We start from the raw sequence: 72,089 nt of genomic DNA on the forward strand, positions 1-72,089 counted from the left end.
GGACAAAACAAAACGACGCCATTTTAATTTTATTAAGTTTGCTTTTTTTTTTTTCCCCCAATCCTCCCTCCATCAGTTTCAACCCCTCTTCTGTGTTTCTCCTTCCTCTATACCTCTCTGTGTTTCTTCGACTCCTTTCCCCTTTTCTCTCCCCACTTGCCCCTTCAATCCGTTCTCACGGCATTGAAAGACATCTTCATGTACAGGTTAGCCACTTTCCTTGTGCACTTTGCTCTACTTTGTTGAGAATAACCAGAATCTCTCCTCTTCCATGAAGGCATTGAGGAAAAAGCAGTAGAGAGAATCCACCTCCCCTAGCAAAATCCAGAATTACCCTTTCTGAATAGGCACTATAGCTGCCACTTAAATATATTTATATATATATATATATATATACACACACACATAAAAGAAATGAATAGAAAAACTATGTCTAAATGCTTTACAGGGAGAAAAAAGGGGAGAGATGAAGAAGAAGCATTTGAGGAATTTTGTTTATGTTGATATTGTGAATGTTAGTGAGATGTCTCTTTGGGAGTTGCTATTTTTTTCTTTTTACGTGGTATGAAGAATTGAGAATTGATTAATAAAAGGTAGAAGATGATGTTTTTCTGTTTGTTTATCTCATTCGGTGCTTTTATGGAAAACTCAATTCTTATGGTGAAAGAGTGAGAAGGGACAGTTTCTTGGTAGGTTAGAAAAAGAGGGCTTGGGGAATTTGGGGAAGGACTTTAAGGAAACACTAGTGAAAAAGAAAAGATAAAGATAAACGAAGCATTCGAAAGAAGTAGAGGAAAGTAAGTTTGGACAAATTCATCTCTATTTTCGTATTATTTTTGTTTTGTTTTCTTTTTTTTTTTTGTTAAATATCAGCTGATGTGGCATCATGCCACATAGTTAAGTCCAATAATATATATATATATATATATATATATATATAGATCAATTTCATGACGTCATTCCGTACATAGTTGAGTCCAATAATCCATCTAACTAAATTACATTTTACTTTATGTGCAATAAAAAATATATCAAAATACTTGTATCCTAAATGCACCCTAAGATTCAAGCTGAGAAAATCATTGTCTCCTCTTTGGTAAGACTCTCATCGACTCTAGAGGTGTTGTAGAAAACATGTTTCTTCTGTGAAGCCTAGTTGAATTCCACAGTGAGGTGGGGTGAGTGAGTGATGATGGAGGGTATTGAGGATATGTGGAGGCACCTCCGTTTGACGGAGGAGGAGGATTTTACTATAGATTTTCCTGTTGGGAATGGGGAGGAGTTTCAAAAAAAGGGTGAGAGGAGTCTAATTGGAAAGGTCTGTTTAGAGCGTTTTGTTGGAAATGCCATTATTGCTAACATAATGGTGAGGATATGGAGAATAAGCAAGCGTGTCGTTTTCAAGAAGTGGAGAAGAATGTGTTCATGATAACTTGCACAACACATGCTGACAAGAAAAAGATTCTTGAAGGAAAACCTTGGCTGTTTGAAAATGTTTTATTCCTGATCTCACCATACGACGAAGTTTTGCAACTGGGGAAGATTAAGTTTGAATATGAAGTTTTTTAGCTTCAAATTCATAATCTACCTTTGGGACAAATGACGAAAGAGTGTGGTTGGCAGGTAGAAAGTTGGATGTGGAGGATGATGGGATGGGATGGGATGGGGGAACTTTTTGAGAGTGAAGGTGGAGATGCCTTTGCAGAAGGCCATTGCAACGAGCAAATTCATTAACTTGCAGGGATTGAGGGTGTGGGTACATTTCAAATACGAAAAGCTACCTAAAATCTGCTTTAACTATGGATGGATAGTGATACTGGGGGGAGGCGAGGCGGAGGGATCCGTCGGTAGTACGGCTCAAAGGTGGTTGGTGAAGAATTTTGATTAGGGGCAAAAAGGGAATAATGGTTGTGATTCAAATGAAGGAAAGATCGAGAATCAAGGGATAATTTCAAAGCTTTTGAGAGTGGGATGAGAGTTGCAGAGTTAGAGGGCAAAACAAGTGGTTTCATTTCAAATGGGGATAGAGAGGAGATCATGGAAAGGATTTCAAAAGGTTCAAAAGCTAACTTCTCAAATAATGACTTTTCAAAGGAAACGTTAGAGGATAGTGGGTGGGAAGGTAGAGATGACATAATGCGTCATGATGGGCCAGGGGAAGGGGATGGGTCCATTGAGGGCTAGGTGCTTGTTAATGGGCCTGTTGTTTTTCTCAGCCAATCGAAAGCTGAACCAATGATTAATCTGAAGGAAGTGGAAGCAAGGCTAGACAGTTTACAATTGGCATCACCTCAGATTTTGAAGCAATAGAAAGGAGGTGGCAGGTGGAAGCGACGAGCTCGTGAAAAAGATGTGTCCCCTTGTGATCAATCTTTGAGTTTATCTGATAAAAAGAGGTGCTTGGAGGATAATGTGTAGGTGTTTTCATCTACAAAGAGAATTAAAAAGACTCGTAGTGAGGAAGTGCAAAGACATGATGATTTGTCTATGGATCTGGTAGTGGCTACTAGTCAACCCCACCAAGCATTATGAAAATATTAAGTTGGAACTATTAGGGGATTTGGAAACCCTCGAATAGTTCAAAGCCTTCGCTGTTTAATGAAGGAAAAAGTGCCTGATGCGATTCTCTTAATGGAGACTAAGCTGTCAATGTTCGTGCACAAGCAATTGCAAGAAGACTTAGGTTTGGAGGGTATATTGTGGTGGAATTAGTGGGGAGAAATGGGGGTTTGATGTTGTTGTGGAAACAACAAGATCAAGTTGAGTTGGTTAACTACTCATAGAGACACATTAATGTGATGGTTAAGGATGAGGAATGCAGTTCTAACTGGCTGTTAACATGTTTTTATGGCCAACTTGAGGCTAATCTGAGAAGAGAGGCATGCAGTTTGTTGGGTTCTTTTAGGCCAGAAGAGAGGGGATGGTGTGTGATTGGAGACTTCAATGAAGTCTTGACGAGTGATGAGAAAATGGGTGGAAGGCCAAGAAGTGAGAAGCTGATGGGTATGTTTAGAAGAGTTTTGGAAGATGGAAATTTATTTGATTTGGGATGGAGAGGGGATAAATTCACCTGGTGCAATCGTCATGAGGATGTCTCGTTTACTAAAGAGAGGTTAGATAGAGCTGTGGTAGACTCTTTATGGAGAACTATCTATGCTAAGTATACTGTGGAAACATTGACTATATTATGCTCAGATCATAGACCTATTGTGTTGGATTGTTTGCATGAGAGAATAACTATTAGAAGAAGTTAGTTTCATTTTAAATATGAGGCCAATTGGATTAAGGAAGAAGGTTGCAGTGCTATTGTCGAAATTGAGTAGCAGAAAAGGGCTGTTAGACATAATTGGCTGGAAAGGGTGCAAGGAAAGTTAGAAGGATGTATAGGGGGCCTTTAGAAATGGAGTAGAAATTTTGTACAAGAGAGAACAACTGCAATTAGAGAGAAGAAAAAGTTGTTGAGTCAACTGCAAAGGAATGAGGGCCTAGAAAATATGGCATAATAGAAAAGGCAGCAAAATGAGCTTGGTTTTTTGGTGGATCAAGAAAATACTAGATGGAAGCAAAGAGCCAAAAGGCATTGGTTAGAAGGAGGGGATATGAATATGGAATTTTATCATACTTTTGTTAACCAAAGAAGGAAGAAGAACACAATAAAAAGGGTAGTAGATGTTGATGGGAAGGTTTTGACAAAGAATGGTAATCAAACCAGATTCGCACAGTGGGTAATCAAACCAGGACCGTGCGCCCAACCCACACATTCTCAAGTTCGCCCTTACCCTTGAGATAGACACATGATAGGCTTCCTTCTTCTCATGTTAATTTTTTTTAGAGCATAGCTTGGTAGTATTGCAATGTACTTCTCTTTATTCTGATCAGGTGGTAAGTAAATAAAAACAACTATGAGATGTAAGGTAAAAGAATAGCTATCTCGTATAATGCTTTGCCCTTCATCCCATGAGAATTAATTCTGGAGTCATTCTCAACATACTTCCAAAACTAGTAATCAGAGAAATTCTATCACCATCGATGATTCATCAGTGTCAAAATTGAATTCTTATGAAGGAAAGGTTGTCTATCATGCATTGATAAAGTTCAATAACAATCACTATCAAACTATGAATAAACAATTTACTCAGTCATCCTAATCACATTAAGGCTCTAAGTATGACAACGCATGATTGAAAAATGCAATTCCCTCCCCCTAATTGAACAATGCAGTGTCCTCAATGCTAATAGAGAAGAAAAGCAATGTAAAGAGAAACAAAAAATGCAAGGAATTAAATAAAGAGAATAAAAAATAATTAAAAAAATAATAAAGAGAAGCAATAAAAGAAACAGCACTCAAAAGTCACAAGGTGTCTAGACAAAAAGAGTTTCGTCACCTGGATCATAAATGGAAATAAAAGGCTTAAGGCGCTGACCATTAACAGTGAAAGAGGTACCACTTTTAGGATTATGAATTTCCACCGCCCCATGAGAATGAATTTTAGTTCCATTGAGATTTCAATTTACCAGTAAATATATGTAAGTGAGAGTTGTAAGGAAGAACTTCTGGCCAAGTGTGAAATGCTTGAGATGAAATTTTTTATCATATAAGATTTTCATGCTTTCCTTCACCAGCTAAGTGTTTTCATAAGCATCTTGACGAGTTTTATCCAATTCATTGATTTGGATTTTCTCAATCCTGAAGTTTCATCAAGTGACATGTTAACATGTTTTATAGCCTAAAGAACTCGATGCTGAATATCAATAGGTAAATGATAAACTTTAACATAAACTAATTGATAAGGGGACATCCCTATATTAGTTTTAAAAGCTGTCCTATAAACCCATAGAGTATCAAGAAGCTTAATTGACCAGTCTTTCCAAGAAGGATTGACAATTTTCTCTAAAATGGTTTTGATTTCTCTATTTGCCAATTCAGCTTGCCCATTTGTTTGGGGGTGATAGAGGGTGGAAACCCAGCGTGTGATACCATATTTCTTCATGAGTGTAGAAAATGGTTTGTTAAAAAAATGAGAACCCCATCAATAATGATAACTTTGGGCATGCTAAAGCAAGCAAACAGAAATTGTAAAAATTTTAGGACAACACGATGGTCATTTGTTTTGCAAGTGATAGCCTCAACCCATTTTGAGTTTCCAAAGAAAATAAAAAAATATCTCATGAAATCTATTCCCCAAGAATCAAAGATTTCTGAAGTAAGAATAGTGGAAAGAGACATCATGTTTTTTTTACTAATAGATCACAATTTTTGAGAAGAGTCACAAGCCTTACAAAAATTGTAAGTATCTTTAAACATGGAAGACCGGTAAAAGCCACTTTGCAAAATTTTAGTAACTGTTTTCTTTGCTGAAAAATGACCATCACATGCACACATATGACAAAATCTCAACACAAAAGAAAACTCATCATCATGAATGCATCTTCGAATCAATTGGTCTGAACAATATTTGAAAATGTACATATCATCAAAGTAGAAGTGTCATACCTCAGAGAGAAATCAGCGCTTATCCTAGATAGACCATTTAGAGGGCATTTGCTCAACCGCCAAATAGTTGACTATGTCAGGAAATCAGGGAGCTTTTTGAATCGCAAATAGCTACTCATTCGAGAAACTATCATTAAGAGGAAGGATGGCGTTTAAAGAGGAGGATGGTGGCAATCTGGAGAGATGGTCAGCGACCACATTTTCGACTCATTTCTTGTCTTTAATGATCATGTTGAACTCTTGAAGTAGTAAAATCCATCAGATCAAGCGTAGTTTTGCATCTTTTTTAGCCAACAAATACTTGAGTATAGAGTGATCAATGAAAATAGTAACAGGGAAATCAAGAATGTAAGCTCGAAATTTATCAAGTACAAAAACCACTGTAAGCAATTCCTTTTCAGTACTAGTATAATTTTTTTTGGGCATCATTTAAGGTCCTACTGGCATAGTAAATCACAGAAGGCATGTTATTCACACGCTGACCCAAAACAGCCCCTAAGGCATAGTCGCTTGCATTTGTCATGATTTCGAAGGGAAGATCTCACTGTAGGGGTTGCATAATGGGGGTAGTGGTAAGCAATTCCTTATGAGTATCAAATACTTTTTAGCGCTCATCAGACCAAACAAATTCAACATTATTTTGTAAAAGAATGCACAAAGGTTTTGCAATAAAACTGAACCTCTGAATAAACCGCTTATAAAAGCCAGCATGACTATGAAAAGAACGAATATCTTTAATTATCATAGGGATAGAAAGTTTAGATATTAATTCAATTTTTGCATTGTCGACTTTTATACCTTCAGAAGAAACGATTTGACCTAAAACAATGCCATGAATAACTATAAATTGGCATTTTTCTCAATTAAACAAAATATTTTTTTCTTTGCATCTCTAAAGAACACAAGCTAGATTATGCAAACAACTAAAAACAGAGAAATCATCCCTGAATACTTCACAAATATCCTCAAACATGTCAGAAAATACTCATCATGCATTTCTGAAAAGTAGTTGGAGCATTACACAAACTAAAAGGCACTCTGATAAAAGCGAAGTGCCAAAAGGACTGGTGAGGGTGGTCTTCTCCTGGTCTTCAGGTGCTACAGTAATTTGGGAATAACCAGAAAATCTATCCAAGAAACAGTAAAATCCATTACCAGCCACACGTTCTAAAATTTTATCCAAAAATGGTAAAGGAAAATGGTTTTTCCTACTAGTTGAATTAAGTTTTCTATAATCAATACGCATCTTCCAGCCAGTGACCATTCTAGTTGGAATCAATTCATTTTTCTCATTTTTGACAACAGTTAAACCAGATTTTTTTGGAACCACTTAAGTTGGACTTACCCATTTATTATCTGAGATGTGGTAAATTATACCCATTGAGAGCAACTTGAACACTTTCTTTTTGACAACTTCCTTCATAGTAGGGTTGAGCCTACATTGAGCATCTTGAACTGGTCTAGCATCGTCCTCAAGGTGGATTTTGTAGGTACAAACAGCAGAATCAATACATTTGATGTCGGCTATTTTCCAACCAATTGTGCCTCGATGTTTTCTTAAGACTTCAAACAACTGGGCTTCATCTTTCTGATTTAACTTCGAAGAAATCACCACAAGGAAAGACATACTTTAAATCTTTAGGAAGTGGTTTCAGTTCCAGTTGGGGAATTTCTTCCTCCGAAGATTTAAGTATGTTTGGTGGTAGTAGAGTTTCAAACTGGGGTTGCCATTTTGTACTTGCAAATTGTACTTCAAGTGGTAGAGAAGAATCAACAAAACAATCCAAAACTTCAAGGATATTTTCATCAACATGGTCAGTTTTTTCATTAAATAAAAATTCAGATGTTTGAACAATAGACTCATCATTAGAAAAAGGAAAAGTTGAGCAAATAAATTCCTTTGTTTTCAAACCCTCTACAACATTCAAATCATTTATGTCATCCAAATGATTCGGCATTTGCAAGCATTGAAAACGTTCAACTCAAGTGCCATGTTCCAAGAGCTTGAGAGTTCTTGACATTCGCTTGCTACATATCCAGGATTACAAAGTCAACTAGATATTAAAATCTGTCAACTTGCACAAGCACGTCTTTCACAACTCCCATCGGTTTCTTGATTGACCTATTGGCTAACTACATCATGAGTGCAGTTGCCTTTAACTCTCCCTGCCCTAGTTGCTCATAAAGTGAGTATGGCAACAAATTCACACTGCTGCCCAAATCCAGCAAGGCTCTGGCAATTCGGGATTCACCAATCTTGATGGAAATTGTAGGAGAGCCCTCTATACTTTGGAGGAGTCTCACACTGAATGATCGCATTGACTTGTTCTGTTATGAAGCCTTTCTTCTTCACATTCAATTGTCTTTTCACTGTACACAAGTCTTTCAAAAGCTTGGCATAGGAGGAAATTTACTGGATGGCCTCCGAGAGTAGAATATTAATTTTCACTTGCTTAAACACCTCCAAAATCTCTCTTTGCTGCTTGCTCTAGTAGCTGACAACAATCTTTAAGGGTGAGCATTGACATTAGTTTCATCAAAATTATTTCTAAAATTTGATGAAAAGTACATGATTTCTATAAATGCAAAACCTCTCTAGCCACAACCCTACATTGAATTAGCCATTGAATTCATCAAAATAATAATATAATTTTATTTTTTAATAAAAATATTTTTATTTTTTTCATATTTTACAATTACACTAATCATATGTTAATTAATAATTTAATTTGATTCTTACATTATTATTACAAGAAGGTTGGAGATTAAACGTGAATAAAAAAATATTTAGAGATTAAAAGTGAATAAAAAATAGATTTGATGAGTGAATAGTAGCCTTTCAAACTTGAAGAAACCCATTCATTTATTGTAGCTCAAAGCTTCACACTTATCTCTTTGGCTAATCCAATGCAGTCCTATTTTGATGAAATTCATCAAATTTTACATTTGGCTAGTGAAAATATACAAAAGTGACTGTATGCAACAGAATTCTAAAATAAAACCTCTTGACACTAATATTAAACACTACTAATTATGAGGATGGAGGTTTTATACTGCTTATAATTTGTTATAATGTAATATGATCTTTAGGCCTGATTTATTTTCACAAAATTTTGAAACTATCTCATCACATCTTATATTGTCTCTTCTCATCTTAATATTCAAACACCATTTAAATACAAATATTTTTTAATTTCAAATTTTTAAATTTTTAAATTTTTCATCTAATCATTACCTAATTCATTATAACTTTCTCAAACTTTCAAACAAAATATAAAAGATAATTCAACTTTTTCAAATCCCAAAACAAAAGTAATATTAAAAAACTATATTCTAACCCTATTTTAATATTATATTTTTTTATTCATGTTTTTCTTTATTCTTTATCAAAATCCCAAAAAAATCTGAACTCAAACAAATTTTAGCACTATTCACAAATTATCTTTCTACTATTCACAGATTTTTCTTCTCATTTGTATAACCAAACGAGGCCTTAATTTTAATTGGGTTCTTTTATTTATTGAGATCAATCTTATTAGATTGTAATTTATGTAAATTAGATAAGTGTTTATAAGTTGGATGTGTTTAATTATTAGCTATGGTACGTTCTTTTTTTATTTTTTGTTTTGTTTATAACAAGATATAATTTATTCAACCAAGCATGATTACATCATACAATTTTTGAAACACTATCTGGAACAGAATTTCACCAAACTGTTAAGCTTTCTACACTCCATGCGTATTTTGCCATCTTGTAAGGAGCTTCATTGGCCATACACCCAATATGCTGTATAGTGGCTCTCAGGTTCTTCTCCATAAAATCCTTAACTTCCTTGATCAAATTCCCTAGCAAAGACATTGACTCCCTAGCAGCAAGAATTGCATTTACATTTAGTAGAGAGTCAGTTTCCACTATAAGATCCAGTATTCCCCAAGGATAGCATAATTGTAGCCCCCTCAGAATTGCTAATAGCTCGATCTCCATTGGGTCAATCACCTCATATTCTTTTTTGCTAGCAGCCATTAGGACTCTTCCTTTCTCATCTCTATGAATAATCCCTACTCCTGCTCTGCATTGATCAGTGAAGATAGCTCCATCGACGTTCAATTTCAAGGTTCCAACAGAGGGAGGTAGCTAGCCACATCCTGAGCTATGGTACGTTCTGATGATTTTGCAGAAGAAAAAGGTTGGAATATTGTGGTTTTTAGCCACATAGGTGGAAGTCATATTGTTCATTATTATTTTGGTTCTTACGATCCACTTTAATATCTATTATTGTTTGATTTTGACAATTCAGGCTGGCATTAAGGAATTGCAAAGGTAAAAAAAAGAACAATATTATTATTAAATGCTCAAACATCAAGAGTAAGTCATCTCCGACAGTTATATAATGCTGACGAACTACTTAGAAGCGAAGAAAAAGGTTATAATAACTTTTACTCTCCTAACTTCATTATCTTAAAGTGTAGTCTTGAAGGAGAAAAAGAAATAACCAATGGTTTCGTGCCGTGAATATTATTATTTCAAATTACAAATTAGAGAATGGAACAAGTCATTTTTGTTATTATCTGGTCGTTTATTGCAACAGTTTGTAGTTGATATGTACGTTAAAATTGAGACATCAAGATTAGATTATTTTCGTTCGAAACAACAGGAAATTAGATCAGATGTGTATCATGATATTCTCGATAGTATTTCAATTGGAGAAACTAATGCCTCAAAAATTGAAAAATGTATTATTTTACCTTCATCTTTTGTTGGAGGTATGAGAGATATGCGCAAATGATATATGGAAGTGATGGCATTAATTCAATGTTTTGACAAGCCTAATATTTTCTTAACTATGTCATGTAATTCAAGTTGGAAAGAAATATTAGATTAATTGAATCCGGGCGAAGAAGTTCAAAATCTCCTGATCTAATTATGCACATATTTAGAGCAAAATTAGAGAATTTAAAAAATGACTTACTCAAACAAAAAATCTTTGGTCAGATTGTAGCATATGTTTATACAATTTAACATCAAAAAAGGGGTTTGTTACATGTTCATTTCTTAATTATACTACAAAAAGATTGGATAATTTATGCTCCTTAATCTTTCGATAAAATTGTTTCAGCGGAAATATCAAATAAAACGAAAAATTTACATTTATATAAAACTATTGTTAAACATATGATGTATGGTCCTTGTAAAATACTGAATTCAACTAATATATGTATGAAGAAATAATTGCCAACAATTTAGATGCATCAAGAGGATCCACTTCAAGCAATACCCTCCAAACATTAACAAAGATTTCTGATATTACTGAAATTCTGAAATCCACACAACCACAGTATAATTTTATTCCTTAAAAGTAAATTATTGTTTTATATTTAAATTTCTTTTATTCCTACATTCAAATAATGATGAATTTCATAAGTATCTATTCTTAAGTACCGTATTATACATTTATGTGTTCTTTTTTCATGTAGCGACCAAGATTTTGGGTTAGAGGAATATTTTCCATACTTTATTTACATCAAATCTTTTACGACGTGTCCTGTGCAAACTGGAATAAAGGAACTGAATATGAATATAAAGAGAAATTCATGTGCTATAATTGCAAGAACATGAGTATTTTACACCTACGGTAAATATCTTACTTCATAATTGTAATTATCTTACGTCATAGTTCAAATATACTAACCGTTAATATTAACCAATAATAATTATTTTATTAATTGTAATTGTCGAGCCTATCTGGAAGTAGATGATAATGGTGGATCTAAAGCAGTTGTCACTTTTGGATCAATAGCTAGCAGAAGAAATATTGGATTGTACAACCGTTGATTTCCTGGAACACACAAGTGAGATAAAATGTACATTCATAAATCTATTTAGAAAAAACAATACATAACTTCTTTATATCTTTTCGTTAATACAGGAGCATCTACGATATTTACAAAATATTTCAAATAAAATTTTAGAGAAAGAATGGATCATCTATCTATGCGCAGAAATAAATCAACTCAGACAATTGCATCAGAAGAAGCTCAATATCGTCTCCATCAGTCCTATAACTGAAGCAACAACATAAACGTTCGGAATCTCTTGTTGTCAAACATTCTGCTGTTGTAACTATATACTTAAATAGAACATTAAGGGTTCGTTTGTTTTTAGAGATGAGATGAGATTAAAGTTAAAAATTTGAATAAAATATTGGTAGAATATATTTTTTAATATTATTTTTATTTTGGAATTTGAAAAAGTTGAATTATTTATTTTATTTTGTGTGGAGATTTGAAAAAGTTGTAATGATGAAGTGAGATAAGATGAGATGTTTCCTAAAAACAAACGAGGCTTAACTTGTATATTATAAAGTCAATGTTTCTCGTTAACTTTTTATTATGTTATTTTTTAACTTTTGTAAATTTATAACCTTCTTTAAATCTGTTTAAAATTTTTTTTATTTACCTTCTCATTTCTCATCTACTACCATTTTTTTTGTCTCAACTGGTGCCCTTACTAGTATATATAAACACACACACGGACGTTAAAGATGAAAAAACCTTAATCACAAAATTACTATCCATTCTTTTTTGGCCACGTGCTCTCTATTGTACGTACGTCGTGCGATGAAACAGTACTGATCACGTACGTAGAACATACAATTCTAGACTATAGGTACGTAACACGTACGTACCTACGTACAGTATTAATTAGTAAGTATCCTAGCTGCAGATAAATTCTTAAAGTACTAGTAGTACTGCATGCGTGATACAATTACTGTGGATAAAACATAATTTTAGTACAATTAATGCGGTTATATATACACAAACAAGTGCCATGTACGTACTTATAATTTGGAACCCATTGATTGCGTACGTTTGGCACAACCAAATTCATGGGTGGCTGGTAGGTGACATGATCATCATGAACGTACGTACGTACGTAATACGTTTATCATGACTTGATCATTAAAACTTATAGTTAATTAATAAAATTACGTCTCGATCGTACATTTCTCTGACCAATTATATTATATATATATATATAGCACTGGCACTGCATCATGCATGTGTTAATTATTAATGATGATCAACTTCATGAACTACTACTACGATTATTGCGACATTTGTAATTAAGATGCATGTATATATATATATATATATATATATATATATATATATATATATATGCGTATTATAATAATTTTTTAACAGACCTTGAAATTTATAAGCTAGGACGTCATGACCCAAAAGAAACTAAATCTCGTTTGCATAAAATATTATTGGTACTGTCTCATGAGCAGCAGAAACTTCGCTGAACTTCCACTGCTAGTTCCTCCACACTCAGCTGACATTCAAGCCCTATCTGCAATAGTATAATCAAAAGTCCAAAGATTATTGCGATTTATGCGTACATGCATGTAGCTTCTGCATCAGTACTAATTCATATATAATTTATGGACAGAAAATTATACAAATACGTACGTATTTAATTATGAACAAGAAAATGTAATTAATTACGTGCTTACTATTCAAGTACAGAATTAAGCTAGCTGTATATATATATATATGCAGCATGCCTTCATCACATAATTAATTCATACTACTCCAAAGTCCGAACACGAAAATGTTCGGCATACATATACATATATATATATATATATGTATCCAATTATCCACTAAAGTTCATTAATTAAATCAAACTTATGATCGATATTACTCATGATGCTGATCGATCGAGTTTGTATTAACACTAGGCAGCACATAACATGATCACCTATATATATATATATATATATATATATAGCTAGTCCAAATTAAGCGCGTACGCCAGCTTTTAGTGACATTTTAGAATAAGTAACATTAATTATAATATTCCATCGATTTGGTGATTTAGTTGCATGTCTCAACACGATTTTGCGTGTCTAACCAAGCATAAATTAAGTGTCTTATGTGTTCCATTTGAGGCATGTTTCCAGCATATATACGTTCTCAGGTAGCTTAATTAGCTAGCTAGGCAATTAATTAATTATAAAATCCATTAATTGTTCCATGAAGGTATGCCAACTGCATGAAGCCAGAAGCTCAAGAAAGCAAAAGGCATTCTCCCATAGATTTTGATAATTTCTGCCTGCAATTGAAATATTAATAGGAACCTAGCTAAGAATGCTAAGTGAAATCTCCTTAAAAAGTTCTCACCAGATTCTGGACAACATAATTTGACGTATAAATTATCTAGTGAGTTCTGTACGTTGCACCGATCATCTTAATATTGTTGACTTAATTTGTGCCCTAGATGGCGAATAAGATCAATTATTAAGATCAGTGGTTAATGTGAATACAAATAAGTTTAAAGATAAGAGAGTAGATTTATTATATACCTTAATGACAAAGGAGTATAGAACAGTATCCTCCATGCTACTGATATTCAGATGAAGAACCTCGAACGAAAGCCTTTCCAACACAGTGACTATCCTTACGATTTGTCCAGGAATTCTACGTGAGACAATTTTCAAGACCACGTTCGATCCTGAAATCTTTGCTTCGATATCTGCAACTGGAGAGTTGCAGCATGCTCCTAGTTCCTTAACATTTTCAAACCCAAAGGTACTGCTATCAAACTGAGGGGTACTTGGCTGCAGTAGTAGTACTGGTCTTGGGCTAGGAGCAGGGCCAGGGCTTAGACTCTTCCTTCTTTTCTTGGACTCCAAAGATTGTAGAACTTGGTGCAACTCCTTGATAAACTCTATAACGCCACCTATTATAGATGCTTGATCTCCCTAAACATCATTGAGCATTAAAACCCTAAGTATCGAGAGAGAGAGAGAGAGAGAGAGAGAGAGAGAGAGAGAGAGAGAGAGAGAGAGAGACGTTACCCTTTTGATATAAAAGCATGGGGTTAAAGAGCGTAAAACTTTGAGATGCTCATTCATCTGTCTTCTCCTGTTTCTCTCCACAGCTATGTGAGACATGTTTCTGGTGCAGGCTGCAACCGACCTTTGTTTCCCTTTAAGCCACGGCCACTTTTCCTCCTCACGAAGGCGATGTCTCCCCAATTTATAAGACACGATATATATAAGCTAGAGGTAGAAAACTTGGACTTGGTTCATATTAAATGATATATGTTGCAGTCTCGTGAGGTCTTTTTAACCCTCCAGCTTCCTCTCTCTCTCTGTCTCATATTACGCGTCTCACGCTTATTATCTTGGGTCAATTACGTGGCCCGTGTGTGTTCGAAATAGGGATTTTTTTGTTTTCTCTCATTTTTTTCCATGCATGCACATTTATCTGCTCCTTTAATTTCCTAGCTCTAGCATGCATGCCATCATCATCACCTCTTCAATGTCACTCATCAAGCCAGTGGTTTATTGTATCATAATCACTCAGGGTTTCAAAATTCGTGTTTCAACTTCGTAATTCGCTGGATTTGTTTGCCATATCGCATGCATGCAATCCGGAAAAGTAGTAACTAATGGCTTAGTAGTGTAAACAATGGCTTAATGAATGACACGGACGACACAACAACTTTTTTTTTAAATTATTATTTTGTATAATTTTTAAAACGAGCTAATTAAAACTAGCATGGTGATCCATCTTGACATTGTTAAGAATATGATATAAATATTAAAGTCTACATGACTATCATCTTAAATTTTTGAGACAATTGATGATTTTATATAGTATTAGAGCAGACATCCTGAGTTCAAATACTGACTCTATATTTTTCTCCATATATATAATTAAATATTTCAAAGATTGGGATCACTTATTGAGAGAGATTCTAATCTATACACGAAGGAGAATGTTAAGAAAATAATATAAATAATTAAATATATCTTTTCTAATCAATTTAATCTTTTAAAATAAGTGATAATTTTTCATGCAAGCAATATATAAGACCTGCGAGCCTAGTTAAAATAATACAAATGAAGTACTGCTTTTATTTCAGAACGAAAAAAAAGAGAAATTAAGAGATTGAAAAATGCCTCTTACTTTTATTTAGGCATGTAGAATATGCATGTCACAACTCACCAAACTTGTAACATTAATATAACAGTTGTCAGAGACTTTATTAATTAACAGCTAGCTAGCTAGCGTGTTCTTACTTTAATTGCTTTAAAAATGCTATTCATGCCATATTTCAAGGGTACTATAATGCAACCTGATCTTTTTTTTTTCTTTTTTTCTGTTTCCCTTTTATTTTTATTTTTTGAAACAAAATAAAAGAAACATGTAGCTTGCATGCATGAGAGTTTGTGGCCTTAATTTATTGTGTAAAAGTACATCCTCTGATCTTTATATTTTGCAGATAAGATTAGCATATTGCGTGCAGGCTCTTGGGAAAGGATGACACGCACTCATGTACTAATCGATAAATATTCCATCTCTATAATGAACCACATCAATAACATATATATATATATATGTATATATATGCATATATATGAGTCATATATAAATACATGACTCGTATATATATGTATATATATATGATCAGCCAAACTTACTTGCCTCGCGGTAATTACGTGAAACAAAGTTATGATGAGCAGCATGGGCAAACTGGTAAATATTCATGCATGCCCTGTACTGATCATGTGTGACCTGATCTCGGGTTCATGATGCATATGAGTCATGTATTTACTCCCTATGGTCCCCAAATGATTAGGATCGATGCGAAGCCCCACGCCAGATCCAGAGTGGCGGTGGCCGCCGGCTTGCGTCTTGATCATCTTCTTCACTCTTCAGGCCCGTCATTTTTCTGCACGAAGTCAACGTAATTTTAATCCCACGTACAGAAACATTTGGAGCAGTAAATATTATTGGTGCTTTCAGATTGCAGCTTGGTCCTCTTGGTAACAGAACTATATATATATCCCGGCTGGCCAGTTCCCAAAAGGAGCATATATATATAAGGGTCAGCTCCTTGGTTATGCTCCCCAAAAATATTTATATTAATGAATGTTTCTAAAATTACCCCCCACAAGTAGTTTATGATTATAGATTGCCTTTGGGAGTGACTCTTTCTTCTCTCCCTCTCTCTCTCTCACTGCTGTTTTTTTCCTCCTTCAGTCATGATTCTTTTCTCTTCTTGTATATTTCTTTTTTATCCTCTGGTTTTATTATTATTATTATTATTATTATTAATAATATAATACAAATAATTAAATCTACATATTTTCATCAATTAAAATTTTAAGATAAATGATGATTTTACATAATATCATAATAAAAGTCTCGAGTTCAAATCTTAATTCTACACTATACATAGTTTAATTAAATATTTTGTGTTAAATCTATTCTTTGAGAGGGAATGTTAATAATATAATACAAATAATTAAGTTATCTTTTTTATCTACTTAAATTTTTTAGATAAGTAATGATTTCACAATTCATTAAGCCTGGGCATCTCCAGCACTAAAACCACTGAAAAAGCTATTGTAGCTAGGGATCATGCATGCTATTGCTGCATATATAAGAATCGAAATTTGTAATGTTAAAAATGTAAACAAACAGGATCTTTTACACGTACTTCTCTGCTGGCTATGCATACCAATATTGATCAGCTCATTATACTGTCTGGAAATTCTAGGAGGGGGTTTGAATTCAGAAAGTGTTTCGTATCATCTCATCATTATAACTTTTTAAAAAATTTACAATAATTTCTACACAAAATATAATAAACAATTCAATTTTTTCAAATCTCAAAATAATAATAATATTAAAAAATAATATTCTAATAATATTTTTTTTTCAACTTTTATATTTCATTTAAAACCATCTTATCTCATCTCTGAATCAAAACCAGCAGCACAAAATTAGCAATATCCCTCGGAAACCAGTACCTGCAACTTTCAACAATAATTGTCTAACTTCAGAATCTTCAAAATTAACCACCTGCCTGCTTTGCAAACGAGATTCACATTTATCCCCATTAACCGAAATTGATAAACATGAAACTCTATTTCTCTGACTTTAGTGCATAAATATATTAAGCGTCAAAGAAATATTCCCCGTCATCTTGTTTTTTGGATGCAATTTTACATGATCATCATGTTCAAATCATGATTGGTACTGTATTTGAGTTTGTAGCCTACCACTTGATGTGCATTCCTGTTGAAGCTTGCAAATAAGATGTGCATGTTAACTGTGTGTGATATAAGGAAAAAGACGTGATTCCGTTAACATTCCTCTTCCTTCATTGATTTCATTACACAGTTTGTGCGCCTTTTTATAGACACAATCTAGCCAATACAAAATATAACTTCTAATGAAAATGCGACACCTATACAAAGACGGTTACAGAAATATTCTAGAATTTCTACAGAATCTTTCTTTCGAGCCATGCTTTCTGGAAGAGTTGTTTCCTTCTCTTGATTCTTGTTGTGCAGACTTTATAGCCTTAATACCCGCTAGCGAGTCAAGCAGCACAGCTGTGATGTTGAGGCTTGACCGTAGATGTTGAAATTTGGTTGTAGAGAGTGGTTTAGTGAGAATGTCTGCGATTTGATCCTTGGTGGAGATAAAAGACACCTGGAGTGTTTTGGCAGCAACCATTTCCCTTACAAAATGATAGTCTAAATCCACATGTTTGGTCTTAGGAGAGGAGGATTTTTGAGAAAAATTTCAAGTTCCTTGAGTAAAGATTGCAGTCATAGAATCTCACAAGTGGTGTTGGCTACCGACTTGTATTTGGCCTCAGTGGAGGACTGAGTTATCGTTGGCTGCTTTTTCAATCCCAGGAGACAAGATGAGTCCCACAGTACACACAAAATCCACTAGTAGATCGGCGGTCATCAGGGCACCTAGCCCAATCAGCATCACATAAGGCATATATGGTGGGAGTCGAGGAAGACTGAAAATAGAGATCGTGAGACTTAGTGTGATTAAGATAACGCAAAATGTGTTTGGCAGCCTGCTAGTGGGGCTGGCGTGGATAGTGCATGTATTGACATACGCGGTTGACAGTAAAGGAGATGTCAGGATGTGTAAATGCCAGATACTGTAGGCTACCTACGACACTCCTGTATAGAGATGGTTCCTCAAAAGTGTTGCCATCCAAGGCAGTAAGTTTGACAGAGGAGGACATTGGTGTACATACTGATTTTGAGTTGTGCATGTTTGTTTTGACAAGAAGGTCATGAATGTATTTGGACTGAGACAGAGTGAGACTAGAGGGGACACGACTCACTTCTATGCCTAGGAAATAGTGTAATTCCCCCAAGTGTTTGATGAGAGAGGCGAGATTCGTGATTTAGGAGATAACTGTATATTTGAGGGATGGAAATAGGATCAGGTCTGGTAGTGAGAGAAGTGACTAGAGATTCATAGTCTGTACCTAAACCTGCAATAAGATAAATGGTGAATTCAGAGTCAGAGAGAGGGTGGCCAGCAACACCAAGGGAAGATGCAAGATTTTTAGCCTTGTTAAAATACTCAGGCATGGATTCAGACCCTTTCTTTAATGTGACCAGTTGGTATTTGGTATGCATGATGTGAGCGGAAGATTGAGAAGAAAAAACAGTTTTGAAGAGTAGTCCATACTTCGCGAGAAATAGAACAATCAAGAACTTGAGTAAGAAGTGATTTAGAAATAGAGGAAGTGAGAGCTGAGATGACGAGTTGATCTTGAATGAGCCATTAGGAGTGAGCAGGATTGGGTTTGTTCTCGATAGTGGGTGGGGGAGCAGGAATACTACTATCTACATATCCGAAAACTTGGTGGCCTTTTAGAAATGGAACTATTTGGAGTTTCTAGAGTAGATAGTTTTCTTGGGTGAGTTTAAGAGTAACAGAGTGGGAGACAGCGGTAGTGATGGAGGAGGGAACGGTGGGGAGGGAGGTTTGATTAGAGGTCGACATGGTTGAGTAGACACGGGTCTTCTGGCTCTTGATACTATGTTGAGGCTTGGAAATAAGATGTGCATGTTAACTGTGTGTGATATTGCCATAAAGGAAAATAGAGACTGATTCCATTAACATTCCTCTTCCTTCATTGATTTCATTACACACTGTGTGCGCCATTTTATAGACAATCCAGCCAATACAAAATATAACTTCTAATGAAAATGCAACACCTGTACAAAGATGGTTACAGAAATATTCTAGAATTTCTACATAATCATTCTTTCGAGCCATGCTTTCTGGAAGAGTTGTTTTCTTCTCTTGATTCTTGTTGTGCAGACTCTATAGCCTTAATAATTCCAAATTATTTCATCTGCAAATCCTATTTTTAGTTTAGAAAGCCGATCGAACTGCTTCTGATATGCTTGGGCTTACTTTCTGCATGTATGAGCTTAGCTTGTCATCTTCAGTCGCTAGACAACGAAGGGATGTCGTGCAAAACAAAACTCAGTCAAAGGCACGACAAAAGGGGAAAAAAGAAAAGAAAAGATGTCACCAATGAGAGGTGATCAGCATCTCATGTATAGAAGGAAAAGAGTCAAGACCACGATGACAATTGTTGCCAAGCAACAATTGGAACCATGTAGTCCGAGAAATTTGGGCATCGCCATACACCCTAAAAGAGTTCTGCCGTAGCAGAAGTTTTTCTTCCGGAAAATTGAATTTTACATCTCAACTAACAGTTGATTTTTATTTTAACAATTCACGTCGTCGGTCAAGATACAACCGTTACAATTCTGCTAAATGCTCCATTTTTCATTAAGAGTATACATTGAAACAACGATGGTAGTTTAGAGGAGGAAATTATAGTTTCTATTTGTTATGAGAATTGCTTGATTTATAAAGAGTTCTTATAAAAGCAAACTTATAAACGCTATTGATGTGATACGTCAGATTATAAAACTTTTTTATTGTAAAGTACATTGATGTTTAGCAAAGAAATATGTTAGTTTGTAAATTTATTTTTATAAGATCTCTTTGTAAATCTATAAGTAATTCAAGTATATGTTGATGTAACAAATCCTGAACAAAACCTACTCGTACACTTGAATATAATACATGCAGTGTCGCTAAACATCCATTTTTCATCCAACTGTAATTCAGTCTCTCAGTTTTTATGGACTTCAGGTGAGGAATGTCCATGATGCTCATTCGAAGACCATTGCATCTGTACAAGCAGAACTCTACATTCAATAGCCGGGGGGGCCAATATGCATAAAACTGCAGAATAATGCTAGTTTGCTTGATGTGCTGCAAAGAATCATAACCTGATTCCTCTCTCTCTGTTTCTTTTACTGATTTGAAGTGCTAAAATTTAAGTAAAAAAGATTCAAGATCAAGCACAAAGACTATATCCCTCTTTGATATGTAAAATGTCCAATAATATATCAGAGTTCAATCGTACCTATTTTGCAGTACATTTCAAAGGCTAATCAAGAGCATCTGTTTCTATAACAGCTGACCAGTTCTCTACAGGGAAGATTACATCTGTTCATTCGGTTACAAACCAAAAGCAATCTGTAGTGCTTGGCGTCTCCTCATTTCACTGTGTATTCTTCTCATCTTCATTTGACACGTGAAACAAACATAATTTCCCGTCACTTTAAAATTAAAAAGAGAAACAAATAGCTAAACGATATGCGTTAAAGCACGAGCAGTAACAACAATTTGTAGAGGCCATGCAACAAACATAAGTGTTGGGAGCGAGAAAACTGGCAATGCTAAACACCATCTTTAGGGCCACAACTTGAGACAAAGACAATAAAGCATTCATCAAATGCAAGCATAAAAATTCACCATTATTTCAGATATTTCTTAGAACATAAAGAATGTTTGAATTATGTATACTATACATCAACTCTCTATATAATCCTGATAGAATTAGAGAATAAGCACATGAGGCATTGTCTTGAATTCCTCGCATTCCCCATATACCCACTGAACTCAAAATTTACTTCATATATGAAGGACTTGCAAAAATATCCAAAGATTTGAGAACTTCCCAAATGGGAGAATGGTTGTCCAATGTGCAGCAGATTCTACTTATTCTATTTTCAAATCTATGAAAAAATTGAAGAGAAAATTGTCTGAGAGATAAAGGTCTTGATTATAGAAGGTATTTTAGGCAACTCCAGTTCTCTTTAAAATTTTATGCGGATGGTTTTAGTTTCTCTTTTCTTTTCTTCTTCCCTGTACCAAGCCAAAGAAGGTTAGCATGTGAATGGTTCATTCATAGGAACCACTTGCAAGAATTGAGAAAAGCTAACCAACCACTTCGTCATGAAGAACCATCTCAACAGCCCAAAATGAAGAGCTCAAATGTGCTCATTCTACTCTGTTAGGGGTTTTTTCTCTTAACCTGTTATGTTGTGCTCCTAATTGGGGAGTGTCTTTGTGTGAAAGTAAAACAACCAAGTCCCATAATTACAGGTACTACATTTTTTTTTTTTTCCATGTAGCATAACAGCAGGAACGACTACTATGGAGGAGCAACAGGAGTGGCAAATTTAGCAGGGAGTTGTTAGTTTGCAGAATGTTAGACAACTAAATTTACAAGTTCTACGCATTTTCTTCGAAGCTGATCGAGGATGTTAGACATAGAATTTAAAGCAAACAAAAAGGTTTGCCAGTTTATCCAAGAACATTCTTTGAAATAGAACAATTACCTTATTGCAAAAAGTCCTCAGTATTTTGAGATGATGAAACAAGAATCTATGCTTGGTTTTAAAAGATTCACTGGGTTAATGGTAACTTCTAAAATTTAGGAAAGTTAAAATTCTCAGAAAGTTCCATGGCTAAAGTACAGTGATTACCTTCACCTCTTCAAAGTTTCATGTGGACGCCAAGAAAGATGAGACTGTGACATAAAATGTAAATAAAATAATACTTGTAAAAAAAAAAAAAAAAACACACCTTGAAGAGATTTCTCGAAGTCCCTTAATTGTGAAATAAAACCAGAGTTAGGAGCTGCCTGTGGCCGTTTGCTCTTCACATGCTCCAGCGCTTGAGATAGGCTCATTCCATGCTTTTTCATTAGATAGGCAACAACAATGGTCACACTGAAACCCAAACATGCAAAACCTAAGTTCCAAGTAATTAATTACAGCTTTTAAGAAAGGCGAAAGTTCAAACACGATCACAGACCAAGTACAAGTGAACTCTTTGTACATAGTATGCTTCCAAATTGCACTTATTTAGTGAAGTAAAAATATGGTTCCTTTTGAAAGGTAGATTTTACAAGCCTTCTAATGCAAAATAATATTAATAATAATAATTAAAATAAGGCTTGAATCAGGAAAACACTATAATATTATAAACACTAAAACTAGCAACATTATATGAGAAAAAGCACAATAAAAAGAAGAGAACATACTAACTAAAAACAATGAAAAAAAATGATAGGGCTGTAAGTTTCTGAATTTTTTATAAGCCTTCTGATGCAAAAACCACGGGCAAGAAGATGACCCTGAAAGTGAGTAGCCTAGATAGGGTAGGAAAACTCAACCTTCTGGATTTTCCCACGAAGCAGTGAACCAAAACACCACCACCCAATCTTTTAGCTTCATCAATAAAATCAAAAGACTCATCGAAGTACTGTTTTATATCTGTTTCTTCTCTGTCGGTGACTACCTCAAATTACAAAAATAAATGAATTCAGTTCTAGAAGCTCAACAAGGTACATAACAATGATTAGCATCAATAACTTCCATGTCAAAATACTTAAATCTTCAATGCATTAAAACCCTTCTAGGCGGCTGCAATACAACTATAGATGTAAATATTTGATAAAATAGAGAGAGAGAGAGAGAGAGGGGTGTTAGTGAAACTAATGTAAGATACTATTCTCAGGATGGATAGATGTTTTTTTAGTATAAATTTATCAGTATACATGACAAACACAAATGGAAATCACCTTCAGATGCAATAAATAGTTAAAAGATCATGGTAGCTACCTGACAAAAACTGTTAAGTTAGACACAAGGAGTAGTCAATGGAGTACTCTGCTCAAAGAACAATAAATTAAAGAACAAACGGAGAAGAGTAAACATGAGAGCCTTCAGGAGACAGTCACTAGTGTGTGTGTGTGTGTGTGCGCACACACACAAACACACACTTATGTTTGAATATTTTTGAAAGATACACATTTCCAACAGAAAGAAGAAGTTTATACCATTAATGACTTTATATACAAAATCATTTGGATGTGCAGGTGATAATGAATTAGCCACAGTCAGTATGTGCGTCACATTCAAGCTTTTCAGTGCATTCTTGTTATTCGCAGCTCCGATAGAACCCAAGAAAAGACCCTGACAAATGAAAGAGATAAACACAAAGTGACCTCAGCAGCAAACACCACATTAACAGAGAGGCAAACAAAACCAAGGTGATAACAGTAAAAGTATTAAACAGGGTCATGGAGTCAAAATTTCAATCACCTCTTCAATTTTGCATGGAATATTATCCTCTTTAACGCATCTTGTCAAATTCATAACTCGCAAAAGCATTGCTAATTGTTTCCTGACGGACTCATCAAACTGATTCATTGTAGGAAGAAACTCAAACTCTTTCTCTTCTTTTCCTCCCTATGAAACAGGCATATAGTTACTAAAGAATGTGAGATTCCCCAACAAGTTAGGCATAAAAACACCAAGGAACTTCGTGTTTCTCCTACGGTACCTATAATTTAATGTGTCTCATAATTTAAATTATGAAAAAGCAATGATTCTCTATTCTATCAACACCACTCAGAAAGTGATATAGGACTGATTTGTGCTTCCTCACTTGATGCAGAATACCATATCTACACTTCCAAAATCCATTATCATTTTACGTCAAGAAAGTATCTTAAAAACAATGGTTTGATTAAGCCAAGGAGAAATTATACATCTAAACACGCGTGCTTGCAATCATAAGACTTTATGATATAGATACAACACCACCGAGCTACCATGGAGAATTGATATCTTCTTAAAATTCAGATAAAAGAGAAAAGGAATTGAAACTAGCAATCTAACTCAAACCAGCAATAACAACTCAACAGAGATCATGATTCACATCGAACAGGCCAAACCAATACCTGGGTAGTTCCCAAAAATCCAAAAAAACAAAAATTGCTTCTCAATTACAGTAAAACTAAGATCGGATTAATCACATACATGACAATAATCAGCAGATTATAGAAATAAGAATCAAAGGGGAAAGAAAAGAAAAGACAACAAACTTACGGAAGAAGCTCTGAATCAAGCGGTATTGGAGCCTGGGAAAGACTGAATATTCCGGTTTAAAATTCCTTCCTTTGAGTTAATTTATGGCCGCTATTTTAGCAAAGTATTTATGTTTTTTGTTTTCTGTCGGCAATATCCATTGTTAGAGCGTTGGCCTTGGCATTGAATTTGGGCAAAATACGTGGCATCCTCACTTACTTGAGTTAAGAAGATTATTATGATAGTTAGATAATAAAATGATACATCTGTAATTAAATAGATAAATTTTATATAAATTTTTATAAAAATATAGATCTTAGTAATAGAAAATAATTTTTTTTATACTTTTTTTAAGATGAGGTCTATTTTTTTACAAGAACTTGCATGAGACTTGTCTATTTAGAACAAGTACAACTTATTTCTTTTATTTAATAATTATTTTTAACTTATTTTATAATTAATTAATATAATTGCAATTTGTAAAAAAATAGTTCTAATTTTTCATAATAAATCTTCATTTGAGAAGATTTATTTACTCTCAATCCAAACATTTTTACACTAGAATATCTAAGTATTATTTTCTTTAAAACATCTTACTTTATTTCCATAACAAGGAAAAATGGCAATTTTTTTCAAAATTATATAAGAAAAAAAAACCTTCTAACAATATTTTATTGCGAACATAATTTTAATGTATCCCACCATTTTTTCAAATTCCAATAAAAATATTTTAAAAAACTTTCTTGATCCACACATATTTTCAATACACTAGATCACTTCATAAAACTACACTAGCACCCATCTTAAAAGTTTTCTAAAAAGTTTTCAACATTTACAAAAAAATTCCCACACCCAAACATTCCTATTTTAGGTTATCCGTTTGCTGTTACAAATTAGAAAATATTCGAAAAATGAGATAAGATGAGATAAAAATTTTATAAATAGTAATAAGATAGTTTATGAATAGTTGTGAGATAATTTGAGTTAAGTAATGCTATCATAAAAGACATAAATGTGGACCTCTCCTAGACAATTATCATTGGCAAATTAAAGTCCTGTGTGTTTGAGCTCTCTACCTTTTCAGTCAAATGGAGATGAGCTTCAATGTTGGATAACATTTTAATTCCAAACCCAATAGTACAATAATACTAAACACATATAATAGCTCATTCTTTTCCGCATTGGAAGATGCTAGCTCTACTGAGGAGTTCCAATCAAATGACATGCATTCTTACCTAACAACGCAACAAGTTTCATACCCATTTCTTATTTACCTCAAAATGTAATTACACATGAAAATCATTTTTGTCTTTTGTAATATTTCCAAGAAACAAACGAAAAATACCCAATATTACCAGTTGGAACACTGCAAAAAAAAAAAAAAAACGTGAAACATGAGTAGTCGTAAAAGTAGGCGAGCCCACAAAGTTACAAACAAACCTCACCATAACTATAACAACCTGCCCTTTGTCTCCTTTCTCTACTCTCTTCACGATTTCGGTTCTCTCTTTCCCACGAACTATCCCTCTCGCCTCTTGCCTCTCGCCTTTGTCAGAGCATTCGCATTCGGTGCCGTAAAGCATGTTTTTTCCTATATTTTGGGAGAAAGTTAAGAGTTTTCATCCCAAATTCTCCTCCAGCTAAATCTCTAAAATGGGGATCAATTATTCGAATGTTACTGCGGTTCTCCATATTTGGGGATCTACTATACATCACAAATTTGAGTTTGTGCTTTCCCCGTTGTTGGTCCCACGTCTCCTTCTCTTTAACTGTTGGCGCCCTCGTCGTTTCACCCCTCTCTCACATCGTAGCCACCATCGACAACAGTCTCTCCATCAGAAATCAATGTAAGTCCTCATCTCATCTCGGTTTTCTCCGTGACTGGATTCCCCCTTCTCTCTTGCACATACTGATCTGTTCAACTTCCTCCATGGCTGGGAAGCTAACTTTTTACAAGCCTCTGATGTTGGATTGGGATATGTTGTTGCTGTGATTTTAGTGATTTGGTGCACTGATTTGTTTTTGCTTGTGTTGTTTTCAGATTTTTCTTGCAATTTACATACATGTACTTAGAGATTGGGATTTGCTCTGCACTAATTTGGGGCTATTTGGTGCACTGATCTATGAATTGCTTGCTCGAAAAAAACTTCTAGCTTTTTCAAAGTCTGTGCTGTTGGATTGAGATTTGCTATTGCTGTGATTTTGTCTATTTGGTGCACTGATTTGTTCTTACTTGTGTTGTTTTCAAATTTTTCTTACAATTTACAAGCTTGTGCTCAGAGATTGGAATTTGCTTTTGCTGTGATCTTGCCTTTTTGGTGCATTGATATGTTCTTACTTTCTTGAAAAAAACTCTAGCTTTTTACAAATACTCTCATCAGTGAATTAATCAGTGGGTTTGATTTTTAATTAGAAACTAAAAAAAAAATCAGTTTGTAACTTTTTTTGTTCTTCCTTATTTGTTATTGCTAACTCAAAACCCTAGCTTTTTTCGAGATTGAGATTTTTGTGCACTGATCGATTGGGTTTTCGGTGCTCTATTTGCACTGAAATTGGTTTTGAGGGTGCTGTTTTTGCACTATTTGTGCTATTGCTATGTTGTTTTTGCATGTGTAGTACTTTTGACAAAACTATTTTTGCATGTCTAGTGCTATTCCACAGTGCTGTTTTGCACTGTTGGTGTGCTATTTTTGCACTAAGATTGGTATTCAAGGGTGTTGTTTTTGCACATAAATTGCAATCGGGGGTGCTGATTTTGCACTGTTTGTACTATTGTTGTGCTGTTTTTGCATGTGTAGTACTATTGCCAAAACTGTTTTTGCACTGAATTTGCTATTTCACCAATAAGAAAGTTGGCAGCCAGTCTAGTGAGCATGTTTTATAATTTAATTCCCCAAAGAGCATGTTTTATGCTGATTTTCATGTCTTATATCACTTTTATCTTTCTTGTCATTCTGAATTCCACCTCTGTTGGATCCTTTGCAACATTTGGTATAGATCAATAATTATTTCTCGGAGAGGGGGGGTGGGGGGTTGCATATTTATTGTAAGGCTGTGATGTTGGTTGTAAGTTGTATTTAAGAAGGGGTTAATTCACAGGTGTTAATGGGGCCAATCGATATGACAAGGTAATCCTAACCCGAATGACCATATTGCATTTTGTGATAGTTTTCACAAAAAGCAACCAGGGTTTAAGGTTTTATAGCCATTCGAGATTGGACTCCTGACTTACGCATGTTGTAAATATAAAAAAAACCATTCTGAGCCCCATGGAACACACATTCAATATGCGGCATAAATGCTCTTATTTAGCATGATAATTTTTGCTAATTTTGCATGCTATTTGGATTTGCTTTGGTTCTTTGTTGGATTTTGTAAATTAAATTTATTGGTGTTATGTTGTGATAGAGAAGTAATGTGGCTCAGTATGTTTTGTTGGATCAACCCCCTCGGCTGTGATGATAACAAAGTCTCGTGAGGACACGGGAAACTTAGTATATACCTCCATGACATGGTAACCTGAACGGCCAACAAGTAGTGGTAACCGGTTGTTGCAGCCATTCAAGGGTGCCAAATTTCCTATATGTTACCATTTGGTTCCTGAGTCGGCTAGCAAAATCACATCCTTTATTTTTCTTGTTTGGTATGATTTTGGTTGTGTATCCATTGGCTGTGATGGTCACACAAACTAAGTTAATGGTTTGGGTATATTTGGGGGGTTCACAAGAGAAATTTGAGTGTTGAGAATGAAAATGCTCACTGTTAGTCTACAAGCTTGAAACAGAACAAAAGATAACACTATTCAATGCCTGAGTCAAGTAGTAGCACTAACAATATCTCACGCTCAGCAAACTATCGTCAATCGGAATACTCAGTATGCTATTGTGGTATTAAAGCATCTCGACGAACTGCTCATACTAAGGATAATGAGGGGGTGCTAATTTCTCGGTCGCGTAAACTATGAGGTAATTTTGCAAATTATTGATGGTTTGGTTTTCATGAATTATTGTGGCACCATCTTATTTACAAATTTCAATACTTGTCAATTGTGTAGGCTGGGCAGGCTTGTGGGTTTTTTTTCTCTTGGTATGATCTTGAAATACCAGCATATGGCCAAAAGACAATTAACCGATTAAAAATCAAATTTCATAAGATACAAGCCTCAATAGACATCCAAACCGTTAGACATCGAGTAGAAATTGATTTAGAGAGGTGTAAGAGAAATTCGGAGGAAACGAGTTTGATTATTGTGATTTCAATGTTATGGTTATTTGTTTTGGCAAATTGTTTTGGAAAATTCTGAGTAATCTTATGTTGACATGTAATAAACTTGTGTATGGGCATTTTTAGTGTATGTAAGTATAACATTGTTTCATTCACAGCACATACAATTTGTGTTTTTGTGAATGGACACTAGTAGTACTTGTATGGCGATTTTTATTTGTTACAAATACTGTTATATTTCATTCACAGCACATACAATTTGTGTTTTTGTGAATGGACACTAGTAGTACTTGTATGGCGATTTTTATTTGTTACAAATACAATACCGTTATTATTATTTATTTCATTGCAATTCTTATAATTTATTTATTGGTCACAAATAAAATACTCATTGAAAAGGTGAATATTAATAATTTTTAAAATTGTAATAATTTTTTCACTATTCTCGTATCAGGATAAAAAATCAGCTTCGTGTTCAATAATTAAATTTATGTAGCAGCTTAACTTAGGAAAAAGACAAAAGAGATAGTAGTTAAGATTGTAAATGGAAGTGAGAGAAAAAATAATAAAGAAATAATAGAGAAATAATATTTTAATAGAATAAAAAATTTATAGGGAATGAGATGTATGAGTTTTTTAAAAGACAGTTCTTCTATATACCACCAGCACGAGTAGCCGTTGGGGAATTGGTTGACCACATCAGCCGATATATTATTAAAAAAATAATTAAATAAAAAAAAAAAGAGGACAAAAACAACACGGAGGGAAATACAAAATTCTTTATTCATCTCTTTCATCTTTTTATTCAACACCCAAGAGATAAGTTCATCTCTTTCGTTTGTTGAGGTAAGTTCATCTCCTTCTAAGTCTATCATCTTCTCTTTCATCTTGTTGTTCAACACCCAGGAGGTAAGTTCATCTCCTTCGTCCGTCTGTTGAGGTAAGTTCATCTCCTTCGTCCGTCTATCATCATCTCCTTCATTTTATTGTTCAACACCTAGGAGGTAAGTTTATCTCCTTCGTCTGTTGAGGTAAGTTCATCTCCTTCTAAGTCTATTCTCATCTCCTTCATCTTGTTGTTCAACACCTAGGTTTATCTCCAGTACCTCCATTAATGGAGGATAGACTTAGAAGGAGATGAACACCCAAGAGGTAAGTTCATCTCCTTTATCAATTTGAGAGAGTGCCGTTGTCATTGGTCTGTGTGTTAGAGACTAGACCTTGGAACCTCGGTCTAGTCCCTAAAATTGGGTTGTCATTGCCTTGGTTTTCTTTGTGATGACCAATTGCCTAAGCCCTCTTGCTTGGACTTTGAACAATAATGGCAATATATAATGGGAATAATGAGTTCCTAGGTTGATGAAGGAATGATGTTTAGTGATGAAATGACAATGATGATGAGTTTGGGTAATCTATGAGATGGATAAGGGTGTTTGATGCAATGTGGAATGGCTAGGAGGTTGCCCTTGATGTTGGGGATACTTAAAAGATGATTAGGATTGGTAGGGTGAAGTGTAGCTAGGGTTTTGTGTGGTGGCTAAGGATGATTTCTAGATTGGAATAGATGGACTAGGGTTGGAGTCTTTGGATGAGATACTAGGGTTTGAGAATGATGTGGAAGAATGAGGCTAGGGTTTGGTGCCTAGGGTTGGCCGAATATGTTGATGGTTAATGTGATCCCTAAAATGTAGGATCAAGAATGGAAAGGTTCGGTTTTGCAAATTGGAGGAAAGTCTTGATTGACTTGAGTGATTCTAGGGAATGAGAGATTTGAGAGATTGGATATGGTAGATGAGATAGAGTTTGAATGAGTCAAGAGTTGTTCCTTGAGTTTAGGGATTTAGGAATAGAGAATTGGATTTTAATATGTTAAGATAGGATTTGGATATGGCAAGATATTGTTAGTCTTTGGTTGACTTGAGAGATTCTATGAATTGAGAGATTTTAGGTATTGGTTGAGTGATTGGAGGGATTAAGTGATTCTAAGGAAATTCTTAGGATTAAGAGATGGACTAGGATAAGATAAAGAATATAGGATTTAAATATGGCAAGAGATAGAGTCTTTAGTTGACTAGGTGTATGGAAGGAGTTGAGAGATTTAAGGGATGAGTGATTATAAAAAAGTTCCTAGAATTAAGGAATTGGAGATTGAAGATAGATTTGAATTATATAGCTAAGGTAGCTAGGGATAATCTTAAATGGTAAGATGCATGGGAGTTGTTAGGAACTGAAAGTTTGACTAAGACAATTGATGTATTTCAAATTTGGGAGGAATTGGAAGATGGAAGATGAGTTCCTAACTTATAGGAGATGATTTAAGGAGTGGTAGCATTTTGGAAGGATAGAGATGATTGAGGGACGATTCCTAAGTGGCAGAAATCTATCAAGGAAAGATAAGATTTGGGTTTTGGTAAGTGAAGAAGGTCTTAGTTGACTAGAGTGATTTTAGGAAGGAGTGATTTGCGGGATTGATTGAATGATTAGATGAATGGAGAGATTTAAGGGATAAGAGATGGAATGAAATTTCCTAGGATCAAAGGATTGGGTGGTTTGAGTGATTTTAGGGATGAGTCAACTTTCCTAAGATTACGGAAGTTACCAAGTGAGACTCTTGAAGGATGGCTAGGGTTTATGGAAGACAAGTGTTTTGACTAGGGTTTATGGAGATGATGGAGGCTAGATATAGTAAGTGACTAATATGGAAAGATGGTGGTAAAGGAATCTCAGCATGGTGAATGGATTGGATGAAGGGTGGCTAGGGTTAGGATTTCTAGAGTTTAGGAAATCTTTATGGAAGGTTAGGATTACTAAATAAGGCAAGATTTGTGTATGGCAAGATGGAGGCTAAGTAGATTTCTGTTAGAGCTAATGGCTATGATGGATGAAGTGTAAATATAGGATATGGACAACTGGGGCAAACACTATAGTGGTCGAATTATAGTGTATGGATGGATTGAATGGGGCAATGGAAGTATATGGATGAACACACATGAACAAGATGGATGAACAATATGGGTGAACAAGATGGATGAACAAGAAAGAAAAGTATAAACAAATGATGAATAGACTCAACAAAGGAATATGAAAACTCTTTTTATGGTTTATAAGGATATTTTGATATGCAAGAAAATATATGAACATCAAGGACAAATGAAGAACACGATGAACAAGTGATAAACACTCAAAAACAAAGTGAACAAAAGATAGCCAATTCAACTATGACTCACGAATTGCACATAGATGAAATTAACCTCTTTATTAATAAACTTGAAAATAACAAAGATAACAACAACTTAGATTCATGAATTGCACAGAGATGAAATTAACCTCTTTATTGATAAACTTAAAAATAACAAAGATAACAACAACTTGGATTCACCAATTGCACCAAGTTGCAAGAACAATATAAGTTGAATCACACCTATTCACAAATTGCAAGGTGATGATCATCTACTTGGGATTCCCGAATTGCACCCAAATAGCCCAAGTGGTAAGCACCGAAAGATGATCTCAAGAACAAGTCTACCCATTTAGAGAATTTGCCATAGGTTCAAAAGATGTAAACTAAATGCCTAAAGGTCCTATTTATAGAGAATACAAAGTGAAAACCCTAATAGGTCCCTTGATAAATAAAAGTAAATAAAATAAATAAACAAGTGATAGTGGTGTGGAATCCATTAGGGCCTATGACATTGGCCTTTGATGGCCTTGGCTGGCCCATGCATACCTAGGACCATGTCCTAGGGCGGTTTTTTATGGAGTCTTGACACTATGCCGGTGGTCGTTGTCGTGGATTGCCAAATCTGCTGAAGGTGGTCGTCATGGGTAGCTGAATCTCCACTGGGCAACACCTCAACATAATAGTAAGGCTCAATTCCAAGCTTGCTTTCTTCAAACACCGTCTCCACATTATACCCATTTCAGATAATATATCCTGATCTCCGTAAATCACTTCATCAAAAACAAAAACTAGAGCAAAAACTAAAGAAAATTCAAGAGATAAAAATGTAAAGAAAAATGTCTATTTACAACTGGCCACATAGGACGTAGTGCCCCCGTGGTTCCCCTAGCCGATTGCAAATAGACTTTTTCTTTGAAAGATTAGTAAAATTTAGGACAAAATTTTTAGAATGATGTATTTGAAATAAGGAACTGGAGAACTGGAGCGGAGATGGTGTTCCAATTATCGATCTGGTGCTGCAGAACTGGAGTGGAGATGGTGTTTTTATGGTGCCAATTAGACGGTGAAGATCGAGGAAAATGTGCTATTCCTTTGACAAATGGCAACAACTGGCCCTCACTTGGAGGATAGTGTCTACTGTCTACTCTTTCGTGATTTGGCTTTCTCCAAACTTGGGCTCACCCTTAAAAGGTAAAAAAGAAAAATCTTGAAATTTGCTTCGCACAGAAAATGTCGTAAGAGCTTGATCATGTCATAATATAATTAAGTAATTAAATTTACTTTTTCAGAATCGTAGCTTTGTAATATTTTGAGAGGTTTGAATTTAGAGATGAATTTAGATAATTTACAAATAATAAAATAAAAATTAAATTATTTATTATATTTTATATAAAAATTTAAAAAATTATTTTAAAATTTAAAAAAATTAAATTTTTTTTATATTATATAAAAATTGAGATAAATTGACGTGAATTTTAAATGCAAACTCTCAGCCTGTGCTGAAAACCGCAGCCGCTCTTGTGCGCTACTAGTCAGTCTACCACGTTAAACACACAAAATTCATCCTTAAAAAAATGGATCACGTATTTTGATATACCAAAAATATAGTACGACTGATACTTATCCACAGAACCTGAAATCTTCTCACTCGCTCAGATCACTCTCACGTGCCAACACACAGAGAGTGAGAGAGAAGACAAACACTGGTTGCCTTTATAGTGGGCATGACACCTATAAGAGTCAAAAGAAGATAGAATCTAGTCAGCACTTATCCACAGTCTACACCCTTATTCTCTTTAGCATTCCCACAACTAGTCAATCTTTAGCCGGCCGCGGCGTCCCCTCGCAACATCCACTACTAGCTTCCGTTCAAATATTCATTTAAATCAACCACTCTCTCACGCCCACTCTGCAGATTTCGTTTCCATGGCTTCCTCGTTTCAGTTCCTTCTTCTTGGTTCCTCCTTTTTGTACCTTACCTTCGTATCTCTAGCTCAGACTTTTCACTCCCCGAACGCCCTGGGCTTCTCCATCACTAAAGATGTCAATACCCTCCAGTACGTGACCACAATTCTTCATGGCACTCCTCTTGTTCCCATCAAGCTTGTGGTTGATCTCGGCGGCCCATTCCTGTGGACAGATTGTGCCTCCAGATACGCATCTTCTTCTAGCCGTCCGGTCCCTAATCGCTCGATCAAGTGCTTAACCGCAAAAGCCCATGTTGTTGGGAGTAAGAATTGCCTCTCTGGTGCCCAAAAGTGTGAGATTTTCCCAGAAAACAGGATCACACGACTGGGCGCACGAGGAGAACTGGTAGAAGGCACCATAGCCATCCAATCTGGAGATGATTCAAAGGCCGCAGGCCCGACCGCCACCGTCTTCCAGCAATTCCTCTTCTCCTGTGCGCCCACGTTCTTACTGAATGGCGTAGCTAGCGGTGCCCAGGGAATGTTAGGACTCGGAAGGACTCGTATTTCTCTGCCGTCACAAATCTCCTCGGCCTTAGGCACTCACCGGAAATTCACCATCTGCTTATCATCATCGGAGGGCATCATGGTATCCGACCAAGGGCCTGATCATCATGGGTCTATTTTTGGCCCCGAAATCTCAAGGTCGCTAACGTACACACCCCTTGTCACTAACCAAGGTGATAATATGTTATCAGAATACTTTGTTGGCATCAAATCTATCAGCATAGAAGGCAAGAGGCTATCACTAAATGCATCGCTGCTATCATTGGATGGAGAGGGCGTTGGAGGGACCAAACTAAGCACTATTGTCCCCTGCACCACAATGGAGAGCACAATATATGCCACATTCATCGAAGCATATATCAAGGCTGCGTCTTCCATGAACATGACTAGGGTGGCATCTGTGGCGCCTTTTACGCTTTGCTTCAGCTCGAAGGGAATCGAGGGCGGGCAGTCGGGGCCAAAAGTGCCAGTTATAGATTTGGTGCTGCAGAGTGAGATGGTGAAGTGGAGGATTTTGGGTGGAAATTCTATGGTCCGGGTGAACAATGAAGTGATGTGCTTGGGATTTTTGGATGGAGGTTTGAACCCAAGGACTTCGATTGCGTTGGGGGGATATCAGTTGGAGGATACTTTGTTGCAGTTTGATTTGGGTAGTTCCATGTTAGGATTTAGCCAGTCTCTGTCGATGATGCAAGGTTCTTGTAATTCCGTCTTCAAATTTGACTCCAGGCCTATAGATCAGTCGTTGTAAATGATTTTCTCTGTCTTCCAATCTCTTCCAATATGGGCTTGGTAGAATTCTTCTCCAAACCCACTAATTTTTCTTGTATTAATGCGAGCAAACAAAATATATAATGCTTTAGGTTGTTCTTGATGGACCAATTTGAATTAAGTTATATTCTTAGAAAAGTTATATTGATTACAAAATTAGGAAACTTGTATCGATAAGATTTTCCAATTCCATTGCTTTTGAGTATGTAAGATAGATGACTGTTACATTTTATAATATCTTATATAAAGTTTTATTGTAATATGTTGTTTTATTTTGTCCTTAGATGTAATTACACTCATTTCACTTTACCCTTTCTAGTATAAATACCTTGTATCATTTTACAATATTCATTAATTCGGAATATACACAGAAGTATTCTTTACATGTGTTTTACATTTAATATGGTATCAGATTTCTAGAAGTCTTCTTCTGCACGCCTTTTTCGCGATTTTTCCCCTTTCGTCTTCCTCTTTCTCATGGCTCTAAAACTATCCATAGAAGAAACATCCAATCCTTTCTTCCTTCATCTAGGAGACAGCCCTGGTACCGTTCTTGTTACGCAATCCTTAAATGGTGATAACTATCACTCATGGTGTCGATCGATGCACATGGCGCTCTCTGCGAAGAACAAGTTAGGGTTTGTCGACGGATCCATTATCAAACCTTCAGATCCTGCCAATACGACGCTTCCTTCTTGGCGACGCTGTAATAATATGGTAATATCGTGGATTCTCAACTTTGTTTCATATGAGATTTCTGCTAGTATTCTCTATATTAATACGGCACATGAGATCTGGAATGATCTCAAGGAGCGATTCTCTCATAAGAATGGCCCCCATATTTTCCAATTACAAAAGTCGATTTCGACTTTCTCAAGGTCAGTTGACTGTTAGTGCATATTTTACTAAGCTGAAAGGCCTTTGGAATGAATTAATCAATTACAAACCTCTTCCGGTTTGTTCTTGTGGAGCTGTTCACACACTTAATTCTTATGTTCAACAAGAGCGCATACTTCAATTTCTTGTTGGATTGAATGAGTCCTATACATCTGTTAGGGCTCAGATCCTTTTAATGGATCCTCTACCTCCTCTTAACAAGGTTTTCAGCCTTGTTTTACAAGAGGAACAGCAACATACGATTTCTATATCTCCTGTATCTTCACATGACAATCATGCTTTTACTGTTAAGTATGATACTAATCGATCTGCGAAGCCTGTGTTCAAGAAAGAGCGTCCTGTGTGTAAGCATTGTGGCCTTGCTGGTCATGTTATTGAGAAGTGCTTCAAGCTTCATGGTTTTCCTCTTGGATACAAATTCAAGCCACGGCCGCAGTCCATGGTCAATCAAGTTGTCTCTAACAACACCTCTTTGGCTGCATCTCCATTTTCTTTCGCTGAGTCTCAACATCAGTAGTTACTGGCTATGCTTCAGCCGTCTGATCCTGTTACTTCTGTCAATCCACCACACACTGCTAATGCAATTTCTTCTGTTTTATTTGCTGGTATAGCTTTTTCTCCTATTCCATCTATTTTCTCTTCAAATTGTGTTTTACCTACTAATCTTGGTTTATCTTCTTCGATCCTTGATTCGGGAGCCACAGATTATATGGTTCCATCAACATCATTTTTTTCGTCCTTCATACCAGTCATTAACACTACTGTCAAGCTTCCAAATGGCCAAAGTGTATCTGTTTCACATATTGGCACTATTCACATTTCTAAAGATTTGATACTTAGAGATGTTCTTTGCATTCCAGAATTTTCTTTCAAATTAATTTCTGTTAGCAAGTTAACCTTGACTCTAACTTGCTGTTTGTCTTTTTTTTTTTTTTTTTTTTTTTTTTTCCTGATTTTGTCTTTATACAGGACCTGAATCAATGGAAGCTGATTGGAGTGGGTAGGCACAAGGGAGGGCTCTACTTTCTGCAACAATTAGGCTCTTCTCCTAGTGATTTACTTCAACCTCATTCTTTACCTGTAATAGCATCCAATTTAGCTAAACAGTTGTTTGTTTGTTCTAAATCATCAAAACATGCTTTGTTTGAACTTTGGCATAATAGATTAGGTCATCCTTCTGTTTCTAGGATGAAATTTTTACATAAACTCATGCCTGATATTTTAGATACTGACTCTCCATGACTTGTTTGTCCTCTGGCCAAACAAAACAAATTGTCATTTCCTCATAATTCTCATATATCTGCATTTCCTTTTGATTTGGTTCATTGTGATGTATGGAGACCTTTTTCTACCCCTACTGTTGAAGGTCATAAATTGTTTTTAACAATTGTTGATGATTGTACACGGGCAACATGGATTTACCTTTTACAATGCAAGTTTGAAGTTTCTTCTCTTATTCCTTAATTTTTTAAACTTGTTAAAACACAATTCCATAAAAAAATTAAGAAAATTCGTACTGATCATGGTACTGAATTTTCTTTAACATCTTTCTTTCAATCTAAAGGTGTTATCCATCATTTCAGTTGTGTTGAAACTCCTCAACAGAATTATGTTGTTGACCGTAAACATCAACATCTTTTAAACACTGCTCGGGCCTTAATGTTTCAGTCAAATTTACCTATTCATTTCTAGGGTGATGTCATTTTTACAACCACTCATCTTATAAAGAGATTGCCTACACCTTTGATGGGAAATAAATCACCATGTGAACTACTTTTTCAATCACCTCCCACTTATGATCATCTTAGAACCTTTGGATGTCTCTGTTTTGCATCTTCTCTACTTAGATCAAGATCTAAGTTTGATCCAAGAGCACGACAGTGTATACTTCTTGGTTATCCTTTTGGTATTAAAGATTATAAATTGTTAGATCTTACTACAAATAATACCTTTGTGTCAAGACAACATTCATGAGCATGTCTTTCCTTTTAAATCTCCTTTTCCTTTTGTTCTTCCTTCAACTTTAGAGCATTTTAATATTGTCCTAGGTCAACCATCAACTTTTGAACATTATAATATGCCTTCAATTGTATCTTCACTTCCTGTTGAGAATTTTTTTTCACCAAACACCGATTCTCCCATTACCTTTCCAAGCCATACAGATTCTGAACCACAATCCTCTTCATCCACACCAATTCATTCAGTTTCAGATTCATTTATAGAATCTGAAACAGTTCTTAAAATAGAATCTGAAACAACCCCTGTACTACAATTTGAAACTGTTTCCCTTCCAATTCATAAATCATCTAGAGATAGAGGAGCTCCTGGTTATTTGCAGCATTACTATTGCAACTCTCTTACTACAAACTCTACATCAAAATCCATAGGTTCTGTTTCTATACCAGCAGGTATTCCATATGATCTCAATCATTTTCTTTCTTATCATAGACTTTCCCCTAAACATAAATCCTTTGCTTTAGCTATTACTGCTGATATAGAGCCTGAGTTTTATTATCAGGCAGTCAAGCACTCTCATTGGAGAGATGCTATAGCTACCGAGATTCTAGCCTTAGAGAATAATAATACTTGGACTGTTACCTCCTTGCCTATTGGACAAAAACCCATTGGATGTAAATGGATTTATAAAATCAAATATAGAGCTGATGGTTCTATTGAGCTTTACAAAGCTCGATTGGTTGCTAAGGGGTATACCCAACGTGAATGATTAGATTATTCTGAAACCTTTTCCCCTGTGGCAAAAATGGTTACTATTCGCACACTTCTTGCCATAACTGCTGTTCAGAATTGGGTTTTGGTCCAACTTGATGTGAATAATGCTTTCTTACATGGGAATTTAGTTGAGGAAGTTTATATGACAATTCCTCATGGTTTTCATACTAAGGGGGAGTCTAAAGTGTGCAAATTGAACAAATCCCTCTATGGTTTGAAACAAGCATCTCGTCAATGGTTTTCCAAGTTTTCTACTACTCTTCTTGAACTTGGTTTTAATCAGTCTAAAGCTGATTATTCCTTGTTTACTCGTTCCAATGGTGTTTCCTTTATTGCACTTCTTGTGTACGTTGATGATATCTTAATTGCAAGTAATGATTCGCATGCTGTTGATGATTTGAAACTGTTGCTGGATACTAAATTTAAGCTGAAAGATCTGGGTCAGCTTAAGTACTTCCTTGGTTTGGAAGTTGCAAGATCTCCTAAGGGCATTTTCCTATGTCAATGTAAGTATGCACTTGAGATATTACAAGATGCTGGATATCTTGGTGTTAAACCAGCAGCTTTTCCAATGGAACAAAATTTGAAACTCAGTAAAGACAATGGTATTTTATTGGCTGACCCTACTGTTTTTAGAAGATTAATTGGGAGATTGTTATATCTTACCATTACATGGCCAGACCTCACATTCTCTGTTCATCAGCTTAGTCAGTACATGGATAATCCCCGTGAACCTCACTTACAGGCTGCTTATCGTATCCTACAGTATGTGAAGTCCACTCCAGGACATGGATTATTTTTTCCAGCTAACTCTTCATTTCAGATCAAAGCTTTTACAGATTCAGATTGGGCTTCATGCCCTGATACTCGCAGATCTACTACGGGCTGGAAATCTAAGAAACAACAAACCATTTCTTGTTCATCTGCAGAGGCGGAATATCGCTCGATGGCCACTACAACTTATGAAATTGTTTGGCTTCTTTCTTTACCCTCAGATTTTAGAGTTTCTCATTCTAATAGTGCTCATTTGTTTTGTGATAACATAGCTGCACTTCATATTGCTGCTAACCCTGTTTTTCACGAGCACACAAAGCATATTGAGCTTGATTGCCATTTTGTACGTGACAAGCTTCAAGCTGGGATCCTTAAGACATTTCATGTTGGTTCTCAACATCAACTTGCTGATGTACTTACTAAAGCCTTGGTCAATCGCCAATTCTCTACATTGATAGCCAAGATGGGAGTTCATTCCATTTACTCTCCATCTTGAGGGGGAGTATTACATTTTATAATATCTTATATAAAGTTTAATTGTAATATGTTATTTTATTTTGTCCTTCGATGTAATTTCACTCATTTCACTTTACCCTTTGTAATATAAATACCTTGTATCATTTTACAATATTGATTAATTCGGAATATACACAGAAGTATTCTTTACATGTGTTTTACATTTAATAATGACAACTTTATTCTACATCATTAATACCACATATGAAACCATATCCATTAATTTAATCTAAAATTTGTAAAAATAATAAATACATGGAAAAACATTATGTAATCATTTTTTTTAAATGATATCTTTTAATTAAAAAAAAAAGGGGGACGATGGTATAAATTAGGCTCAATGTATTGCTTTATGCCAACCTCAAAACTCACACGCCACAATAGCGTAATTTCCATAGGTACACAAGCAACATCATTATTGGATTTCTTAGTCCAAGATTGTATAGATGATCCACTGGTATTACTGTAAGCGAAAATGATACTATGGTCCTCAATTTCACCTATCATATATTTTATTTTATTATTTAATATTTAAAGTGGTGACTATTAATATATTTGTATTTTCTTATTTTTTAAAACTATTTAAATAAGACTGTTCATCCGGGCCGAGCTTTTTCCCGGCCCGGCCCGAAACCTAGAAAACCAGATTCCGGTTCCGGGTTCAGGTCGGGATCAAATCCGGGCCAAAACCCAGGTTATCAAAGCACGGACCTATCCGGTCCGGGTAGGGTTTAAAATCCGAAAAACCCAGACCTGTCCGGTCCGGGTAGGGTTTGAAATCCGAGTACCGGATTTTAAACCCGGTACCTGGTTTCCATTTAAAAAAAAAAAATCCCAACTCTCGGTACAACTCTCTCTCGTTTATCTAAACCCTACCGCCGCTTTTGTTTTTGCCTCTCTCTCTCTCTCTCTCTCTCTCTCTCTCTCTCTCTCTCTCTCTCTCGTCTAAACGCTGCCCCTGCTCCAGCTGAAACCCTCATCCTTCTCCTCATTCTCTCCATCTTCTCGTTCTCCAGTCATAACCCAGAGTCCAAACTAAAAACCTCTCGATGTGTCTCTCTGAAACCCTAACTCTCGATCTGCTGCTCTCTCTCGCTCCTAAACCGAAACCCTAGCCTTCAAAGTGTCTGCCGTCCTCTCTCTCTGTGTCTCCAAAGCTATAGCCTTCGAGTTTCTGAGGCAGTTTGTCTCTCGCTGGAGTTTCAGAAACTATATCAAAAGGCTTGAGACATGAAGACTTTGGGAGTGAATCGTGGGTAAGCTGCTACTCTTTAAAAAAAATCTTTTTGAGGTACTTAGATGTTTTCAAACAAGATCGGTATTTTCTCAAAGTTCAATAACTCTATGTTTTTCAGTTTTCACTCTCTGCTTTTGTCGTGTATTGATAAGAATCGGCACTTTAGTTTCGTTAAACTCTAGACCCTCAAACAAAGGGTTTTGTTTTGATGCAGAGAGATTTGTTAGTATTTGCCATTTGGAAGAATTGGTTTTTAGGATGTTTTATCTTTGATTATTGTAGATTTTTTTTTAAAAAATAAGTTGTATATCTGGGTGGAGTGTAAAATAAGAACAACGCATTTGTGGTGAAGGGGTTTCATGTCTTAGAACAATGCATTTATGGTGAAGGGGTTTCATGACTTAGAAAATGAGAATCCATTTGTGTGCTTGGATTGTGGGTAATTGTTGAACATACATGTTGCAGCTGGCCAAAGTTGCGCGTTTTATGCTTGTAATTCAATGGAACTCAGTACTGATGATTATATTGATGCATAAAAGATTAATTAAAGACAATAAAACATAAAAGTTGTACTACCCTCAAAGCTTAAACATATCAAAGACTAGAACAGAGAAATCCTCTTCCCCTTCTTTCTGTCTGGATCTCCTACCACTTCATTATATGTTCTCATAATGTATTTGTAGAACAATATTGACTTTTTATTATTTACTTCAAGTCTTTCAACATATCTTTGATAATGCCTGTGTACTTATATGGAGGGAGACTTAAAGAACTTACATATTTTTATAGTGATGAACATTTTGGGTTTCCATTTTGTTGCTTTCAAGACTCGATCTAATTGTATATAAATGAGAAAAACATTTTTTTTTTCAGTTTTCACATGTCTGTTGTTGGACTGATTTTGTGTCGGTGTGTGCATAGCCAAGGTTTGTAATTTTGTGTTAGCTGTTTATGAGAGAATATGTTCATCTTCAATGGAGGTAAGAGATTTTGTAATTTTGTTAGTATTACATTTGGGCATTAGTTCTTAATACATTCTGAAGCTGTTTATGATTTAATTAGTTTTCAATAGGCCAAGTTATCATTCAGATTATTTAGTTTTCAGTTTCCAAACTGCAAGTAGAAAATTACTATCACTAAACTCCTTGTCCATTTCCTCTATTGCCTGTGTTCATTTTCATCTCAGGTGCTACATGTGGTTCATATCATACTTAATTGATTGATTTCCCATTTGATGTCTTGTTTTAAATTATAGCTGAATATCATATTTTGTTATGTCCCTTGATCATTCATGCAGCACCTACTCAAGATTGTCCCTGTGGTAGGCCTACTTGCTAGGAAAGGAGATTTCAGGCCTTCACTCAACACAGATGAATTTGATGCTATTTTCGATGTTCCTGTAATTTTCATATATTGTAATTTTGTGTTTCGTAATGTAATGTACAAATACTGAATAATGTAATATGTAGTGAATTGCATTATGTGTTGCATGCATTTTACATGATAAATATTAAATTTTTTTTTTAGATGCATTTAGTTAAAAATGTAATTAGTTTTATATATAAAGGAAATATGCTTTTCAACATTTTTTCTTGAAAAAATTGTAATAGTATATAGGCTTTTAGATATAAAAAAAAAAAAAAAATTATGCATATCAGCTTACCTTTTTCTGGGGAAAAAAATTTAATAATATAGGCTCTCCGCATGTTTAAAAAAAAAAAATCCGGGTATAGCCCGGAACCCAGATTTCCGGGTTGTACAAACCCGGATTCATCCGGGTTTCGGCCCGGGTCATAACCCAGTATACCCGGGCCGGAACCCGGATCGGATTTGAAATCCAGATTCTAGGTCGGGTATATCCGAATACCCGGTCCGAAACCCGGATGAACACCCCTAGTAGATACAAAACTCAATGACTTTTCTCGGTGGGTAACAGCTTCCTCCAAACAATTGACTACCTACAATACTATTAAGTTCTCCAATAGTTAACTTTGCTTCTTCCAATGAAACCCTAGCACACCTCTCGCTCTCTCTTTTCTTTCTAGAACAGTCTCCTCAAAAAATCCAATCCAGACAAGAGGAGGGGGTTTGGAGCTTCGGCTCCTCCCTCCCTCATCTCTCCTCCCTCTTCTCTCTAGTTCTTCTTTTAATTTGTTTTTTTCTAATTTTGTGCATTTTTTCTTTTAAAGTAGGACGAAATGCTGATCTATTGTTATCCGAAACCCTACGACCACCACACGCCCCACCACAAGATTCCCAAAGCGCCAATCCTTCAGACGGGGGAAGATCCTTCAGCCAATCGGAACAAAAGTCCATTGACTTACCGACCTTCGTGCCAGGTTGCTACCTGCGATGCATTGGCTAAGGATCAGAGCCTTCGAGCTCTGCCCTAAACAACAGCTAGTCAGAATACAAGCCAGACCCTTGGCTGGACTTGCCGACCTTTGCGGGGTACAAGTCCAGTCCCTTAATTGACCACGAAGGAAAGTGGTTAACAACTAGAGCCATGAGCTCTACCCGAATAACAGCCAGTTGGAACCTTTATTTGCTGACCTTCGTGCCAGGTTGCTGCTTGCGATGCATTGGCTAAGGATCAAAGCCTTTGAGCTCTACCCTAAACAACAGCCAGTCGGAACACAAGCTAGTCCCTTGGCTGGACTTGCTGACTTTCGCGAGGTACAAGCCCAGTCCCTTGATTGGCCACGAAGGAAATTGGCTAAAGACCAGAGCCATGAGCTCTACCCGAATAATAGCCAGTCAGAACCTTTGACTTGCTGACCTTCGTGCTAGGTTCTTGCCTGCGATGCATTACCTAAGGATTAGAGCCTTCGACCTCTGCCCTAAACAATAACCAGTCGAAACACAAGCCAGTCCCTTGACTGGACTTGTCGACCTTCACGGGGTACAAGTCCAGTCCCTTGACTTGCCATGAAGAATTAAATAAAGGCCAAAGCCCCGAGCTCTACCTTGACAAACAGATGGATAAGAAGCAAAAGAACATGAAAAGCGGGAGAGGAAAGCAGCGAAGGAAATAAAAACGCAACCATGATTAAACAAAATAAAAGGTATATTCATGTATAAATGTTTCATTACATTAAAAGCCCATGAAGGCTTGAAAACAAAAAATGGGAGCTAAAATTATGGAGGAACACCCCAAAAGGCTAGAGGCATCTGTTCTCTAAGGTCTTCATATGGCGATAAGATTTGCGGTCTAGAGGAGCGTTTGAAGGTCGAAGGTGTGAAGGTCAGTCTCGAGATTCTCCTTTAGTTGATCTCGCAAGTGCTCAAGACCCTCTCTATACCAAAAATCCAAGCTTCATCACGAAGGGCAGGAGCCAATCTAAGTTAAGACTCAATGAGATCCACCCACTGCCTAGCAGCGTCCAGAGAAGTCTCCAAACGAGTAGTCTTGAGTTGGAGTCGCTGAACAGAAGTCCTTAATTTCTGCGTTGACATTGTGAGCCCAAAATACTTGTGAAGCAACCGAGAACACTTCCCGACGGCGTGCCTCTTCTCTCTTGCCAATGTCTTGATTGCCTTCTTGTACCTGTTCAGCTCTTCCTTGACAGGCACCAATTGACACTCTAGCCTCTCGATTTCCACTTAGGCGCTATCCCTCTCGGTGAAAAGCAGTTTGAACCCCTTATTAAGGTCGAGCTCCTTCCTAGCAGATATCAGCTCTCGAATCTTCGACTCAAGATTGAGCTTCCTCTTCTCACTCCTCAAATCTCTCAACTAGATCTCTTTATCCTTCAGCATGATCTCTTGATCCTTCGTCCTAATCTGGTGACTTGCCCACTTGTTGGGCTCCCAAAGGGTCGAGTGGCCCCTGACCCTTCTCGTTTGTTGACTCATTGTCGAAAATAACCCAGGAGAGGCAATCATCGCTCGGACATTTGTTGGAGGAGATGTTGTCTCAGGAGTAATGTCGGGCAACCGAAAGACTGAACCCGCACTTCGCCATGAGGTAGGCTGGGCCGCCTTAAGACTGGACCCACCTGTTGACCCTCAACGGGAAGGTAAGTAGGAGATATTTGATCGTATTGCAAAAGTCAAATCGGTCAGTGTAAATATTCTCTAATCACAAGTGTGAAATTTGAAAACCTGAATCATTGTCCTGGAGTGCAGCGAAGATTAGAGGCTTGGAGTTTTCTTGCGGAGATACAATCCCTGGAGTAATGTTGGGCAGTTGAAAGACTGAATCCCCATTTCGTCGTGAGGCACGCCGGGCCGCCTTAATACTGGACCCACCTGTTGACCCTTAACGAGAAGGTAAGTAGGAGATGTTTGATCATACTGCAAAAGTCAAATTGGTTAGTGTAAATAATCTCCAATCATGAGTGCGAAATTTGTAAACTTGAGCTGTTTTGCTAGAGTGCAGTGACGGTCTAAAGCGTTACTCATTGGTGTCTCGTTTGATGGAGATGGAGTTTGGCGAGTGCCCGAGGTTTTATCCGTTTGGCATTCCATTGCAGGAGATGGCGTCCCAGGAGTAATGTCGCCCAGTCGAAGATTAAACCCACTCTCCACAGGAGGAGAGGTCGAGATGCCTTAGGCTAAGCCCGCCTCTTTGGTCCCTTGGGAGGTAAGTTGTCGGACAACTGAAGAGCTAGTCCGCTCTTCACCGTGATAGATGTCGGGATATTTTTCCGGGCAGCCTAGAGACTGGACCCGCTCTCCTCCTTGAAAAAGTCTGGGCCACTAGGGGGTTAGACCATGACTTTCATGGGGAGGTAAGTGTCGGGTAGTTTGGGACTGGACCCACTCTCGTCAGTTGACATCACAGGGAAGATAAGTGTTGGGAAGGCTGGCACTAATCCCACTCTTCGCCCTGGTGGAGGTCAAGGTAAGTTTTCGGGCAACCGAGAGGCTGGACCCACTCCCCATCATAGGAAGGATAGAGCAGCCTTAAGGCATGACTCATCCCTTTGTGTCCTACGAGGAGGAAAGTTACCAGGCAATTTGATATTTGACCCGCTCTCGCCTATTGATGCTCTGGGGAAGGTAAGTGTTGGGCAACCGAAAGCTAGGCCCGCTCTCTACCGCGAGAGGGATAAAGTAGCTCCTAGGCGTAACCCATCCCTTTGGGCCTCCCGTGGAGGTAAGTTATCGGGTAGCCAAGAGGTTGGGCCCTCTTTCCTCCGCGAGGGAGGTATAGTCGCTGGGAGGGTCGAGCCTGCCTGTTGATTCTCGCAGGGAAGTAAGCTGTCGGGCATTTTGTGATTGGACCCATTCCCATCCGTTAATATCGTAGAGAAGGTAAATGTCTGGTCAGGCTGGTGCTGATCCCGCTCTTCACTGTGGTGAAGGTCAGGGTAAGTTGTTGGGTAGCTGAGAGGCTGGACTTGCTCTCCTCCGTTAGGGAGGTCGGACCATTGGGGAGGCCAGATCTGCCCATGACCCTCACAGGGAGGTAAGTTACAAGGCAGTTTGAGATTAGACCCGCTCCCCTCCAGTTGATGCCACAGGGAAGGTAAGTGTCAGGTCAGGTTGATACTGATCCCACTTTCCATTACGGGAGGGATAAAGCAGCCTTTAGGCTTAAACCATCCATTTGGATCCCGCGGGGAGGTAAGTAGGAGAGGTGTTAGTCCACGTGCATGTGAATGCCAAAGAATTTATTTGGATGGAGAAATATTGAGACGTCCGAACGATATCCAAGTAGGGGTGCACAACTGATGTTCTGCACTACAAGAATCAATTATGTTAGTAAAAACAAAATCTACATAAGTTTTGAGACAGAAAAACCGGGTGTTTAGCCATTGTAACCTATTTTTGTTTGACCGAAACTGTCCGATACTGGTTGTTATTTCTTCTCTTTCTTCTTCTTCTTCTTCTTCTTCTCTCTCTGTTTTTATTTTCTTTTTTCAACCTAATCAATTTACTACTGGGGAATTCGTTCGTCCTTAACTATCTTGGAAGTGATGTGGAGTTAACCATCTCTTAGAAAATTTCCTGTTCATCTTCTCCTCGAGTCGTGTACTATGGGCTAAGGGTGGGCAGCGGGTCCACACACCCCGCCCCCGTTCCCCCACCCCTCCCATGCCCGCATCTGGCCCTCCTAGCAGGGCGGGCCGGGGGTGAAAAAGGCCCAACCCCACCCCGCATTTTCCTCGCCACTCACTTATATGTTTTATTATATAAATATATATTTATATATTTATACTATACATATTTATAAATATTTATTATGTGTACTATATATAAATATAGTAATATATAATAGGTAGAACTTTTACTTAATATTTTGCATAAGTTGTAGTATAGTAGAGTGACCATTTTATAGACTGCTAAGGCAATACAAGAGTCCCACATTACTTAAGTGTGAGACTTCTATTGTGAAGGCAATCTATAAAAGTGTCACCCTAGTACACTACAATTTACACAAAATATGCACTAGAAAATTTTAAAACTACATAGTTTTTAAATTATAGTTATATTTAAAAATTTAAATTTATAATTTGGTCCAAAAATGTGTTTTTGATCACTTTTGGACCCAGAAATAATTTTTGTGCCTAGTAGACTGTAGTTCATTATTGAAGTGGGCGGGGGGTGAGGGTGAAAACCCAACCTCCGACCCATGCATGGCGGGGGCCACGGAAGCTAGGGGCTACCCCGCGCGCACCATGTGTTTGTGTGTGTATATATATATATATGTGTGTGTGTGTGTGTATGTATATGTATATATATATATATATATATATATATGTATGTATATGTATATGCATATAAAATATCTGTGACACATGGTCCGGCACAAATGAAATGTTTCTGATATTTGCTTATGCTTTTGTAGCAAGCAAGCAAGCAATTGTGGTCAGTTGTCAAATTGAGAAATTTTTTTTGCAAGTTTATTAATATATATATAATAAATACATAATTGATATAGAAACTTACATTGATTTTTAAGCGATACACAAGTAGCATAACTCTTAAATTAGCCCGTTCAGAAAAGTGAATAAAAAAATTAAAACTGCTAGCTGTAGAACAACGTTGTCGTTGTGACTCTTGTGGCTTGAGTTCATTTGTCCACTTCAAGACTTGATCAAGCAAGGCATCAATCTCTAGCTCTTTCTAATTGTACTTTTGGGGAAGTCCATTTAGATGCTGAATGGTGCTTCAGAACAAATTAGAGCAAACTGATTTCAATCAACACTAGCACGGACCAAACGGAAAAAATAAAAAAGGTGTTACTAAAAACGATGACAACAAAACAAAAGTAAATAAGAAATAATCAAACAATCAATCACACGACATAAATTTACATGGTTCGACAACGTACCTGTGTCCACGGAGCTGCAAAGGATTATATTCTGCTGATAAATCATAAGATACATTTTGTGGCAATTTTTCACTATTCAAAATGGCCATACTGTTTAAAATAAATATATTTATAGGATTACATGGCAGAAATCTAAATTTTTACTTTTTTGCGATATTCGCTCAAGTGGAGTGTCAGCGCGCATCGAGTGAACTCTCTGTCTGGTTTTGGCTCAAGCGTAGTGTCAAGCGACTGTCAAGTGAACTCTCTGCCTAGGATTTGCTTGAGTGTCGAGTCAATCGAACTCTTTGCCTGAGCTTCGTTAGAGTCCACTGTCGAGCAAGACTCAACCGAACTTTCAGTTGTCTGATTTTCGCTCAAGTTGAAAGTCTGAAAGTCAAGTGAACCTTCTGCCTATCGACTCAAGCCTACACCCTATGACACGTCTCATTGAAAATCCACTAAAAAACCTTAAAGAATTATTACCGAGTCGAATCATCAAGTCTGGCCACCAAAATAATAAACCAGTCTTCTCAAACCCAACAAATGGGGCTTAATATTTGAGAAATTATTTGTACAAGCCCCATACAAGTCCTTGTAAAAAGGTAGACTCCACCTAAAAAAAACTACTTTTTATTAGTGGGACCCACATTTTTACAAATGATTTGTATGATGCTTATTTATTTGAGGTTTGTACTTAGCATTCCTCTGTTTGTTTTAAGTGAAGTCGATGGGAATGAAATCAATCAACCTCAAGCTCATAATGGTGGGAGAATTGTAAACCATCATGGACCTGTGCCCAAAATATGAAATTGGAAATACTATTTCGGGCCCAAAGAAAAGGAAAATGACAAATGATTTAGAACCAACTTCTACTTTGTAAAACGGGGCTGATAAAACTGTTAAGACCTGCCTCCCTGTTATTTTGCATGGCCAAGAACCAAATATCTTTTAGTATGCCTAGCTACTTATATATCAAGATGCTTGGAAGAGCCTTGATCGTCCTCGAGAAGTTCAATGCAACAGCCTTGATAGTTGATATAAGGCCTTCTGCCACGGCTTTGCCATTCTTCTACATGTACTAATTTCACACACGCACAGCACATGCTAATATTTAAGGATACATACAATTAGAGTTTTACGTACCTGGCGTTGCAACAAGAACTACTTTTGCTCTGTAAGTTCTAAGCCATGTCGACTTGTACGTGCATGTTTAAATTCGCCTTCAGACTCATGATCCTCCTCTGGGGCCTTGCGCTTTTGCACTTCTGGCTCATCTTCCTTCGGACGGAGGTGAAGTTCCACGTGACAGAGGCCTCGCTCACACAGTTCGATTACACCACCAACAACAGCTAGCACTCTTAACTTCAACCTGACGCTCAAAATCAATCTCAGGATTAATTTCCAACAAAAAGGCCGGTATCTTCTACGAGCGGATCGATGTTATTGCTTACTACAACAAAAAATGGTTTTGTACGGTGGGCTTGACTCCCTTTTATCAAGGACACAAGAATACGAGTATTTTAGGGCCGACATTCCAAGGGCAGCAACTCGTATCACTTGGGGCTCGTGGCCTTTCAAAGTTGGAACTTGAAAAGAGTTCTGGTTCATAGCATTGATGTAAAGCTCTCTGTTAAAATAAGGATTAAGTACGGTAAGATCAAGTACTGATCTACATGCTTTTCTTTTCGTTTTTTCTCCTTGTGTTTGACATAGCACATGCACTATGCGCAAGTCTTTTTGTTATCAAATTCTGCGCTTGTACCCAATCATGAAATACTTGTTTTACAAATAGATATTGTAAAAATAGTCTTATAAATTGATTAGTAGTTTAATATGGTATATCCAATTGAAAGACTATTTTTATGTAATGTAGATATGATATATTATATCAAGCTATATATAAGTTTATTCAAGCCTATTGTTTTATAAAAGGGTGCTGCTACACCCACCGAGGGAAGGCAATGGGCATCGAAGGTAGTCACCAAACCGCCATTTTTTTTTTTTTTTTTTTTGCTTTTTTTAAACATTTTTTTAAACCTCTTGAACATTTTTTTCTTAAAAAATACAAACTTATTTAAAAAAAATTCATTAAATATGAAATAAAATAAATAAAAAATAAAAATACAATCGGAGTTTTGTTGGTGGTAATATCATTTCCCACTATAAAATCTTGTAAATCTATAACTTCTCTTAACATAAATCTACCGGCCGCGACCTTGGATCGCCCAAATATATCATTAATCCTCGACAATTTCAAGACGACAGCCTTGATTTTAGGTCTATGGCCATCGCTTTGTCTTTATCTACAAGTACTATTAATGATTGAACACTAACTAGTACAAGTTAAAACTCCTCGGTTTTACCCTAATCGTCCTCGAGAAGTTCGAGGCAGCAGCCTTGATTTTAGGCCTTCGGCCACGGCTTTGCATTCTTGTACAAATACTGAGTTCACACATGCACAGCACAGCACAGCACATGCAAAGGATACAAGAGGTTTACGGCCTGGCGTTGCATGCCTTCCCACAGGAATAGCTCTTTCTCCTTCAGTTCAAACTTCTAAGCGGTCATGAGTACTGGTAAGTGCGTGTGTAAATTCGCCTTGTTCCTCATCTTCCTCACCGCCCTTGCGTCTTTGCTCTTCTGGCTCATCTTCCTTCCGAGAGAGGTGAAGTTCCACGTGACCGAGGCTCACTCACACAATTCGATTTCACCACCGCCAACAACACTCTTAACTTCAACCTCACACTCAAAATCAATCTCAGGAACTCCAACCAAAGGGTCGGTGTCTTCTACGAGCGGATCGATGCCATTGCTTATTACAACAAAAAAAAATGGTTCTGTACGGTGGGTTTGACGCCCTTTTACCAAGGACACAAGAATTCGAGTATTTTGAGACCGGTTTTTCAAGGGCACCAATTCTTATTACTTGGGGCTCGCGACCTTTCAAAGCTAGATTCTGAAAAGAGTTCTGGTATATACAGTATTAACATAAATCTCTCTGTTCAGATAAGGGTTAGATACGGTAAAATCAAGACGATTTCGTACGAGCCTCGTAAGATCAAATGTTCCTTGAAGGTGCCTCTGATCACTAATGGAACAACTGCTCAAGAATTTATGTTAACTGAGTGTAACCAAGTGAATTTCTTCTAACATTCTTGATCAGACATGTACGTCTATCATGTATGTGTAAATATTATGTATATATATGTATGTATGTATATAAAATATCTGTGACACATGGTCCGGCACAAATGAAATGTTTCTGATATTTGCTGACGCTTTTGTAGCAAGCATGCAATTGTGGTCAGTGACTCAGTTGTCAAATTGAGAAATTTTATTTGCAAGTTCATTAATATATATATATATATATAAGAAAAACATAATTGATCTAGAGACTTACACTGATTTTTAAGTGATATATAAGTAGCATAACTCTTAAATTAGTCCGTTCAGAAAAGTGAATAAAAAAAAATTAAAACTACTAGCTGTAGAACGACGTCGTTGTCGTTGTGACTCTTGTGGCCTAAGTTCATTGGTCCACTTCAAGATGTAATCAAGCAATGCTTCAATAATCGTCTCTAGCTCTTTCAAATTGTAGTTTTGGCCTAAGCTCGTTTGTTTTCAGAGATGAGATGAGATGAGTTTAGATTAAAGTTAAAAAGTTGAATAAAATATTGTTAGAATATATTTTTAAATATTATTTTTGTTTTGAAATTTAAAAAAGTTGAATTGTTTATTTTATTTTGTATGGGGATTTGAGAAAGTTGTAATAATGAGGTAAGATGAGATGAGATGTTTTCTGAAAACAAACAAACTGGGTGCTTCAGAACAGAGAGCTAGCAAACTGATTTCAATCAATTCCCTACAACAAATATTGCTTTTTGTGGGGACTAAATTTGCCGTAAAAAGCATAAAAAATTGCCGCAAAACTCTTTTACTAGCAAAATATATTGGCCGTAAGATTGTAGATAATAAAACGGTAATTTACGTATTTTATTCGGCAAAAATGCAACTTGTCGCAAAATCTTCTTATTATGGCACCTCGACTTGTCGCAAATAACAATGAAAATTGTTAGAAATAACTCCTTCAAATCATTCAACATTTTCAAGATTACTTATTTGCCGCGCTGATATATTGTCACAAAATATTTTTTGCGAGATTGAATTTTGTCGATAATTATTTTCCTCTACAAATATTAATTGCCGCAAAATAGTATATTGGCAACATACATCGCCACAAGAATGTATTGCCCGCAAAGAGACAATCGAAGAAAGGGTCTTTCAATGAGAAGTTTAGTTGGAAAAACTTTTATTGACGAGTTAATGCTGCTGCTAAAAGTCAATTTCCGCAAAGAGGCATCGTGAAAAATAATTTGTATCCACGTAAAGATGCTATTATAAAGATTTATTTTCCACGATCAGATGGCGTAGGAAAAGAAATTTTGCCATGATCTTTTATGCACGTCTCACATGTCGCCACTAAAAGATCTTTTTTTGAAGGATAAATTGTGGGTAATAGAAAACTCCAGCTCATATATATTGGCCATTGCATTGTACTCAACAAATTTATTTCTCATACATTACGTATTAGTCAAATTTAATTCCCATATTTGCTACATGTAATGACCTCGAGGTCATTTTTACAATGATTTGTATGGATCTTTACCGTTGTATTCACATCACAATGGCATAAATTATTAATGACACAAAATAAGTAGGACATCAATCTGATATACTTTGTTGAGAATAAGCTGCAAAAACGCCTTCAAGATAAATACTGAAACTACAAAAACTATATCAACTCCAAAACTAGCTAAAGCACGTCCATATATACACACATGTTTATATATTACTTTTGTTATCATTAAACATAATGCACATGAAAAGCCAAACTTAACAATTCATGATCATTCATCGTTTGACAATCAGCTAATATAAATAACATAGCAAAACAGTGCGTGCCACAATGTGGCAACTTACAGATGGGTTCATACATCTAGATTCAGTTACTTCATGGTGAATAGTTTGATTAACAGGGTTGAAAGCAGCTGTGGTCTTGGCTCAAAAACACTTTTCCTCCAATTCACTTAGTCTCTCAAGCAGCATTGTGTCTTTAGTAATAGTCCCTTTCAATCCTTACTCTAATAGATCTAGACTTGCTGCATAAAAATATCAAGAAAACTTTAACCATTACTATCATGTTATTAATAAAGTTCCAAATTAGCAAACTGGACAGACTTTAAGTAGAGATATCTAATCAATGACTTGATACCCTTATTGATAGCTTCTAGATTCATTTAATGATTTCTAGATATGTAAGCAATGCTAAAAAATAACACACTCAATGCTATCTTAAATATCCAGAACCAACCCTATCATTTGTCAAATGATTACTCTCAAATTTATCTAAATGCATGGTAGGACATAAAGCCGATAACAAGGGGAATAACAAAGCATCCACAGACCAAGCCTACAAAGGAGTAAAACACACCTGTCAATATATAGGTTGTATGTCCTTCCTATCACTTCCAACCTAGCCACATACTAAGTTGATCAACAAAAGCAGCCAAAAATGATATCATCCCCATTAACTAGCTGATCAACCTTCAATAGCAGTTCAAAAAATCAAAAAAGGGATGATGTCATGTACCCAGGATGCCTAGACATCGATCGGAGTCTCTAAGAGACTCCCTTTGAGACTCCAACTTTGTCATGCAAATGTTCATCAATTTTTCATAGTCTTGAAATTGGTTCTTGAATTCTAATAAATCAGATCTCAGTGCCAAAAACTAGCTCGTATACAAATTTGCATCATTCTTGTTTTTCTCGTTCTCCTCAATAATGCGTTGATAATCCCTATTGTTGCGCAATGAAGGAGATGTTTCAGGTATAACAAAGTGGCCTAGACCAGTTGCATAACCTGGTCGATGTCCTAAACCTCTTTCAACACTGCATTAGCTGCTTCATCCATGTTCCCATCCAAGTCTTTCTCATTCAATTGCTCAACCATCTGATTCTATATCACCATTAATGAATACCATTACGTAATATTAAAGAAAGTTTAATTTAAAAAATTAATAGATTTAACTTACATAATTGTGTTTTGTTTGGTCCAACAAGGACTAAACAGAAAAAATAAAAAAGGTGTTGCTAAAAACAATGATAATAAAACAAAAGTAAACAATAAATAATCAAACAATCAATCACACGATACAAATTCATGTGGTTCGGCAACGTGCCTACATCCATAGAGCTGCAGATGATTGATTATGTTGAGGAATCACAAGTTACACTTTGGAGTGATTTTTCATTGTTCAAAACGGCCAGACTATTTAAAATAAATATATTTATAGGGTTACACGGCGGAAAATCAAATTTTCACTTTTCTGTGATATTTGCTCAAGCGGAGTCGAAACGTGCATCGAGCAAACTTTCTGTCTGGTTTTGGCTTGAGCATAGTGTCAAGCGATTGTTGAGCGAACTCTTTTCCTGGACTTTGCTCGAGTGCCGAGTCGAGCGACTTTCGAGCAAACTCTCTGCTTGAGTTTTGTTCCAGCCCACTGTCGAGCGAGACTCGATCGAACTTTTTGTCTAATCTTCGCTGGAGCTGAAAGTCTGAAAGTCGAGTGAACTTTCTGCCTACTGAACCAAGCCTGCCCTCTGTGGCACAAGTCTCATTGAAAATCCACTCAAAAACCATATCGAATTATTATCGAGTCGAATCATCAAGTCGGATCGCCACAACAATAAACCATTCTCCTTAAACCCAACAAAAGGAGGTTTAATGTTTGAGAAATGATTTGTACAAGCCCTTGTAAAAAGGTGGACCCCACCTAAAAAAAGTGTAAAAAAACTATTATTTATTAGTGGGACCCACTTTTTTATAAAGGGTTTGTATGAGACTTATCTATTTGAGCCTTGTACGTAGCATTATTCTATTTGTTTTAAGTGAAGTCGATGAGAATGAAATCAACCTCAAGTTCATAATGGTAGGATAATTGTAAACCATCATGGATTTGTGCCCAAAATTTGAAATTGGATACACTATTTCGAGCCCAAAGAAAAAGAAAATGACAAATGATTTAGAAGCAACTTCTACTTTGTAAAATGGGGCTGATATGTTAAGACCTACCTCCCTTTTATTTTGCATGGCCAAGAAACAAATATCTTTTAGTATGCCTAACTAATTATATATCAAGATGCTTGGAAGAGAGAAAGGAATTTAAGGGTGATTAAACCAAATCAAGATTGTTGGGGATCGGAAAAGATGGTAATTGGTTTGTTATGCTAGGATAGTTAAGAAGCGTAGATTATTCTCTTCCAGTACCTTTCTGAAAGAGACACACGCATAGGCCTTTCTAGAAAAATCGCAGGCCCAGTCTGTCTGAATGACCTAATCCGACCCTACCGCTAAATGCGGGTTAAAGAAATTTTTTAGTCGAACTCGGGTTTCAACCTGCCCAAAGTCATGTTTTAAGCATAGAATCCAAACCAAACCCTACCCAGCTAGCCCTCCCCATTCTCTTCCTCATTGTCATCACCTTCGTTCATTGATGTGGTCGCCTCCATTCCCTCTATTCATCATCGAATTCTTTTCCCTCTGTTTGTCACCGCATTATTCCTTCTTAGATTGCGACAGGCCATGCCCTTCACAAGTTTGTCACCCAACCACCTTCCAATTCCAAAATATATTTCACCTACCCTCACAAAGAGCCAACGATTCGTTGATTTAGACCAAGGAAGTTTCAAAGACCCATTTTCCATTTCAATTGCGTCAATTCTAAGCTTGGTAGGTGTCAGGTTCTCATACAGCAAGTCAGCTGCTGAGTGCCTCAAGCAAAGCAGAGGAGCAACCATCTTTAGGACCCACTTTGAGTCTTTATCTTTATGTCATGTGGGTAGCGCCAAGCTGAGACTCATGTTGGTGGTGAGAGCCAAGGCTTAGGGTGTTAACCCGAAGATAAGGAAGGGCGACGAGAAAGTGGTGGATATTTCATGGTCACTAAGCTCTCAAAGCCCATCGCTGCTTATTGGAGGTAAGAAAACCCCCATTTCATATGTGTTAATGTCAAAAATCGCACAATAGTCCAGAAGGGCAGAAAGAGTCATTTCCAACCCGCTATGAAGATCTGGGCTTCGATCGGTGTAGTCTGAAGCCCCCGGAGTGGTCCAATGCAGTTGTGCGTACGTCCATGACAGTGAATGAAAAATAAATACTGAGAATATAAAAGAGAGAGAAACACACAGATTTACGTGGTTCGACACTAGGCCTACATCCACGGAGTTCGGGCAAGGGAGAGTCCACTATAATATGCTTATTTTACAATCTCTCATGATCTATCATCCTCACTGTATAATGTAGATCTGAGTTTCGTCCTCTGGTTTTCATCCTTTCGTGGAAGTCTCTGTGGTTAGGTTGAAGAATGTGAAGTCTTAGAGAAGCCTAGCCAAAGGTCCCCTCCAACTCATCTAGTTCCCTCCTCTTTTATCTTCTGACCCCTTGATTTACGTCTCTTCACCCCTTACTTATGTCACTTCCCCTTTACTTTATGTCACTTCCTCTTCTTCCTCCTAACAATCTGCATTCCTTTAGCCTTTTATACTGTCCCTCTCTCTTCTCATTCTTCCTTCCTGATGAGTCCCCCCCTCATTGGGTTGTGCCTAGGAAATATCATGGGCCTACTATATTTTATCCATTATAGTTGTCCGCGATTCTAAAAGGCAATTTGCTCCAAAAAGAAGACATTGAGAATCTTCAAAGATAAAATATACAGTCAAACTAATCTTCCCAAGTCAGTAGTGAAATAAATTCTGGAAGCTGGTCCCTGGTTATCCATTTTACTTCATTAAGCAATAAAGATTTTCAAGCGCGAGATTAGGTGGGAGATGGACTCGACTACATGAAGTGCAAGCACGGGGCACAGCTTAGCGAGATAAGTGAGAGATAGACTCGATTGCATAGAGAGCGAGCACGAGGCTCGTCTTGATGAGGTAAACGGGAGATAGGCTCGACCGCATAGAGCACGAGCATAGGACTCATCTTGGCAAAATAAGCGGGAGATGGACTCGACTGCATAGAGTATGAGCGCGAAGCTCGTCTTGGCAAAATAAGTGGGAGATAGGCTCGATTGCATAAAGTGCAAGCCTGGGGCTCTACTTGGCAAGCGGGAGATGAACTCGACCGCGTAGGGTGTGAGCACGGGGCTCGACTTGGCGAGATAAGCGGAAGATAGGCTCAACCGCATAGAGTGCAAGCGTGGGGCTCGGCTTAGCTAGATATGTTCTCTACCGCGTAAGGTGCGAGCGCATAGCTCGGCTATGGCTGGAGATGTGCATGACCACGTGAGGTACGAGTGCATAGCTCGACTATGGCGGGAGATGTACTCCAACACTTAAGTTGCAAGCGCATAGCTCAGCTATGGTGGGAGATGTACTCCATCACATAAGTTGCGAGTGCGTAGCTCGGCTATGGCAGGAGATGTACTCCCATCATAAGGTGCGAAGGTCGAGCAGTCGAGTGACCTGCCCGTTTGTTGGTCAGCAGGGTGGCCGAGCAGCCCTTGGACCTTCTCGTTTGTTGACTCGTTGTCAAAAATATCCTAAGAGAGGCAATCATAGCTCGAGTGTAAATGTTCTTTATTTGTTAGAGGAGATGCTGTCTTAGGAGTAATGTTGGGCAGCCAAATGACTGGACCAGCACTTCACCGTGAGGCAAGCCAGGCCGCCTTAATGCTAGATCGACCTGTTGACCTTTAATGGGAAAAAGGTAAGTAGGACATGTTTGACTGTGCTGTAAAAGTCAAACCGGTTAGTGTAAATATTCTATAATCACAAATGTGAAATTCGCAAACCTGAATCGTCATCCTGGAGTGCGGCGAAGATCAGAGACTCGGCATTTGCTAAAGGAGATACGATCCCTAGAGTAACATCGGGCAATCAAAAGACTGAACCCGCACTTCTCCATGAGGTAGGACGGGTCGCCTTAAGACTAGACCTACCTGTTGACCCTTAACGGGAAACAGGTAGGTAAGTAAGAAATGTCTGATCATGCTGCAAAAGTCAAACTGGTTAGTGTAAATAATCTCCAATCACGGGTGCGAAATTCGCAAACCTGAGATATCTTGCTGGGGTGTGGTGAAAGTCTGAGGCGTTACTCATTTGGCGAGGGTCTGAGGCGTTATCTGTTTGGCGTTCCATTGCAAGAGATGGCGTCCCAGGAGTAATGTCGAGTAGTCGAAAGACTAAACCCACTCTCCACTAGAGGAAAGATCGGGAAGCCTCAGGCTAAGCCCACCTCTTTAGTCCCTCGGGGAGGTAAGTTGCTGGACAGTTGAGGAGCCAGTCTACTTTTCACCGTGAAAGGGGTTGGGGTAAGTTGCCGAGCAGCCTAGACCCTGGGCCAGCTTTCCTCCATGAAAGAGTTCGGGCCACCAGGAGGGTTAGACCCATGACTCTCACGGGGAGATAAGTGTCGAGCAGTTTGGGACTGGACCCGCTCCCGCTCGTTGACATCACAGGGAAGGTAAGTGTCGGGTCAGCTAGCGTTAATCTCACTCTTCGTCCTTTTGTAAGTCAAGGTAAGTTTTCTGACAACCGAGAGGCTGGACACACTCTCCATCGTGAGAGGGATAGAGCAACCTTAAGGCATGACTCATCCTTTTATGTCCTGCGATGAGGTAAGTTGTCGGGCAGTTTGAGATTGGACCCGTTCCCGCCTGTTGACGCTCATAGGGAAGGTAAGTGTCAGGCAACCGAAAGCTAGGCCCACTCTCCACCACGAGAGGGATAAAGCAGCTCCTAGGCGTAACCCATCCCTTTGGGCCTTGCAGGGAGGTAAGTTGTCGATAGCTAAGGAGTTGGTCAACTCTTCACCGTAATGGGGTCGGGATAAGTTATCTGGCAGTCTAGAGGTTGGGCCCACTCTCCTCTGCAAGGGAGGTTTTGTCGTTTGGAGGATTGGGCCCTCATGCTGATTCTCGCTAGGTAAGCTGTCGGGCAGTTTGTGATTGGACTCGCTCCCACCTGTTAATATCACAAAGAAGGTAAGTGTCGAGTCAGGCTGGTGCTGATCCCACTCTTTACCGTGGCGGAGGTCGAGATAAGTTGTTGAGAAGCCTAGAGGCTGGACCTGCTCTCCTCCATTAGGGAGGTTGGACCGCTGGGGGGCTGGATATGCCTATCGACCTTCACAGGGAGGTAAGTTATCAGATAGTTTGAGATTGGACCCACTTCCGCCTGTTGATGCCATAGGGAAGGTAAGTGTTGGGTCAGATTGGTGCTAATCCCGCTCTCCACCGCAGGAGGGATAAAGCATCCTTTAGGTGTAACCCATCCCTTTGGATCTCGCGGAGAGGTAAGTAGGAGAGGCGCTTGTCCACATGCATGTAAATGCCAAAGAGTTTATTCCGATGGAGAAATATTGAGACGTTCAAACGATATTCGAGTGGGGCTATACAACTAGTGTTCCATGCTACAGGAATCAATTATGTTAGTAAAAACAAAATCCACATAAATTTTGTGGTAGATAAACCGAGTGTTTAGTCATTGTGACTGATTTTTGCTTGAAGAAATTGCTCGCTATTGGTTGTTATTTCTTCTCTTTCTTGCTCTTCTTCTTCTTCTTCTCTCTCTGTTTTTATTTTCTTTTTTCAACTAGGTCAGTTTACTGTTGGGGAATTCGTTCATCTTTAAGTATCTTCGAAGAGATGTGGACTTAACCATCTCTTAGAAAATTTCTTGTTCATCTTCTCCTCGAGTCGTGTACTATGGGCGAGTGGAACACTGGGTGGTTTCTTGTTCTCCATCACGTGTACCATGCATGGCTCATTCAAGCTCTTCCTGCCCGCCATGCATGTGGCTGAGCTCCTCCTGCCCACCATGCATGTGGTCGAGCTGCTCCTGTGACTCAATCACGTGCGTGACGACTTGATGGCCGCTGGTTTGGACGATGAGTCCATGGGTGAGAAGCAGGTGGTCGAGAAGCATCAGTCTAAGGTGCTTACATGCCAGGGAGAGTCTGTCCAAGGTGCCGGGACGGGAAGTTTGTTGCTTGTGCATGGCCCTACACAGCCGGGTGACTCTGTGACTGGCTAGGCAACTTCGTGACTGGCCGAGCGACTCCACGATGGCCGGGCAAGTCCTTTGGCCTTCTGGGTGAGTCGAGATGCGAGATCCCTGCCATTGGTGTCCGAGTTGGGATGTAATGGTGTCTAGGTGGGACTTGTTGTGGTGTTGAGTCGAGAGGCACCTTGGCCAAGCAACACACAGCCACACGTGGCCAAGAAGTCCATGGTTGGTGGGAAAAAAACTCACCGCCATTCTCTGTCACCAAGAGGTAGCAAGCCGGCTGCCATAATGTCTCATTGATTTGATGGTTGGAAGGTCGATGCCCACCAGCCACTATGAGCCTCTCGTGATGCACATCCCAGATGTGCATACCTCAACAAACATCGTAGCTTCGGAAGAGGGGAGGATCCTCCGGAGAAAGAAACAGCCAGCAACCCCAGTAGTGGCTGTCGGTGGCTATCTCTTACCCCATGGACCTTCGTCCAATGTGCGTCCCGGACGCAAGCTTTGGCGCCCCTCGTAGTGTTTGCCGGTGGCTTTCCCGGGCCTCCTTTGTGGCTAGCAGGATGGATCCCCCCAACTCGTGGGTGCAGCGTGGATCAGGTGGGGTTTTCCCTGCTGGTCCTGCCTTAACGTGCACCCCCACGCTGTCGTGCATGACACTTTGCATGCCATGCACACAATGCCCAATCTTCACATGCACTGTGCACTTCCGTAATCTGTTGTGTTCTTCGTGTACCGTGGGTGTATCCTGCCCTGGCTCTTTTTGTAAAGTGTACTCAAAGATGAGTATTTGCAACTCAAGTGGTTGAGGAATTTGGCTTTTTACTCGGGCAAGAAAGGCCCGCTCGCCATTTTTTGTTAAATACTCATAAATATAAAAGTTGGAGGGCTGAGAATACTTACCTGGAAAACTTTAATATGCTCCTTTGGAGATTATTTAGCGAGTCTGAAAATCGTCATTATTTCACTTTTAGTGTAAAAAGTAACTCGGATCCCACAGACGGTGCCAACTGTTAATGTCAAAAATCGCAGAACAGTCCAGAAGGAGAGAAAAAGTCATTCCCGGCCCGTTATGACTATCTAGGCCTCGATCGGTGTAGTCTGGAGCTTTCAGCGTGGTCCAGTGCGACTGTGCATACGTCCATAGCAATGAATAAAAAATAAATACTGAGAATGTAAAAGAGAGAGAAACATACAGATTACGTGATTCGGCATTGGCCTACATCCACGGGGGTTCGGGAAGGGGAGAGTCCACTATAATATGCTTGTTTTACAGTCTCTCATGATCTCTCATCTTCACTGTACAATGGAGATCTGAGTTATATCCTCTAGTTTTCATCCTCTCGCTGGAGTTTCTGTGGTAAGGTTGAAGAAGGTGAAGTCTCGAAAAAGCCTATCCAAAAGTCCCCCCAAGTCCTCTTTTATCTTCTGCCTCTTGCTTTACGTATCTTCACCCCTTTTTTATGTTACTTCTCCTTTACTTTATGTCACTTCTCCTTCTTCCTCCTGACACTCTGTACTCTCTCAGTCTTTTGTCATTTCCCTCTCTCTTCTCATTCTTCCCTCCTCATGATTCCCCCCATTGGGCTGGCCCTAAGAAATACTATAAGCCTGTTATATTTTATCCCTTACAATATGGTTCTTCATTTCCTTGCCAATCAACTGATTGTTGCGTAAGGTGTCGGTTAAAAAGGGAAAAATTGGAAAGGGGATAATAGTTTAGAAAGTGTTCTACTGCATATTGACTTCTTTGTTTGATTGCTACTGATAAAAAAAAAGTATATATTTGTTTGCTTGCTAAATTTTCATTAACCAATTTTTTTGAAATGCGATTTTCAGATTCATAAAATAAAAACATATTGATTTTTTAGCTTGCAAGATGCCAGTAGAGAGAGGTAAAAGCCTCTTCTGGTTTGGATTTCGAACACACAATTAAGGAAAAATGAAACACATTTCTCCATTTTTGGTTCAGTTTGATTTTGTAGGATTAATTATGAATTGATGCTGTAGAGATGCTTTTATAATTTTGAACCCAGCTTTGCCTTTGCCCTTTTCTGTATTTGGTGTCCATGTGCATATCCACTTCAACACTCAAATATCAGATGAAAATGAAATGGTAGCTGTTTTCATGATCTAGTCGAGATTATAAGATTTCAAATCATGCCAACTCAAGATCTTGATTGTACTACAGGTTTTGAAACTACAGAGGTTTTGTACCAACACATAAAGTATACTCCCTATATAGTTAAAACTGCATGAGTCTCGTTAAAACTATATCACAAAGTTACAACAAGAAGGAGTTTAATTTGTTGGACACCTGTTAGACGTACTGGGAGTTTTTCCAAGTGATATATATATATGTATATATATATATATCAATTTGCGGAGTGTGTGTGTGTATAAATGGAACAACATTGATATGAAATATACTGCAGCAACAACACCTTTCTATTGTTATTTGTAGCGACCGAAACCAATTTCATTGACTGGCTGGATATGACAAAATTTGTGCTCCAGTTTTTGGAAGAAGCCTTCTGTCCAGAAGACTTGATAGCTAGCCTTGAATAATAAGTTCTCAAACAAAAAGAAAAAAAAAATAGTAGGAGGGGGAGAAAAAGCTGATGTCTGTAGATCTAGCATGAAAGATATAACATTAAACGTTACATCATTAAACCTATAAGCTGCTGCTGGATCATGATGTCTTCCTGTTTTTCTTTTTTTAATCTATTTTTGGGGTTTTTTTGGCAAGTAGGGTGAGAATAGATTATAGGTTTTAAGGGTCTGTTTACTTAAATGTGCTTCAGAGTTCTTGTTCTTGATTTCGTTCGGGAGATTGTTTGGTCGTGATCCTGAAATTATTGATTTTAGCTTGGTTGACAGTTATTTGGTGGTTTGCATTTTTTTCCTTTAATTATGAGTTATTTTTCTTTCTTCTCATCGTAATAATCATTGCAAAGGAAAGCTTTGGTAGCTGTTATTAGATGGAAGAGAGCCTTTTCAGCTTTCCTTTTCTTTTACAAATTTGATTTTCTGAGCACACTTTGATCAAGTTGCATTTTGGTCAGGCAACATGGCTGGCTCCCACGTGAAATCTGGTCTTCACTTTTGTTTTCATTCTTTGCATTTTACTGTTTCATACTTTCATTCATTTCACTGAGTTTTTGTCTGTTTTTATTTGTATTTGTAGGAATAAATTAGAGCAGAAGAGAGAGAGAAAAAAAATTAAAGAGGAGAAAACAGAGGAGAAAAGAACAGAAAGTTTTTTGAATCAATTCCTTATATTATATAAATATATCAGAATTGTCCATGATGTTCTTCCTTCTCTGTTTTTTTTTTTTTCCTGATCAACTTTAGGCTTAATGTAATTAACTGATATCTTTCTTTTCCAGACGTTTCTTAATTTGAAACTGAACATATTCATTCAATTCATGCATTTTAAGTAAATTGTAAAGATGATTAAATTTTATACATAGTGGGAAAAAGAAAAAAAGATACGGTTTTGTGAAATAATGGGTGTAATAATTAGTCACACAGAGTTTATTTCCATCTTTTTTTTGAATCAAACATATACTACGACCTTCATTGATAACAAAAGTCAGTCATTACAAAGTTTTTCCACAAGAATATCATTTGCAATTTCTATTGGACTATCCTCTATCCATACCTTTTCATCACCAAAATTAAGAGCTAATCTTGCTAATTTGTGTGCAGTGTTGTTTGCTTCTCTATATACAAAACGTAAATCCCAGCTTGATCTCCGATGCATAACTCTCCTCACATCATCAATAATGCAACCAAACTCTGCTCCTATCTCTTCCCCACTCTTAGTAGCATTCACTATTAATAATGAGTCCCCTTCTAACAATACATATGATAATCCCAATTCAGTACAAAAGATTACTGCCCTCCTTAAACCCAGGGCTTCAGCTACATTCGGGTTGATGTTGTAAGCAAATCTGGAGCATAGGTAAGCAAGAATCTCTCCATTTGAGTCCTTGACAACCACTCCAATTCCCACACAATTATTCTTAGCATCCACAGCAGCATCCCAGTTCGCTTTTATCACCCTTCCACCTAGTTTTTTCCATTTAGTCACACTCCTATCAACATTGCTTCTCACTTGGTTTTTTCGTAGTTGGTCCTGGGCCATCTTGAACTCTCCTAGTCCCTGCATTGCAGCACGAATAATAACTCTCGGGTGATCAAATTTTTTTTTCATACAGCATTGATTTTCTTCTCATCCAAATCTTCCTCATGATACAAGCTACCATCTCTACCTCTTCTACTTTAAGAGCAGCATTGAATTTCCCCCACAAATCTTCAAAAATAAAATCTGAAACACACCATTTATGCACTGGACTATCACATTCTGCCCATACATCTGAGGCAGCTGGGCAGCTCCACACAACATGCATAATTGATTCAGGTTCCCTCTCACATATTGGACACCTTTCAGACTCGGTGATCTGTTTTTTGTACAAATTTTGTTTTGTAGGCAGTAAATTATGAGCTGCCCTCCACAAGAAATGCTTCACCACATTTGGGACATATAAACTCCATATCAGCTTCCATCCATTCCCAGTTTTATTTCCCCTTGAAGTTTCCCCTTTCCTCTTCCTCATAATTTCATGTTCTAGATGATAAGCACTCTTAACAGAGAACTTTCCATCGTTTGAGCATCCCCACACCAATCTGTCTATTGTTCCTCATTTACTCAAGGGAATCCCACATATAATTTCAACTTCCTCACCGATAAAAGTGTAAAAAATGAGGTCCTTTTTCCACACCCCTGCTTCAATATCAATAAGTTGCTGCACTTTTGCATCAGCAGGCAGGTTTTTAATTGTTGATTGTACACAGTGGGAAGTTTGAGTTGGTAGCCATTTATCTCTCCAAACACTTATATTACTTCCATCTCCCACTCTCCACAAAAGCCCCTTTTTAAGTAACCCCAATGAAGACTACAAGCTTCTCCATATAAATGATTATCCATACCCTAGATTTGCATCAACAATTGCCACATTCTTAAAATACTTCTCTTTCATAATCTTTGCCACTAGTGAATCAGGTTGTTTCAACATTCTCCAGCATTGCTTTGCAAGCATTGCCTTATTAAAACACTCAAAATCTCGGAAGCCCAAACCTCCATTACTCTTTGATTCTCCTATATTGAACCAACTTCTCCATTGAATCTTCTTCTCATTCTGTTTATGGCCCAACCAGAATCTTGTCAAGAGGGATGCTAGTTCCTTGCAAAGTCTTTGTGGAAGTCTAAACACACTCATAGAAAAGGTAGGAATTGCTTGAACCACTGCTTTCAATTAAATTTCTTTTCCTGCCTGTGAAAGGAATGAGTTCTTCCAACTGCTCAGTTTTGCCCACACCCTCTCCTTCAAACTCCTGAAAGTATTGTATCTTGATCTACCCACCATGGTTGGGAGACCAAGATATTTTTCATAACTTCCACATATAGAAACCCTTGCTGCCCACTGAATTAGTGCTCTAGAAGCTCCAGGAGTATTTGAGCTAAAAAACATAGAAGTTTTCTGCATATTAAGGCATTGACCCGAGGCTTGTTCATACTTCTTCAATAGATTTTTAATTCTCATCCACTCCTCTATCTTTGCTCTTCCGAAAATTACACAGTCGTCAGCAAAAAGTAAATGGTTGATTCTTGTTCCCCCTCTTAAAACATTCACCCCCCCTTATTTCCCCTCTAGCATCAGCTGCATGAACCAAAGAACTTAACCTTTCTGCACAAAGGATAAACAAGTAGAGGGAGATAGGATCCCTTTGTCTTATTCCCCTTGTGGGTTTCGAAGTTTTCCCGGGCTCCCCATTAACAAGGATTGAGTAGGTCACTGAAGTAGTACACCTCATAATCAGAGATACCCATCTATCCCCAAAGCCCAATTTTCTCATGACTGCCTCCACGTATCTCCACTCTATCCTATTGTAGGCTTTTGACATATCTAGCTTGAGAGCCATGCTACCAATTCTACCTTTCTGTCTTGTTTTCATCGTGTGCAAGGATTCATAAGCTATCATCACATTGTCCGTTATAAGCCTTCCCGGTATAAATATGCTTTGGTTGCTGGAATGATGGCAGGCAGTACTTTCTTTAGCCTATTAGCAAGTATCTTAGAAGCAAGCTTATATAAAACATTACATAAGCTAATAGGTCGGAATTCACTTGGTGCTGAGGGGTTTTTAACTTTTGGGATCAAAGCTAAGAAAGTACTATTCACTCCTTCACTCAATGCTCCCTCCCCATTTAGGAAATTCAACACAGCCCTACTCACCTCCTCCCCCACTGTGCTCCAATAGGCTTGATAAAAACAAGCGCCATAACCATCAGGGCCAGGGGATTTCAGAGATCCCATGTGTTTCAATGCTTCCTCCACCTTAAGTTTTGTAAATTCCTTATGTAGCTCTGTATTCATCACCTTTGTCACTCTCGGTTCCAACTCCTTTAGACACTCCTCAATAGCTTCTGATGTTGGTTGTGTGGAGCAGAAAATTGAATTGAAGTAATCATAAAAAACCTCTTCAATCCCTTCTTTATCTGTCACCGTACTCCCTTCAAGATTTCTAATCTCCTATACCTGGTTCTTTTTTCTCCTTTGAGTAGCACATGAGTGGAAAAATTTTATGTTGTTGTCACCCAATTGATACCATGTTCTCTTAGCTCTTTGTCTCCATTTTAGATCTTCCTGCTCCAACAAAGACCCCATCTCCTCTTGTAGCATTCTGATTAGTTCAACATTATGTGGCCCTTCACTTTCTTGTTCCCTTTTCAACCTCTCAGTTTTCTGCTTCAACATCAGGACAACCTCTTTTTCTTTTGATTTACTCCACCTGATTAAGTCTCCTTTACAACCATTCATCTTTCCTTGGATATTCCTTCCTGGATTTGGATCTATTTCAGTCCTCCTCCACCCCCTTTCCACTACAACTACGCCCTCTTCATCCCTTATCCACTTAGCTTCAAATCTAAACACCCTTCTTTTCTTTGTATTCACAAAATTTTGTTGTCTCAAACAAAGCAGTAAAGCCTTATGGTCAAATTGAGATACTGTCAGTGCTTCCACCACTCTATCACAAAAAATTTTAGACCATCGGAAGTTAGCAACAGCCCTATCAAGTCTCTCCTTGGTAAAAGTGCTATCTATATGCTTGTTACTCCAAGTGTATTTCTTCTCCTTCCACCCCAAGTCAAAAATACTATTATCTTCCAAGGCTTTCCTAAAATCAATCATCTAAGCCTCTGGCCTAGGTCTTCCACCCATTTTTTCATCTTGATACAAAATCTCATTAAAATCTTCTATTACACACCATGGCATATCACTAGAAGGATTTAATAAAGACAATAAATTCCATGTGTTTTTCCTTTTACTAACCTCAGGATGCCCGTAGAATCCAGTGAGCAGCCACGGCAGCTTCTTCTCTTCACTCATGACCGTAGCATTAATATGGTGTTGAGAGTAGTTGAGTATCTCCGCATCCTTATCCCTGCACCACAGCAATGCCAAGCCCCCTTTCCTCTTCAGCAAGTCAACAACAAAGCATCCTTCCCATCCCAATCTCCTATTAATTCCCTCAACCTTACATGCTACTAGTTTAGTCTCCATCAAGAAGACCATATTGGATTTCTTGTCCTTCACCAAAAGGAGAAGGTTTTGAACTGTCTGAGGGTTCCCAAGCCCCCGACAGTTCCAACTAAGTATTTTCATTGTTGTTGGTGGGGCTGACTAGCAGCCACCACTAACATCACATCGTGTCTAGAAGCCCCATCCTCCACATGTACTTTTCCTTTTTTCAATACTCCCTTACTGCCTTCATCAGGTCTCTCACTTCTCAGTCTGCGTTTTCCACTAATTACTGACTCTCCTGCATCCTTCTTAACCGCCACTCTGGCCCTTCGCTTCCACCTCCTTCTCTCCTCTCCCCCATAATTTTCAGACATCTCTTTGTCATGGTCTAGTTGCTGGACTCTGGTCACTACACAACAATCCTCAACCGTCTTCCCACTCTTGTCTACCCCCTTTATTCTCTTCCCTGTCCCAGAGTTTTTATCAAACACCTGCTGTGCATCACCACCCTTTACAACTTGTGACTCATTTCCCTCATCCTCCGTCTCCTTTTCTCCCACCGTATCAGATACATGATGAAAATCACCATCACTCTCACCCATATTCTCACTAAACTTATTACTCAAAGACTCCAAGGACTTCCCCCTTCCCAAATAGTTAGCTCGAAGCCATACTCCGTATTGGGATTTGTCACTTCTGTCTCCAGACAACCCTCTACACCATGATAGATTTTACCACATTTAAAGCACACTTTTGGGAGTTTCTCATAGCTCAGCAGAATCCATAGTTTGTTACCCATCACATTAGTAGTTCAGCCCCTTGTAATCTTCTTCCTCAAATCTATCTCTATTTTAACACGCAGATAACTTCCCCAACCTATCCCATCTTCCCTTATGTCTACTCCTTTCACACTTCCAACCGTAGCTCCAATCTGCATCCCCACTTCTCTAGTCATACAAGCCAATGGTAGATTATTTAGGTGTACCCAGAACTCCTCATAGTCGAAGTTCATTTTCTGCGGGGGGGTTAAACCATCAAACTGCTTCAAGACGAACAACTGATTATCGAATAACCACGGCTTACCCTCCAAAACTCTCTGTCTATCCTTCTGATTCTCGAACGAAATTACAAACATGTTTGGCACAATGTTGTAGAAAACGAAAGAGCCTCCCAGCTTCCAGATTTTGTTCATAGTAGATCTAATCACCTCTTTATTCACTTTTCGGTCCGATAGCAATTTCCCTACCAAGCTTTTATTCCCTTTTTATGTCCCCTTACTCATATATTCTGCACTCACCTCAATCACTTCAGTTTCCTCTTCCGTGAGCTTAAGTTTGCCCCATCCTCTCTCCAAATCCTCCATTATCACTTTACCCCAACCTTACTCGAGTAAAGCTAGGGCAGAGTCGTCCTCCCTCACTCAACAGAGCAAGCCGAGACTGTTTCCTTCACCTATTCCTTCTCCACAGAGAGAGCACAGAGAAGAGTTAGTTTGTCTTTATCTTTCATTTCCATCTTCAGTACACGGAGTGCCATCTTAAAATAAAATTTAAAAAATGGGTTGACCCGGCCCATTTCTTCAGGTCGAGTCGGGTTGATCCAAATAGCCATGCAGGCCGGATTGGGTCGAGCTGAAATGGTTTTGTCGGGTTGCGGGCCTATTGACATGCATGATTTCCACAAGGAAATGGGCTATAATGCCATGCCAAAGGGTGGATATGTCTCGAACCAATCAGCCTTTAGCTGCTTTCCGCAAGGAATGGATATAAATCTTGGACTGGTAGTAAGAGACTTGTCTATATATTGAGCTTTTTTAGTATAAGACAACCCAATTCTCCTCGCCAAGAGTGTGAACTCATTTCAAATACACACTGATTGAGGTAATTCTTATGTAGTTCTGTTCCTGATGGTGGGTTTGAGCTACTTGAAACATGTATGCTACCGTTTCTAACAATAAATTCAATTTACATGATCATCCTTTCAATTTTAGACTCATTGTATTGACATTATACTTGATGTCGGGTCAGAATCGTCATCCCCTCTTAAGTTCATCCATTGAACATTCAAAATCTAAACCTGATGCATAAAATAAAAATAAAAATGGGAAATTTGCCCACACCCACAGGAGAAGTAGGTAGTTATCCACACTCCACGGGCTGAGTTGGAAACCATATCTGGTCTTCATTGATGGTTTCGAGCGTCCGCGGCTTCTCGAGGCATATTCCCCGAAGATATTGACCATGACCCACATGACATTATTACTATTTATTAAATTAATTCATCCACGTGATTATATTTATCTTGCAAGCACATGCCCAGCACTATCAAATGTCAAACAATAGCCAACGGGAAACAAATATTAAACAAATTCCAAACTCCCCCTATATAAGCATCCTTACTATACATGCCCACTCACTATCATTACGACACCCACCCACCCCAAAATATAACCTCCAACCTCAATGACTACTATGCCTAATTCCTCGTTTCCTTGTCTTCTGTTTTGTTCCCTGCTGCTCTTCATCTTCCCCTCCATAGCTCAAACATCCTTTCGTCCCAAAGCTCTTGTTCTTCCAGTCTCCAAGGATCCCTCATCCCTCCAATACCTTGCCCAACTCAACCAAAGGACCCCTCTCGTCCCCGTCAAACTAACCCTTGACCTTGGCGGCCAATTCCTTTGGGTAGACTGTGATCAGGGCTATGTTTCATCTACCTACAAGCCTGACCGGTGCCGCTCAGCCCAGTGCTCACTTGCTAAGGCTAGCAGTTGTGGAGAGTGCTTCTCTGCCCCAAAGCCCGGCTGCAACAATAACACATGCGGTCTCTTCCCAGATAACACCGTGACACGGACAGCCACCAGCGGTGAGCTCGCCCAGGATGTTGTTTCCATACAATCCACTGACGGGTCTAATCCCAGTAGGGTGGTTTCAGTGCCTAAGTTTCTCTTCACTTGCGGCGCAACGTTTCTCCTTGAGGGCCTTGCTAGTGGTGTTAAGGGTATGGCTGGCCTGGGAAGGACTAGAATTTCGCTTCCATCTCAATTTTCTGCAGCTTTCAGCTTTTATAGAAAGTTTGCCATTTGCTTGAGTTCTTCGACGAGAGCTAATGGTGTTGTATTCTTCGGTAATGGTCCATATATTTTGCTTCCAAATATGGATGTCTCTGAGTCTCTTATCTATACCCCTCTGATCCTCAACCCCGTTAGTACAGCCTCAATTTACTCACAGGGCGACTCTTCTGCCGAATACTTCATTGGCGTAAAGTCTATCAAAATCAATGAGAAACGTGTGCCATTAAATTCGTCGTTGTTGTCCATCAACAGAGAAGGCTTTGGAGGAACGAAAATCAGCACTGTAAACCCTTTTACCGTGATGGAAACCACAATCTACAACGCTGTAATCAATGCTTTCGTCAAAGAACTTCCGAATGTCCCCAGAGTGGCATCGGTGGCACCCTTTGGGGCATGCTTTAGCTCAAAAAATATCGGCAGCACACGCGTTGGCCCGGCTGTGCCTCAGATCGATTTTGTTCTGCAAAGTCAGACTGTGTACTGGAGGATATTCGGCGCAAACTCCATGGTGCAAGTCAGCGACGATGTGCTGTGTCTGGGGTTCGTGGATGGAGGCTCAAACCCAAGGACATCTATTGTGATTGGAGGGCATCAACTGGAGGACAATCTTCTGCAGTTTGATTTAGCTACATCGAGGCTTGGCTTCAGCTCCTCGCTATTGTTCAGGCAGACAACTTGCGCCAACTTCAACTTTACCTC

At 37.9% G+C, this 72,089-nt stretch overlaps 5 protein-coding genes across 5 annotated transcripts in view; 2 read left to right on the forward strand and 3 right to left on the reverse strand.

Annotated features, from left to right (window-relative positions):
• Nucleotides 1–12,669: 12,669 nt before the first annotated feature.
• On the reverse strand, nucleotides 12,670–14,556 carry LOC121242331 (transcription factor MUTE). Its single transcript, XM_041140212.1, has 3 exons — nucleotides 14,362–14,556; nucleotides 13,867–14,265; nucleotides 12,670–12,851 (listed from the first exon to the last, which is right to left on the reverse strand). Exons 1-3 carry the CDS (start codon nucleotides 14,455–14,457, stop codon nucleotides 12,780–12,782), a joined length of 567 nt encoding a protein of 188 aa, XP_040996146.1. The 5' UTR covers nucleotides 14,458–14,556; the 3' UTR covers nucleotides 12,670–12,779.
• Nucleotides 14,557–20,725: 6,169 nt separating this feature from the next.
• LOC121242337 (dual specificity protein phosphatase 1) lies at nucleotides 20,726–24,786 on the reverse strand. The gene is made up of 6 exons (XM_041140216.1): nucleotides 24,613–24,786; nucleotides 23,824–23,970; nucleotides 23,559–23,694; nucleotides 22,893–23,013; nucleotides 22,301–22,446; nucleotides 20,726–20,950 (listed from the first exon to the last, which is right to left on the reverse strand). The coding sequence occupies exons 2-6, from the start codon at nucleotides 23,929–23,931 to the stop codon at nucleotides 20,931–20,933; spliced, it is 531 nt and encodes a 176-aa protein (XP_040996150.1). The 5' UTR covers nucleotides 23,932–23,970; nucleotides 24,613–24,786; the 3' UTR covers nucleotides 20,726–20,930.
• A 9,017-nt stretch (nucleotides 24,787–33,803) lies between these two features.
• Nucleotides 33,804–35,428, forward strand: LOC121242015 (probable aspartic proteinase GIP2). Its single transcript, XM_041139901.1, has one exon. It carries the CDS (start codon nucleotides 33,923–33,925, stop codon nucleotides 35,219–35,221), a length of 1,299 nt encoding a protein of 432 aa, XP_040995835.1. The 5' UTR covers nucleotides 33,804–33,922; the 3' UTR covers nucleotides 35,222–35,428.
• Nucleotides 35,429–65,713: 30,285 nt separating this feature from the next.
• LOC121246895 lies at nucleotides 65,714–68,461 on the reverse strand. Its single transcript, XM_041145210.1, has 5 exons — nucleotides 68,129–68,461; nucleotides 67,393–67,930; nucleotides 67,031–67,293; nucleotides 66,478–66,854; nucleotides 65,714–65,999 (listed from the first exon to the last, which is right to left on the reverse strand). The coding sequence occupies exons 1-5, from the start codon at nucleotides 68,459–68,461 to the stop codon at nucleotides 65,714–65,716; spliced, it is 1,797 nt and encodes a 598-aa protein (XP_041001144.1).
• A 2,217-nt stretch (nucleotides 68,462–70,678) lies between these two features.
• The window catches only part of LOC121241970 (probable aspartic proteinase GIP2), a 1,637-nt gene continuing 226 nt past the window's right edge, over nucleotides 70,679–72,089 (forward strand). The window contains exon 1 of the mRNA XM_041139835.1: nucleotides 70,679–72,089. This exon is cut by the window's right edge and continues 226 nt beyond it. Within this exon, the coding sequence (XP_040995769.1) occupies nucleotides 70,783–72,089 (1,307 nt within the window). The 5' untranslated portion in view covers nucleotides 70,679–70,782.

The sequence above is a fragment of the Juglans microcarpa x Juglans regia genome, chromosome 1D (genome assembly GCF_004785595.1).
Source record: "Juglans microcarpa x Juglans regia isolate MS1-56 chromosome 1D, Jm3101_v1.0, whole genome shotgun sequence".
Classification (NCBI taxonomy): Eukaryota; Viridiplantae; Streptophyta; class Magnoliopsida; order Fagales; family Juglandaceae; genus Juglans; species Juglans microcarpa x Juglans regia.

What these genes read in the sequence shown, in the direction of transcription:
- LOC121242331 (XM_041140212.1), bottom strand. Translation starts at nt 14,457, where the DNA reads ATGTCTCACATAGCTGTGGAGAGAAACAGGAGAAGACAGATGAATGAG. An exon ending in CATGCTTTTATATCAAAAGG is followed by an intron (nt 14,266 to 14,361) that starts GTAACGTCTCTC and finishes AATGATGTTTAG; the next exon opens with GGAGATCAAGCATCTATAAT. An exon ending in TATACTCCTTTGTCATTAAG is followed by an intron (nt 12,852 to 13,866) that starts GTATATAATAAA and finishes ATACTATTGCAG; the next exon opens with ATAGGGCTTGAATGTCAGCT.
- LOC121242337 (XM_041140216.1), bottom strand. Translation starts at nt 23,931, where the DNA reads ATGAATCAGTTTGATGAGTCCGTCAGGAAACAATTAGCAATGCTTTTG. An exon ending in TTCCATGCAAAATTGAAGAG is followed by an intron (nt 23,695 to 23,823) that starts GTGATTGAAATT and finishes TTCATTTGTCAG; the next exon opens with GGTCTTTTCTTGGGTTCTAT. An exon ending in TGTATATAAAGTCATTAATG is followed by an intron (nt 23,014 to 23,558) that starts GTATAAACTTCT and finishes AATTTGAGGTAG; the next exon opens with TCACCGACAGAGAAGAAACA.
- LOC121242015 (XM_041139901.1), top strand. Translation starts at nt 33,923, where the DNA reads ATGGCTTCCTCGTTTCAGTTCCTTCTTCTTGGTTCCTCCTTTTTGTAC.
- LOC121246895 (XM_041145210.1), bottom strand. Translation starts at nt 68,461, where the DNA reads ATGAAAATACTTAGTTGGAACTGTCGGGGGCTTGGGAACCCTCAGACA. An exon ending in GAGAACATGGTATCAATTGG is followed by an intron (nt 67,294 to 67,392) that starts GTGACAACAACA and finishes GTACGGTGACAG; the next exon opens with ATAAAGAAGGGATTGAAGAG. An exon ending in TTTATCCTTTGTGCAGAAAG is followed by an intron (nt 66,000 to 66,477) that starts GTTAAGTTCTTT and finishes GAGTGTGTTTAG; the next exon opens with ACTTCCACAAAGACTTTGCA.